The following is a 72,089-nucleotide window of genomic DNA, read 5'->3' as shown; positions in this document are numbered from 1 at the left end:
CAAGGTATTTCGTTAAATTTTTGCACTCATTTGGTTATCTAAAGCGGGTACCAGTAGCTATTATGTTGTATACAAATGTGTAATATTTTTCTAATTGTCTGCATAGAATAAATATTCAGTCCAGTTTGAACTGAACTTCACTGTCACTCCTAATGGGTATTCCACACATCCCAATCTCTGTTTCATAGTACACATCCTACAGCCTTTTTCCGTGAGATAATGTATACAGATCCATTTATTTCTTTTCTCATTCTACATCTACGTGGATACTCTGCAAATCACATTTAAGTACCTGGCAGATTCATTTTATAATTGATTGTCTGATGAATGGTGTTTAACATGAGAGTCATCCGCTTTTAGCCTGCCCTACTCCCAAAAGAAATAGTATTTCGAATATCCACTATCCTTTGATGACAGAGGCTTATACTCTGCTTGTCAAATTCAAATTATTTATTATTGAGTGAGAAAATTACATGGTGCTTAAGATACTCCCAATTGATACTAAGACTTATCCAACACTGCACCACTACCTCATTTAATCTATTACTCTTAAATAAATCAAGTGATCAGGCAGCTCTTATCCAAATAAAAACGACATACTAACAGCTCATCTTGATAGCGACCATGAATTATATCTTATATAAGAACTAAATCTTTATTGAATATATCCTCAGATGAACTAGTAATTGGTCATACAAAAAATATATAATGTATACATATTGCCAACCCTGAATTATATCTCGTATAAGAATTAATGCTTTGTTGTACATATCTTACATGAACAAGTAAACCATTTCACAAAAAATATAACATATAAATATTGTATACGAATGACGACTCTGAATTATATATTTGTTAGACTAAATCTTTACGAATATATCTTTAGATGTACAAGTAACTGGTTGTATAGCAAATACATAACATACTCTTATCGTATACAACCGCACAATACAATGTACAAACACATACACAATGAGAAAATGGTGGACACGCACACACACACACACACACACACACGAGAGAGAGAGAGAGAGAGAGAGAGAAAGAGAGAGAGAGAAAGAGAGAGAGAGAGAGAGAGTTGGGAGTTAATTAGATTGTTTGACCTAATATTTTCAACATGGTACCTGACTGGACAGATATCTAATGCTTCATTATGAGTCTTTCTTCGGGATCTACAGTGCACCTCTTCTGCATCCCCCTCCGCCCAGCCACCAATGCCTTGGAGTGGGAGGGCCAAAATTGCGCAAAAGTGAATTGGGACATTGGAAGATTTGGGTGGTGGGGGGGGGGGGGGGGGGGGGAGAGAGAATGACTACAGCAACACCACAAATACTGGATATCAGAAGTACTACCTTCGATGTTCCACCATCTTGAGGAAACTCTCAGATGAGACCTAGCATCAATGCAGCCATCAGCTTAAGCATAAGCTAGCTGTGATGTTAGAGGGGTGGAGAATCAAGTGACCAGTGACCCATTTTGAATTTCCCACAAAATCAAATGGTTTTTTTTTTAATTTCCCTTCATTTTAAACTTAGCACAACTGCCCTAGTTCCACCATGTTGGATTCTGACATCAGAGGCGTGGGGGAAGGAATGTGGGAGGAAATCTGGCAATGCTAGCCGGCCGCAGTGGCCGAGTGGTTCTAGGCGCTTCAGTCTGGAACCGCGTGACCGCTGCGGTCGCAGGTTCGAATACTGCCTCGGGCACGGATGTGTGTGATGTCCTTAGGTTAGTTAGGTTTAAGTAGTTCTATGTTCTAGGGGACTGATGACCACAGACTTTAAGTCCCATAGTGCTCAGAGCCATGTTTTTTTTGACAATGCTACATGACTTCATAGGGGAAATTAGGTCATCAGAAATCCATTAGTAACGCTGGACGCGCTCTTGTTGTCCGGTATACTCTATACCACGATAAGGCTGATGACAAGCACATTTAATACTGATACACTAGGAGGCTCTCCGTTTTATGATTTAGCACAGATATATTTGTAGGATCTTCCCTTTCTTAGACACGTTTATCACATTTTATCTGAGCACTATAATAATGATGGAGCACACAATATATTAAAAGCCCAAGCAGAGAATTTCTTTGGCTGCATTACCGTGCACGCTGAAAGAGTTTTCAAGGTTAACTTAATGAATTATGTCAGCATTACTTACACAGAGATACAAAAGGTTAATCAAAGGCGTTGAAACTGAAAAGATGTAAACATATCGCGACGCCTGTCCACTGTCACTACTTGCTTCAGTGGGATGGGACAGTGACTTCAGGCCAATTGAGACTCTGTTCTTAACTTACAGTCGAGTAGAATACGTGTAAGTCTGCTGGGCACCAGTACTCGTGGGATTTCAAATAAATGACGCAACAGATAGAGTAACTAAATGTCTGTACTTGACACAGAGTGACTACGTGCATCTTTCCTGATCATGCCATTAAGGCATGTGATATTTCGCCCACGAAAAGAGAAAAACAAGACAGAGCAGGATTTAACGTCAACTCAACGACGAGGTAATTAGGAAGAGAGAACGATCGCCAATCGGGTAATGCTTGGCACGGATACGGGCCAAGTCTTTTTCATTAAGGCATTCCCCGTAATGCATTTAGAGAATTCTACGATATTCGAGGTTAGACTGAGTCGTGATATCAAATAGCCCGCCGTGGCCGTTTCACCACGTAATGGAAAGTTTTAAAAATGGCGTCGATATCCTTAAAAAAAAAGACACAGAACAATGAAGATCAAATCACTGTTCAAGTCAGCGCCTGAAAGGTTCATTCTTACCTACAACTACCTACGCTTTAATCCCGAGCTTTTATCTATTTTATTGATAACAAGTGCAAAAAGGAAAATCTTACAAAATACATGGCACGACTTGCCATCTACCTCTATGTGCGCTCTTCCTTCAATAAGAGGATAGTTTTTACTGATGTCTAAATATGAAACATCCACATGTAATTTACTTGAAAATTAATAAACTTTACTTTTAAAAGAATTACTCATTTAGTAAGAACTACTGGTTCGGTATCCGCCATTTCAATGTCTACAAGTGGCACGCAGGTGTCCTGCACATCATAATGGTTCTGACGGCTCTAAAGCGTGACAGAGGGATGTTAAATATTTCAGATTTCCGTTTCGAGTTTCTCTGTTTAAATCAGTATCTCATTCTTGATGTCAACACTTAATTTCCGGAAGACTTGTTGTGCATGGTGTCCACAGCCTGCTAAAGTATTTCTAGTTCTACTTCAGCTGAAACGCAACTGAAAGAAACAAATCCACGGTTTCTTTCACAAACTTTTCCTCTGACGGGACGTTGAAAGCAATCTGCCGTTGTCACGCAGCGATGCATACATTTCGTGACGGAAAAAGAAGAAATGGGAGCATCAGGTCGGCCTCTGGGACAGCCACGCATAACTAGGGTCAGCCAGCGGACGCTCTTCACGCCACCAGCACGTGGCGGTTGCGTGTATACAAACAGCGGCCACGTCCGACATGTGACGTCACACAACCTGCTGACACTCCTGCAAAGTATAGGATATTCATACTTGTTTACATACGAGTCACGATGCAACTGGAGACTTCTAATTAAATGTGTTGACGAATTCGTCGTAAATATGGGTGACCGCTCAACTGTGAACTGCACTAACTTTTGCAAAACTGGTTTTCGCATGCTTAGATTGCCAAATGACCCCCAACCAAGAAAGAGATGAGCCATATTGTAAATATACGTTAATAAAAGTAACTATAAACTTGAAACCAATTGTATGCAATTGCGTTTCTTCCCCAATCGAAGACTGTGCCGAAGCAGTTCGTCTCAATTTTTTTTTTTTTTATTTCCTGAGATATTTTCGCAACTGGTGAAGTGGAGAGGAACATTTGTGATGTATTTATATGTTGTTATCATAAACACGCGAACACAAATTGAACAATGCTTAACGCCATTTCTTATACAGGTACGGTAGGACGAGTGATAATTAAGATACTTTTATACCTGAGTGGTTCCATGTAACATAACATTCAAGGAATAAAGTTTTTATCACAACTCAACAAGAAATAAAATAATCTTGAAGTTCGCAAAATGAAATGGTTCAAATGGCTCTAAGCGCTATGGGACTTAACATCTGAGGTCGTCAGTCCCCTAGGCTTAGAACTACTTAAACCTAACTAACCTAAGGACATCACACACATCCATGCCCGAGGCAGGATTCGAACCTGCGACCGTAGCAGCAGCGCGGTTCCAGACTGAAGCGCCTAGAACCACGCGGCCACAATGGCCGGCGACGCAAAATGAATACTCATTACATGATAGATGAAACTGTTAATAAAAATTTGGTTCACTGTAACAAGAAAATATACTTTTATCCCCCTCTGTGCAATAAAAATATCGTATTTTTACAGTACCTGCTTATGATTAAAAAGTAAACACCACTTTTACAGGCAAAAACAAAGAAATAGGCACAGATTGTTACTGCATAACACCCTTATTTGAAGTCATTGGTACCGAGTTCTTAACTCTTTACATTTAACTTTTACTAATTACCAAGCAAGTTCCATAGCTACGTTTCTGTTCCCGTGTAACGCGAGGGTGGTTTGAAAAGTTCTCGGAATCACCACGAGAGGTCAGCGATAGCGCAAAGAGTGTTCACGTGATATTCATTGGACTGTTGCCTGTAAACACGTGCCACGTCACGGCTCTTAGAAGAGAGCTGTGACGGTGACGTGGCTCTGTTGTTGTTCCCGCGTAGCGAATTGCTAACACAGAAAAAATCGAGATTCTAGCAGTGATTAAGTACATCGTAAAGAAAGGTATGAAAGCATAGGACATTCATGCCTATTTCCAGAATACACTGGGGGACTCTACTCCTTCATCTTCAACTATTGCGAATTAGGTAAATGAAGTTAAATTTGGTCGGGAGAGCTTAGATGATGATCCGCGCAGGGGTTGGCCAAGATGTGTCACTACGCTAGAAATCATTGCAAAAGTGCACAAAATGGTCACGAAGGATCGCAGATTGAAAGTACGTGAAACTGCTTATGCTTACCAGATGTCATCTGAAAGGGTATATCACATTTTAACTGAAGAATTAGAAATGAAAAAATTATCTGCAAGATGGGTGCCGCGACTCTTGACACTGGATCAAAAGTCATGAGAATGGACATATCGGAACACTGTTTGGCGTGTTTTAGGAGAAACGAACAAGGTTTTTTGCGCCGATTTGTGACCATAGATGAAACTTGGATGCACTACTATACCCAGAGACAAAATAACAGTCAAAGCAGTGGAAACATGCTGATTCTCCGCCACCAAAGAAAGCAAAAACAATTCCTTCAATGGGAAAGGTCGTGGTATAGTGTTCTGGGATGCGAAGGGGATTCTGGTTGTAGATTATCTCCCCACTGGGCTAACAATTACCTCCTGGACAAACTGCAACAAAAGATACGCGAAGAAAGGCCAGATTTAGCAAGGAAGAAAGTCAACTTCCATCAAGATAATTCGCCATGGCAAAATTACACGAACAAAGCTATGGATTGTTGCCACACCCACCTTATTCACCTGACAGGCTTCGTCAGACTTCCATCTCTTCCCAAAACTGAAATTTTTTCTTGGTGGACGTAGATTCATTTCATACGAAGAATTAATAGCCAGAGTTGACAGTTATTTTGCAGGCCTGGAGAAAACGCATTTTCGAGATGGGATCAAGACACTGGAACATCGTTGGACCAAGTGCATTAATGTACAAAGAGACAACATTGAAAAATAAAAAAAGTTTCAGTGAGGTAAGCCCTTTTTTTTTTTATTCCGTTCCGAGAGCTTTTCAAACCTCCCTTGTATGACATTTCAATTTTTCTGTTATATGAAAATTGCAGTCTAAATATCTCTACGAACAGCTATTACTGTTAGGTGCACTTCATACATGCAATATCAAATATTTTATAAGAAATATTGTAAAAAGTTGCGAGAATAGGTTAAACACCTACAAGATTAACGTTGCGGAATTCTCATAGTTGGAGAAAATATGGAGGAAGATTCAGCCTGTTACACTGATGAGCCAAAGAAACTGATACACTTGCCTAATTTTGTGTAGGGACCCCGCGAGCTCGCAGAAGTGCCACAGCACTATGTGGCATGAAATCGACTAATGCCTGTAGTAGTACTGGAGAGAACTGACACTATGAATCCGGCAGAGCTGTCCGTAAATCCGTAAGAATACGAGGGGGTGGAGACCTCTTCTGAACAGCACGTTGCAAGGCATCCCAGATATGTCCAATAATGTTCATTTCTGGGGAGTTTCGTGGCCGACGAAAGTGTTTAAACTTAGAAGAGGGTTCCTGGAGTCACTCTGTAGCAGTTCTGGACGTGTGGGGTGTCGCATTGTCCTGCTGGAATTGCCAAGTCCATCGGAATGCACAGTGGACATGAATGGATGCAGGTGATCAGAAAGGATGCTTCGTACGAGGCACCTGTCCGAATCGTATCTAGAAATATCTGGGGTCCCACATCACACCAACTGCACACGCCCCATACTGTTACAGAGCTCTACCAGCTTGAACAGTCCCCTGGTGACATGCTGGGTTCACGGATTCATGAGGCTGTCTCCGTACCTGCACACGTCCATCCGCTCGATACAATTTGAAACGAGATTCGTCAGACCAGGCAACATGTTTCCAGCCATCAACAGTCCAATGTCGGTGTTGACGGGCCCAGGCGAGGCGTAATGCTTTGTGTCTTGCAGTCATCAAGGCTACACGAGTAGGACTTCGGCTCCGAAAGCTCATATTGATGATGTTTCGTTGAATGGTTCGCAAGCTGACACTTGTTGATGGCCCAGCATTGAAATCAGCAGCAATATGCGGACGGGTTGCACTCTGTCGTTGCTGGACCCGTTCTTGCAGAATCTCTTTGCGGCCGCAGCGATGTCGGAGATTTGATGTTTTATCAGGTTCCTGATACTCACGGTACAGTCGTGAAATGGTCGTACGGGAAAATCCCTACTTTGGAGATGCTGTGTTTCATCGCCCGTGCGCCGACTATAGCACCACGTTCAAACTCGCTTAAATCTTGATAACCTACGATTGTAGCAGCAGTAACTGATCTAACAACTGCGCCAGATACTTGTGTTATATAGGCGTTGCCGACCGCAGCTCCGTATTCTGCCTGTTTACATATCTCTGTATTTGAATACGCATGCATTTACCGGTTTCTTTGGCGCTTCAGTGTATACTGGAGCTCTACGAAGTCCATGGCAGGGCGCGCCACTGACGTGACTGAATGCTGACGCAGCGTCATTTTAGAGAAGATGTAGGACCAGTTCATTCCGTCTATAGCCGTGTTCATTAACAGAAGTATGGTGATACGGGACTGCAAACAATATCTGTGAATGAATCGAGAATTTCTTGGCAGGCAGGACGTAGCATAATACGTTGGATCGGGAGTCACCAGCAGATGTAGAACTAACTTCAGGCGTAGTGAGGTGTAGTGTGGAAGTCAATTATTTGAGTGCAGAGTGGGTGGGGCGAGGGGCAAATATGAGTAAAACGCAGTGAACAGTGAATGCGAAGTAGAGGAAGGGAGAATGGATTGGCAAGGAGAAGTTGAAATGGAAGGCGGAGATGCGGATGTTTGTAGTCAGTAATTAGGTATTTCGGACATCCTAAAAATAGCCAACTGTTTCCAATAGCAGGTCTCTCATAGCTAATGATAGCAGACATGTTGAATACGGTCACACTACACATTCGCTTGTGTACATTATGACTAATGTTAAATAAAATATGACTGCCCACAGACTCCGACACCAATGAAAACAGAAATGCAAAACTTACACAGCAAATAGTAACAAGAATGAAAGCAAACGGGTATAAAAGACACTGATGCCTACCGACTCCAGTGCGCACTGGGCGCGTGTACTGAGACGACATTTTTACGTTCAGTGTCCTCGTAATCATGACTCCATGTGGCTCAACCACCTGGCGTAACTCTTTTAATTGGACGCCGCTTCGTCGACTCGCCTCTCATAAGCTTACTGCAGTAGGCTTACCTGGAAAACGGGACCTAAAGTTTAAAGCGGAAATCAAACCACGCTGACGAATCTTCGCATCATTGCATGGTGGAGGCTACGTTAAAGATAGAGTGAAAAATCCGACGCCGCGCCCCTTCGGTCGCTGGTCACGCTCTTCACCAGGCCGGGAATGTGCTCTTATTATCACGTACACCCAGCATTGGATTAAAACTGCGCAACTTTACAAACAGAAAATGAAAACACCAATCCGGTGGTACCCAGTAACAAAAAAAGTGCAAAAATTACGAGCAAATAATTAGTATATCCAGTGTATCGTTTAACTTCTCTTGAGGTACATCGATGTCTAGCGCCTGCTTTGATGAACAGACTTCTTTTTACTCTATATCTTTTTTCTCAATATGTTCAGAATCACCTTCCGGAGAACCTACGAGAGTCGTTCAATAAGTAATGACCCACACATTTTTTAAAAGTCATTAATATACACAGACAAACCTCCTTGTTGGTGTTTCACATCTGATGTATGTTCCGTGCACCGGTGAAGTTTCGAACCGTTCCGGCAGAGGGCAGAGCCGTAGTACTGCGTCAAAATGGCGTTTACATACGACTCACATTACAAGCAGCGTGCTTTTATTGAATTCTTGTGTACAGAAAAAGAAATGTGGTGAACATCCATAAACGTTTGTGTGCAGTGTATGGCAATGCTGCAGTTGATAGCAGTACAGTTGGGCGATGGGTAAAGAAAGTTACAGCCTCGGGAAGTGCAGAAACAGAGCTCCACGGTCAGCGACGCTCGGGACGTCCTGCCACAGCCACTGCTCCAGACATGCTGCATCGTGCGGGTCCTGTTATTCGTGCCGACCGGCACATCACAACTAGACAACTGGCTCTACAGTTGTCGGTCACCATTGGAAGAGCGTCTACAATGATCAAGACACTCGGATATTCAAAGAGGTGCTCACGATGGGATCCACGAATGCTCACAACGGACCACAAGGTTAAAAGAAACGCCATTTCATGTGAATTGTTGGAGCGTTTTGAGACCGACGGAGAGGCCTTTCTGTCACGGATCGTTACGGGGGACGAAAGCTGGGTACACCACTTTGTGCCGAAAACAAAAGGCAGCCCATGGACCGGCATCATCCTCATTTACCACAAAAGAAGAAACTCAAGACAAAAACTCTCTCTGCCGGAAAAATCATGGTGACAGTCTTTTGGGGTTGTGGTGGCGTCATTCTCGTAGTTGTGATGCCAAGTGGGTCAACTATCAATTCAGAGGCATACGTGAAGATTATGAATAAACCCGAGAACCGTTTCCGACGTGTTCGATCGGACAAGAATCCAGCAGAAATCTTATTCCAACACGATCATGCACGCCCAAACAGAAGTCTGAGAACCTGGGAACACATCGCCCAGTTGGGTTGGACATCATTGCCTCATCCACCCTACAGTCCAGACCTGGCACCCTCGGACTTCCATCTTTTTAGGACGCTTAAAGATTCTCTACGGGGAACACACTTTGAAGGTGACGAGAGAGTCAGTCACGCAGTGAACACATAGCTACGCCTACAGGAGAAGAGCTTTTACTAGATGGGAATACACGCTCTTCCACGACGTTGGCGTAGGGCCATAGAACGTGATAGAGACTATGTAGAAAAGCAGGACATTGACAAGACATGTTAATGAATATTGTCACCAAATTCTGACTCTTAACAATAAATATAACCTGAGGAAAATGAGGGGCATTACTTATTGAACGACCCTCATATTTTCACTTTTCATTTAGTTCTTGCATTTTTCAGATATTCTTTGAATGTGTACAAACTCGACAACTGGGAATACTTTTTGCTATGAATGAATACGTAAATGATAAAAAATAAATAAAAGATGAGAAACCTTGGAATGTAAACGCGTGTCTCCTGGAAAATGAATCACCGTCTGCTATAATGTCTATAGAATCAAAGTCAGGAGACCTGCAAATATGTCGAACTTTATAGTTGGCGGAAGTCGCTGAACAAAAATCTTCATAAGCGATGGAACGCTGTCTTTCTGTTCTTTCTTATTACATAATTCAGCTCTACCTCTTTTTGTATTTTCCTAGGCCTTTAAGAGGGTTTTGTTAATCGCAATTGGCTTTTCATGGGTATCACCAGTTTGCTGTTAAGTCTCTGTCTATATAACTGCTTTATTTTAATTCACTGTACCACATTTACTGTAGGTAATAAATAGAACATTGTAAGTGAAGACCTCTTTCGAAGTTGTACGTTAATGTTAATGGTTCAAATGGCTCTGAGCACTATGGGACTTAACATCTATGGTCATCAGTCCCCTAGAACTTAGAACTACTTAAACCTAACTATCTTAAGGACAGCACACAACACCCAGCCATCACGAGGCAGAGAAAATCCCTGACCCGCCGGGAATCGAACCCGGGAACCCGAGCGTGGGAAGCGAGAACGCTACCGCACGTTAATGGTAAGTAGTACATATCACTTTCTACATGAGGTTGATATTTTGACCAGATTAAATGGGTAGTACTATAGTTTACAGCGCATGATACTGTCATAGATAAAAATTTTTGCTAGTTCTGCCCAATAAGCCATTGATACACATATTTAACGTGAATACTAATGAAACTACAGCACTTGTCTGAAGTAATTCTACTCCTGTTCATGACTCTCCACTTCAGGATACAGTGTTACATCTTAGTTGTCAAAACGTTTTCAGTTCAGCTTCTCTTACGCTCTTGTCCGCCGCCGTAAATTTGCCGTGGTGAGGGCTATTGCTGCGGAAACAGCTCTTCGTAGTCGTCGTCGGGACCACACACGAGATTCATATCTCTGGTCTGCTTACGTCAAGTCCACGGAGTTCCTGGAATTGTGTTAAATGGCACCCAAAACGGCGCCAGGTCGCACAGCTATCAGGATTGGGAACGAGGAGGAGACATTGGCATTTAAATTTTAGTCAACAGGAAGTGCCATCAATGAATGAATATATTTTGTCTGCAAACAAGACACGTCTCCGAAGTAAACAGGTACAAAAGGACTTGAAACAAGAAAGATTGTAAATTTCTTTGTGTAATTATCTGTAACCATGCACATGAAAATGTAATTCCTAAGTAAAAGTGATTCGAGATGAAATATTATTTTATAAATTTTGTAGTAGTCGAAGACGTCAATAAGTTCCACGCAACATACCGAGTGATCAAAAAGTCAGTATAAATTTGAAAACTTAATAAACCACGGAATGATGTAGATAGAGAGGTAAAAATTGACACACATGCTTGGATGACATGCGGTTTTATTAGAATAAAAAAAAAGTTCACAAAATGTCCGACAGATGGCGCTACTGGAATGCCTACCGGGATACCCTCTCCACCCAGGTCGATAGCCACCCCTTCACCTACCACCACCCTGACGATGTTACCCATGCCGCCTCCTTTCTCCAGCAGACCTTGTCTGAGGCCGTCGAGGCCCACGTCCCTACTGTCGCCATCCACCCCCACCATCCTACGTTACCCCCAAAGGCCGTCCTCCTCCTCCGTGAATCCCGCCGTCTCTACCTTGCCTTCCTCCATATGCGTGACCCGGACACAGTACGACGCCACCGGCAACTCCAGCGACACATCCGAAATTTGCTCGCGCCTAAGAAACGCCGGGACTGGCGACAGAGATGCACCCGTTTAAATGCTATCCTACCTATAAACTCGTCCAAGTTCTGGTCAGCCTTCCGTCACCTTACCGGAACTAAACTCTCCCCCTACTATCTTCTTCTCCATGATGATGACCCCTTCCCTGACACCCTTAGTAAGGCCAATCACTTTGCCTTCTACTTCTCCGATGTCTTTTCCATCCCCGACTATCCCCAGTTCGATTACTCCCTCTTCCCGGATGTCCGCGATCGAACTGACACCTCTGTACCTCCCCTCGCTCCTGGTTTCCAGTACTTGGACAACATTGCACACACGGAACTCAATACCCCTATCACTACACAGGATCTCATTGCTACACTCCGCACAAAAGCCAACACCGCTCCTGAGAGGAGCGTGTCACCACGATCGTGTCACCTACAGTCACCTTCATGGAGCTCCTGTCCTTTCCTCTCCATCCTCGCCAGGCTCTACAATGTAGTCCTGTCCACCAGTTACTACCCCGACCTGTGGAAAACCTCCCGTATCCTGATGTTCCTTAAACCTGGCAAACTGCCGTCTGCCGTCTCCTCCTCCTCTTACCTCGGTCTTGAGGAAGGTCCTGAAATCCATCCTCACCCGCCGCATCCACCAGCATTTCCGCCAGCACCGCCTCCTTCCTGTTACCCAGTGTGGCTTTCGGCCGTCCTTCTCTTCCAACGACCTTCTCCTTCACCTCACTCATCTCCTTTCCGAACAGCTCAATTCCCGTCGCACCGCAATCTTCCGCTCCCTGGACCTCGAACGTGCTTAAGACCGCGTATGGCATTCCGGTCTCCTCTTCAAGCGCCACACCTTCGCCCTTCCCATTAACTACATCCGTCTGATCGGCTCCTTTCTCTCCCACCGTCCTTCCTACGTCACCATCCATAACACGGATCCTACACCTTTTCTCCCTCCGCCGGTGTGCCCCAAGGCTCCGTCCTCTCCCCCCTTCTGTACCTTTTGTATACGGCAGACATGCCGCCGCCGCCACCCCCAACCCCGTCCACCTTCTCCAGTTTGCCGATGACACCGCCTTCCTTGCCCTCGCCCCCACCCTGCAGCGCTCCCAACACCTTCTCCAATCCCATCTTGACTGGTTCACCACTTGGTGCAACCAGTGGTTGCTCAAGGTCAATCCCTCCAAAACCGAGGCGATCACTGTAGGCAAAACCACCCCTTACTTCCGCCTCCTTGATTTCTATCTCATCGTCTATGGCCGTCCTATCGCCCTCACCCCCACCCTCAAGTACCTTGGCGTCACCCTCGACTGTCGCCGCTCCTGGACCCCCCATCTCTGGACAACCCAAGCCAAGGCACGCTCCCGATTCCGTATCCTCGAGCTCCTTTCCGGCCGTACGTGGGGTCTGGACCCCTCCACCATCCTCCGCACCTATAAATCCCTCATCCACCCTGTCCTTTGTTACGCCCATCCAGCCTGGATCTCTGCCCCCCCCTATCTTTTATAAATCCCTTCAAATCCTTGAACGCCATGCTCTCGGCCTCGCCTATCGCATCTGTCTCCCCTCCCCCATGCGGATCCTGTACGATCTCATTCCGTTCCCCCACCTCCTCCTTTTCCTTGAAAGGATAAGGATCCTGTACACCTCCCGCAAACTCGATCCTCCTCACCCGCTTGTCTCGCCCATCCTATCCCGCCCCTGCCCGCTGCCGCACCTGTATTCCCACGTCCCACCCTGTCTCCATCTCTCCACCCTCCTTCCCCTCTCCCAAGGTGGCTTCCGCCAGCTCCCCCTACCTGATGATGTCCTCCTCCCCTCCATCTAACCCTCCTATCCACTTTGATCCTCCCTGCCCCCACTTCCTGTGTCCTTTCCTTGAGGCACCCTCCCTCCCTTCTCTTTCCTTTTCCCCCGTCCCCTTCCTCCACCCCTCTTCCCCCAGGCTTCCCCTCCCCTTTCTCCCTTCCGCCTATCTCCCCTGCCCATGGCATCTGCTCTCCCCTCTCCATCTCCCACCCCCCCCCTCCTCCTCTCTTGGCAGGTCCCTGGACTCGTACACGGTTAGTGAACATTCGCGCGCTGGAGATCAACACCTCGTGATTCTGTGTGTGCCGTCGTTTTGTGCTTAAGTGGTTCAGTGTTATTCGTTTTGTGCACCTACGTTCACGTGTGACAATTTTCGTCTATATATGTGTCCAAGTGTCTGAACAAATTTTATCTTGGACTCTACGCCCGTGAACGGCTCCATGTATTTTAAAAAGTGTTTGTCTCCGTTTCTGTATCCACCATATTTTTTTCTCTCTAATTATCTTCATTTGTATCTTTTGTGTTTCTCTGCGGCCAAAGAGCGGCGTAGTATGCTGCTGCTGGCCTGCCTGTAAACAGGTTTAAAAATAACAATAAAGGAAAAAAAAGAGAGAGAGAATCAGATGCGCCAGCAGTCGCAGCATGTTGACGTTACCTGAAAAGGCGCTTTTAGTGAAGCTGTATTATCAGAATGGGGAATGTGCTAGTTCAGCGTTACGATCCTATCGCCATAGGAAGGGGATTCAAACGGGTAATGGTCCGTTGACAAATGCAGCTGTGGCGAGAATGATTTTGAAGTTCGAAGTCACGGGTTGTTTAGACGATAGACCCCGTAGTGGCCGACCGAGCACAAGGCGTAATGCTGCTGAGACAATTCAGGAAGAAATGGAGACTGTAGAGGGTTCGTCTATGCACAGGAAAGTCAGCGCTCGTGCAGTCGCACGTCGCACTGGCATTACATACACTACTGTTTGGTTGGCATTTAGGCGTACCGTCCGATGATATCCGTACAAAATCCATTGACATCATGAAATGTTACCTGGCGATTTAGTGAAGCGAAGGGCATTTGCGGTGTGGGCGTTTCAAAAGATGGCGGAAGATGACGATTGGTTGAGTAACGTGTTGTGGACCGACGAAGCTCATTTCACGCTCCGAGGATCTGTCAACGCCCACAACTACAGAATTTGGGCTACCGAAAATCCTAGAATTGTCGTGGAAACTCCATTGTACGGCGAGAAAGTCACGTTATGGCTTGGATTTACCACATCTACTGTTATCGGGCCTTTTTTCTTCGAGGAAATGCGTGATTCTGGTTTTGTAACTGCTACCGTGATGGGTGAGAGGTACGCCGATATGTTACAGAATTGCATCATCCCCAGCCTGGCTGATAAACACCTGCTGGAACGTACGATGTTTATGCAGGATGGCGCGCCACCCCATATTGCTAGACGCGTGAAAGATCTCTCGCGGGCGTCGTTTGGTGATGATCGTGTGCTCAGCCGCCACTTCCGTCATGCTTGGCCTCCCAGGTCCACAGACCTCAGTCTCTAGGGTTGCTGAAAGACAACATCCGACGCCAATGCGTCACCGTAACTCCGGACATGCTTTACAGTGCTGTTCACAACATTATTCCTCGACTACAGCTATTGTTGAGGAATGATGGTGGACATATTGAGCATTTTCTGTAAAGAACATCATCTTTGCTTTGTTTTACTTTGTTATGCTAATTATTGCTATTCTGATCAGATGAAGCGCCATCTGTCGGACATTTTTTGAACTTTTGTATTTTTTACGTGCTAATAAAACCCCATGACATTCCAAGCAGCTGTGTCAATTTCTACCTTTCTATCTACATTATTCCGTGATTTATTCGGTTTTCAAATTTATACTGACTTTTTGATCACCCGGTACATAAATTTAACTCTAAATAGTCTCCTGCAGAAAGAATGGTAACGGATGCTTGAGGCGTACAGACTGAAGCAGAGTGAGTACTTCGCAAGTAGAGTGCCTCCAAACAGTAACGCACGTAAGGTTAGTATCTTTGTAAGGTGTCAGGCAAATCCAACATCTTCCATGAAAACCCTGACATGATAAGCAAATCCAGTAGTATGTCACATAGCTCCGAATAAATCGTGACATTAAATTAACCAAAGTAATACGAGTAACGAGTGAGCAAATGGAATACCACAGACTAACACAAGAATGCCTAAATGCATGTCATACCTTCCCACTGTGAGACAGACGCAGTTCCTAGGGGAGAAACGAGAACAGAAGCCAAGAGCAGAACAGTGTTAAACTAGAAGGCCCTACGATAAGGGACGGATAAGTGACGGACTCCCACGTCGCCAGCTAACCGCTAGGACCACCCCAGCCGCAAGTTTTAGCGTGACACTTTTTTGCATCTCTGTTACGTCAGGACCACCCCCCAGCCCGTGTTAAAAGATAGAGCCCTGCAGAAGAACAGTATAGATGTTATGATAACACTAAAAGGACCACACTAGCTGCAAGTTTTAGCGTGAGACTTTTTCGCGTCTCTGTTACGTTGCAAACTTTAAAAACATTGCCCCACCATGAAAAGTATAACATTTCTCATTGGATAGACAGAATTTTTGTATGCAGAGCTTAAGGTTAACATTGAGACCCTGATTGGTCAGATGAAAATACAGTCAGATAGTTTTTTTAAACCAACTTCGCTAAATTGTAGTAAGGAGAAGTTACGAGAGAGTTGCTTCCGAGACGGCGAGGTGAGCGGAGCTGTGCTGCCCGCCGCCCCCTGACGAACACCGACAAGGTAATGAACCCACGCGATGCCGCATAACAGCGCATAAAGCTTCACTCAGAACTGCAGAAGTCTCATCTGTTACACCCCCTTTTCGCCTAATTCTAGTGTCGATCGTCAATTAAAGCTCATGGTGTTCACATTTGCCACTTGAAGTAAAAATCTGAAACGCGATGATTTTTCTGTTATATAGTTATTGAGAAGCCACATCAGCCACTGTAATTTACGACAAGTTAGATAAGTAATTAAAGATAATTGAGGGTCACTGTAGACCATTTTGATAGTTTTCTCTCTTGTGAAACTTAGTTTAAACCTAGATTATAGATGTGATATGGCATAGGTCATCCTTCGATCCATTGTAGAACTTGGAAACCCATTCGGGGAATATTCGTTCACATTTTTGTTGAATGCAGTTGGTTTTTATCATCCTGTATTAAAACATTTCCTTTTATCAGTAGTGCAATTTATAAACAATGTTTCGTAAGTAGAATAAAATTTCCAATGGTAAACCTAACTGCTTTTTCGACGTTATTTTACCAGCTAACTAAAAATAGGAAAGCCTTGAACCCCTTCCACTAAATTTAGTTAGTATCAAGATTCTTTTACAGGGAATGCAGTGGAGCTGACGACGAAATCATTAAGTATTTGGTTATATCATCGCTAGTCTCACTGAACTCTTCTGAACTCTACATGTCATGTGTGGTCTGACGTCTCCTTACCAGCAACAGGTCCCAGGTTCAAACTAGTCAATTACCTAAAAAATACGCTCAGAGCGCCATTGCGCGAAAGCGGTAGGGAGACACGATATAGAACAAACAGACACCACGCAGAATGTCAGATCTTACTACGTGGATCTCTAGCTGAGTGGCACTGTCAGCAAAGTTAAGAATTGCGACATAGCTTAGTATATTAAATCAAAGTTTGCTGTTTTAGATGCTTTTTGCTCCCGTGTTATGATCTTATTGGATACAGAAATTTTACCTTTAGGGATCAATATGGAATATACAAATACCAATCTCGTGAAATTCAACTCGCTATGTTCGTCCACGAAATCCGGAGCACAGCAGACAGCGACAGCCATGTTGATGCCGTGCTTCTAGACTTACGGAAGGCGACCGACAAAACTGCGTAGTAAACAAATATGAGGTTACGGAATGTAGGACCAATTTGTGATTGACTTCAAGTCTCTCTAGCAGACAGAGTTAGTTCCTTACGAAGAGAACCCATCGGATGTGAAAGTAGTATCGGGGTTATCTCAAGAGAGCGCTATGAGGTCAGTACTGCTCGCTCATCTGACTGGATAACGCCGAAAGCTCGGTGACGCTGTTCAAACATATGGTCAAATGTGTGTGAATTAGCCGGCCGGTGTGGCCGTGCGGTTTTAAGCGATTCAGTCTGGAACCGCGTGACCGCTACGGTCGCAGGTTCGAATCCTGCCTCGTGCATGGATGTGTATGATGTCCTTAGGTTAGTTAGGTTTAAGTAGTTCTAAGTTCTAGGGGATTGATGACCTCAGATGTTAAGTCCCATAGTGCTGAGAGCCATTTGAGCCATTTTTGTGTGTGAATTCCCAAGGGACCAAACTGCTGAGGTCATCGGCCCCTAAACTTACACACTACGTAAACTGACTTATGCTAAGAACAACACACACAGCGATGCTCGAGGGGGAACTCGAACCTTCGGGCCGCGCGGGATTAGCCGAGCGGTCTCAGCCGCTCCAGTCATGGACTGTGCGGCTGGTCCCGGCGGTGGTTCGAGTCCTCCCTCGGGCATGGGTGTTTGTGTTTGTCCTTAGGATAATTTAGGTTACTTAGTGTGTAAGTTTTGGGAGTGATGATCTTAGCAGTTAAGTCCCATAAGATTTCACTCACACATTTTTTTGAACCTTCGGCGGGAGGGGCCGCGCAATCCGTAACATGGCGCCTGTAACCACGCGGCCACGTCTTTTTTCTTTTTGTTATGGAACCTTCACAGCACCCAAAGGAAGGTGTAGGGGAAAATTGGGTAGAGGTCACAACCCGAGGCCTGGCCACCATGTTCCGCTACCACCCTCCAGGAACCAAAGAAAGCATAGGGAACATGGAGCAGAGGTACAATGAACATCGTTTATTTATTTATTTTTCTTTTCGTTCTTTCGTTCTCTCGTTTTTATTACGATGTACTTATTTTTGTCATTAATACCGCCGAGAATAGCAGGAAACCGGCGTCACGCAAGGAGGACAGCACACCATGACGTCAGACTATTTGAGACTGTGAATGTAAAGTTTTTCCCAGAACAACATTCCGATTACAAGTGAATATATTGGTTCTTAGTGTGGAAGAGGCAGGAATTAACTCTTCATGACAGGAACACCCCAGCTCGGAGCTGGGTTAAGGACGACACTGCAGTGGAAATTGGAGAAAAATTGTCTGTATGGCGGACAATTGCACAATGGCGTTCATTAAGAAACTGCCAAAAGTCAAGGATACTTTTCTCGCCATCAGCAAACAAGTAGTGCGCTGCGTGTCCACAAATCCACTTCACGGATTTCGTCTTCGCTTGCGGAAGTATCCTGCGTCCGGAAAGAGAAGCATTTGAGTAGATATCTGATGAGGAGTCGTACAGGTAATTAGGGACCATATCTGTCGCACCAAGAACCAGGCACTTATCTGCACTCCAAGCGGTGCTCGTCTCTGTCCATAACATCACAGTCGACACACAACGGGGTGTCTGCGAGGTGAATCCTGTGCAGGCGAGACCGGCATACCTGCTTCCCACTGACAGTAAGGTACCATGAAGACTGGACGTCAATGTCAAGATAAGGAGCGCACGCCAGTCGACGTGGGGAAGCTTCCCCTCCCACATTTGGTGACTTGTGCAGCTGAAGGAAACCATAGATCGCCTTCGTGGATGTCAATTGGGCCGGCAGTATCAGAGTATGGACGTAGCTCAGTTCAAGGAAAAGCTGGCAAAAAGAAAGAAGGGCAACGGGACCTCTGAAAGTTGGATAGGTGCTGAGAGAGAGTGTGGTGCAAGGGCCTCCAGCAATAGGCTAGTAAGGCATGCAGAACTACGGCATGTCAGAGCCAATGAAAAGGGCTACCGCTCTGTAAGGCACATGATACCCTAAACCGCAGCCGGCCGCGGTGGCCGTGCGGTTCTAGGCGCTGCAGTCCGGAACCGCGAGACTGCTACGGTCGCAGGTTCGAATCCTGCCTCGGGCATGGATGTGTGTGATGTCCTTAGGTTAGTTAGGTTTAAGTAGTTCTAAGTTCTTGGGGACTGATGACCTAAGATGTTAAGTTCCATAGTGCTCACAACCATTTGAACCATTTTGAACCCTAAATCGCCCCTGAACCGCGGGCGTGTGACGGTTTCGTATCTTATCTTGAACAGCAAGCCGTGGCAGACAAACGAACCCAAAGGCGCTAGCATGCGGAGGGCCATTGATGGCGGAACAGGAAGTGTCTGTGCCACGTGGGGGATACGTGACGCCAAATATACATTTACGTATTGTGTGCGTTTCAGAAGATCCGAGTGCTCGTAAACGGTGTCCTGAGGGCCCAGCTCGTAAACGTGAAAGTAGACGTCGGCAGTTGAGGGCAATTGTCCGCTGCAGATCACTTGTGAAATCGAGTCCTAAGCATCGGAGAGTATCAGCTACACGCAAAGGAGCAGCACTGCTCGCAGGAAGTCCCGCACCTATAGCCGTGGCGCTCGATTTGAGACGTTAAGGCAGCTACCAGAAGCTTCGCTTTGGGTGGTAACCCATGCCAGTGACTCCCTGACCTCAGCACCACTACGAAGAACGATGACGAGATCGTCTGCATATGCAGTTCAGCTGAGTACACGGTCACCGAGAGACACACCCAAAGAGGCGTTGACGGAGGCCGCATAGCAAAGGTTCCATGGCGAATGCATACAACAGGCCAGAGAGCGGGCAGCCTTGCTGCACTGATCGGCGGATCGAGATGGGAGGAGCAAGACGGCCACTGTAGACTACACGGGACGTAGCTCCACGAAAGAGACGACGACATCGACGGTAGTATCAGGGTAACCCATATTGCGGAGCACCCCTTCCAAGAAGTCGTGATCGACTCATTCGAACGCCAGCTTAAGTCAAGAGCTGCCAAAAGTCCTGCTATACGACGAGCGTGAGCAAGAGCGACTATGTCCCGATAGCGGCAGAGGCCAGTGCGGATGTTATTGGTACCTCCAAAAGAAGTTTGATCGGGGGAAACCACGTATCGAGCTGTCCATTTAAGCCGCACAGCCAACAGCCGGATAAAGACCTTTGCATCGCTGTTGAGAAACGTCAAAGGGCGGTAATAGCGTATCTGTTAGGTACACCGAGGCTTGTGGAGGGGAATGAGGAAACCATCGAGGAAACCGTCTGGAATCGGCAGAAAAGGTGACATACGACCCTGACAAATTTCCGTCCACACTTGCGCAAGAAGGGGACGAAATGTCCGGTAAAACACCAGTGGGAGGCCGTCAGGGCCAGGCGACCTGTTTGTAGAACCCGCCTGGATAGTGTCATGGACTTTGTTCTCCGTGACGTTAGCAATCAGATCCATCGTCGCATCCACGAGAACCGAGCCAAAGGAGTGTCTGGAGACAGCCATAATGTTGGCAGGGTGGTGACGTTGTTCAGAGTACAGCGTAACGTAACGTGCATGGAGGGCAAACCCGATATCCCGTTGGGTATCAAAACGCTGCCCATCATCAGTCGTAAAAACATTAATCAAATTCCTCCGACGGTGCTGTCGTTCTGCTACGACATGATACATAGATGGACGCTCTTGCACTAACCGATAGTGTGTGTGCGCCCTGACCATAGCTCCTTCAAGGTGGCGGCGAGAAAGGGTTGTGAGCTGTGCCTTGGCGCGATTCACTCTCGCCTGACGGTCTTGCGAATACTGCATCATAGTACATTCTCGGAGAACGGTGAAATAGAATTCCTGAGTCCGTCGCCGCCACGCCACGACCTCCCTTCCGTAACTAATCAAGTCGTAGGGGAGAGCGGGTTTTGCACAGAGCACCCACAATGACAGGGCAAATTGATAGGCATCACGACGTCGACGACAAGCTGCCCATGTAGTCTCGATGAGCTGCCAGCAGTCGGGTGAAGTAAGGTGGATCGTGTTCAGCTTCCAAGGTCCACGGACGTGCCACATCCTTTGGTGGCAAAGATTAATACCACAGATATATGTGCCATGCATGGTCAGAGAACGCAGTGGGCCAGACTTCAGCAGCCTGCCCCACACTGATAACATCACAAGAGATGTAAACACGATCGAGTCAGCTGGAAGAATGTCTAGTGAAATGTGTAAACCTCGGACGATCGCCATGAACATGCTCCCAAGAATCTACTAGGCCGATGTGCCAGAGAATTGTCGCTAGCGCCACACACAGAGAGTGACGTTGTAGTTGGTCTTTGGGTACCTAGGTGCAGTTGAAATCGCCTCCCATGATCAATGCATCCAGCCAGCCCACGAAGCGAGGCGTGATTGCTCTGAGAAGAACGTGGAACGTTCACGGCTGCGACCAGAACCAGATGGCGCATAGACATTAACGATCCTGACGCCACAAACGTGGCATCAGGGAGATAGGCAACTACATCAGCGAGGATACTATCACGTAAGAGGATCGCCACCCTACTACCAGTAGGAAAAGCATGAGAGAAGGAGAGAGACATGTGCTGTAAAACCATAGGGAGCACAGAAAGTTGCCACATGCACCTCGGGAAGGAGAGCTATATCAACGTCCACAACATACAGCATGTCATGGAGTAAAGCCAGTTTGTGGTGTATGTGAATAGTGTTGATATTTACTGTGGCTATGCAATAAGTCTGGAAATCTGCCATCGCCAGGAGGACAGGCGATTCAAACATGGGGAAGCACAGGGAACTCCCTGTTAGGCCCCCACAGAAGAGCACATCACTGTGACATGAGTAGTAGAGCAAAGCCGGCACGAGTCCATTTTGATGGTGCGGGTATGCACTCAGGGGCAAGCCTATTGTTCTCCTTTGATTGATAGGTACTTAATCTATTGTTCTGCTAAAAGGATCCTCCCTTTGGATTGAAAGGCACTTAACCGTTTGTTCCCCAGGTCCCTCCCCAACCCCACCCCTCAGGAAACCTCCCCCACACCCACCCACCCCCCACCCCCCACCTGTTCTAAGGTACACTTCCAAGTCTGTGTTATTGGAATAGCCCCTCTCACTCTCTCGCTCTTATCCATTTGATTCACCACTTAATTAAATTGATCAATTAATTAACCTAACCCTCCCTCCCCTCCCCCCTACAAAATGGTGGGAAGTTCAAATTCAATCAGGACAATGCAACACACCAAGGCTACCTCTACTAACTTACTAACCTAAGAAAATGATGGGAAAAAAGGGTTCTTGTGGTACATCCACTAACCTAAGTCTTCCTAGAAATTGGCAGGAAAAAGCCTCTGGTGGATAGGATGGACATATGTCTTTATTTAAACAATTTGAGGCAGTACTGCCATCCAGCATGTCCACCATGAGGTCCAGAGTCCAACTGACCTAGTACACAGTACTGCCACCAGAGGGCACTGTCATCCCTCCGATGAAGTAATCCAAGATGGTGGTCTTGAGGGGGAAAAAGCCGGGAAAATGACTCCGCCTGTTCCAGGCTGCTGGAGAGAAGGATTGTACTTTATTTCGGAATAAATTATTTAGGGACAGATTTGACATAGTATATTTATTACACTGATACAAAACACTTATCCTGGCGTCCTTGAGGTCGCAGTAAATAGTTATGGTCGAGGACAGTTCTGAGAAAATGAAGGGTCAGTGTTTTTTGTGGCCTTTAATAGGCTTAACGAATGTATGGCATATGCCTATTTCCTATAGTGAGGTCCGCAAGGTCCAACCAGTTCATTTTACATAGCTGTAAAATTGTCCTCTCTTAATAAAAGTTGTATGTTTTCATTTTATCCTATGGCTACAGCGCATTATAGTACTGTGGCATTATCTGTGCCCTCACTAATTAAAAATTTACCTGTCTTTCATGATGTAAAGTGCGTCTTATCTAATGTAAGCCTTGATTAGTTGTCGATTGATGGTTAGCAGTTTTAAATTGACCCCACTTTTAATGTGTTCTTTTAATGCTATTGCTGCTAGCTATTAATTGTCGTATTACTTTCTGACAGTATAGACTGTAAGGTTTTGCTACTTTCCTTGTTGATCAGTAACGAGAACTTGTAAATAGGAGTGGCACATGTGCATGTTCTTTTAATTGATGACTCTAGTGCAGTGTTCCATGTTGCCACTTACATATCCTCTCTAAATTTATAACTTGATTGCCACTCATGTAAAAGGAAAGTTTCATTGTACTTTACAGTTTATACAATAATTTTGTCGCACCTCCCACTGAGATTTACCACAGTTCTGGGCCGACCTGTTCAATACGCTCCTATACTACGCATAATGCACTTTTAACTTATATCGTGTATTTTTTTGTTTTTCCTTCACTTTAAATTCAAATTGTGAACGGCTGGACTAGTGGCGCCGTGTTCTTCTCTCCGTCAATAGATGTATCAAAGGCGGTGCAGTAGTTTAAGGAAATGGTGGTGACATGGAAAACCACTTAACAGAACAATAGGTTAAGTGCCAACAAAGGGCCAAACATTAGGTTAAGACACCCAGAGTACAGTGCTGAACATTGGGTTATGCAACATGTTTGCCCCATAGTTGTTTATGTCTCTGCACAGAAGTGTACTGCATTATTTACGAGTAGTTTGCAGGTCTGCAGACTATTTACTGCGACCTAAAGCATGTCAGGGTTAGTGTTTTGTATCAGTCTAATAAATATACTATGTCAAATCCGTCCCCAAATTATTTGTTCCGAAATAAATAAAGTACATTCCTCCTTCTCTCCAGCAGCCCAGAACAGGCTGAGTCATTTTCCCGCCATTTTCCCCCTCAAGACCGCCATCTTGGAGTAGGTCACAGGAGGGATGACAGTGCCCTGTGGGGGCAGTACTGTATACTAGGTCAGTTGGACTCCAGACCTTGTGGTTGACATACTGGATGGCGGTACTGCCTCAAATTGTTTAAATAAAGACTGTTTAAATAAAGTCATACTTCCATCCTATCCAGCACAGGCTGAGTACTCTTCCCATCAATTCCGAGGAAGAGGTGGCGGTCGGATGACTTAGGTTAGCGGAGGTAGCCCAAGTACCCTTTTTTCCCGCCATTTTCTTAGGTTAGTAGAGATAGCCGTGGTGTGTTGCATTGTCCTGGTGGAATTTGAACTTCCCGACATTTTCTGGGGGAGGGGAGAGGGGTAGGTTAATTAATTGATCAATTTAATTAAGTAGTGAATCAAATGGATAAGAGTGAGAGAGTGAGAGGGGCTATTCCAATAACTCAGACCTGGAAGAGTACCTGTAGAGCTGGCGGGAGGGAGGTTTCCTGAGGGGTGGGGTGGGGACAGGGGGAGGGGGCTGCGGAACAATAGGTTAAGTGCCTGTCAATCCAAAGGGAGAATCCTTCTAGCAGGACAATAGGTTAAGCACCTGTCAATCAAAGGAGAACAATAGGTTTGCCCCTGAGTGCATACCTGCCCCTGATGTAGGCAACCCACACTAACAAAGGGACTGGCGCTAGCTTTGTCCAACTACTGGTGTGGAGGGAGCCGACACCACTAAGGGAGTCCATCGTTCCGTACACCTCTAGAACGTCAATCCTCAGGATCGAAGTCGTCCGTTGAGGAGACAGACGCGTCACCGGGTCGGTTCAGTGGAACATTAGCAGAGCACACGTAGTGTCAGACACAGAAAGGGAGGCAACCACATCCGACGCAGGCAGGGGAATGTCGGCGCCCAGAGGTGGACGCTGCCTAGAGATGGAGCCAGGGAAGGACGTCGTGTCGTCAGGCGTCAGGGCGTCAGAGGACAGCGCACCGTAAGTAGCAGAGTCGTCATCGTGTGCAGATTTCCTATTGACGCAGTCATCAAAAGGGGTACGGCGTTGTCTCTTCCGTTTTCTCGGCGACCGTTGCTTGCTAACATTCTGTTCCGTGTCGGACGGCGGGTGGCAATCGTCCGACATGTGGCCAGATGGCAGAAAGGAGGAGGTAGATACAGATCCATGATCGACAACCGTGGGATCGGGACAGAAAGCTTGTACCTGCTGGCGGTCGTCGTTCCTCTGTATTACCTCCGGCAGGGGTGTAGGAGAGACAGGCGACACGGCCATCGCGCCTTCGAGAGAAGCCGACACCGGTACCGACTGGTCAGAGAGGGCGCAGCAGCAGCGCCGCTGCAGACGCGTAAGGCAGAGGTAACACTGTGGGCCCCGCAGGGAGAACGACACCTCCCACCAGCGTCTGAACCAGTCTACATCGGAGACACTCAGAACGGACGTGGCCTTTCTGGCCACAAACTGAACAGGTGAGTGGCTGGCCAGCGTACATGACGGCAGCCCTGCAGCCGGCAGTAACTAAGTAGGAAGACACGTGTTTCCGTAGTTAATATGTGTATCTGACAGACACCATTGAGGACACGGTACGTTTCGAACTTTATCCACGTTTCAGCCACGTGACTGACGACGTTGCCGTAAGGTTTAAAGGCAGCCACCACAGCATCCGACGGTGATTCAGACGGGAGGTAGAAAACCCGCAACGTTCGGAGGCCAAAATCGGCGTGGTCAACCACTACAGTCCCCGTATGTCAGTCAGAGTGAGACCGTTAGCGTGGCGCCGCACAACGTCGGCGCACAGCTCGTCATTCGCCAGCTTCAGGCACACAATGGTACTGAGGATCGAAAAATGTATTCCGAGAACATCTTGAGACGCATTTCATCCCGTATAAAACATTCAACTTCATACGCCTTCGGTCGTTCGTGATCTAATGGAAACGTTAATTTTATCGTGGCTTGGCGGTAGGATAACGCCATAATGGTCAATGAAATCTGATTCTGAAACAAACCGCCACGCTCGCAAGCAGTACAACAGGCGAGACGCAAACAAGGCAATGCGCCTCACCACATTCAAAGGCCAACTGACTTACACACGTAAACAAACTAACAACACACACACACACACACACACACACACACACACACACACACACACTCATGTCCCAGAGAGCTCTGCAGATATTAAACAATCTCATCTCGGTAGGACACAAAAGATTTCATCTCCCTCCCCAAACCTTATTAAACTTTACCATAACAGCAACAAACCTCAGTAGTGGGCTACGGCTCGGGAGTCTGGGCGCACAGGCTCACGAGGGTTGTGCCCGCCATGACAGTGAGAAGGGTCCAGAGAAGTACGATATTGAGATCTGTGAGGGCCTACAGAACATCTACAGGGGGGGGGGGGGGGCTATTAGTCACAATGGGGCTCTGCCCACTGGACATCAAAATAAGGTTCAAAATGGTTGAAATGGCTCTGAGCACTATGGAACTTAACACCTGTGGTCATCAGTCCCCTAGAACTTAGAACTACTTAAACCTAACTAACCTAAGGACATCACACACATTCATGCCGGAGGCAGGATTCGAACCTGCGACCGTAGCGGTCACGCGGTTCCAGAGTGAAGCGCCTAAACCGCACGGCCACATCGCCCGGCATCAAAATAAGGGAACAAGTGGCTTGGTACTGAGCAAAAAAGGGGAATTATGAGAAAATTGTAGACATCATGGGTGTGAGGGTGGAGGACAAAAGGGAAATAAGGAAAAGAGGGGAGGAACTTCGGCAGGGGTCTTGGGAGGTAGAAGAAACTGGACGTACAACTTTCCAGTTCATACAAGATGTGAGGGAGCGCTTGGACATGAAATACTTTGAGCCAACACAAGGACTGATCCATTCTCTCACTGGCCATGGACCCTACCCTACATACTTATGTCGATTTGGGAAGAGAGCTACACCCGCGTGTGACTGTGGCGGGTCAGAGGGTACTCCCGACCATGTGGTTTACGAGTGCCCCTCTTCAATGATGTTGCGACTATATTTCGAGACAAGCTTCCAAACCACGACACATATCAACTGCTTGGACGTGAGGACACTTTCCAACTGCTAAATACATTGGCTAACGAGGTACCACAGAAAGTTTTAACAGAATACTTGAGGGACATGAACTAAATAACTGAGACAACCAACACCGATTGCATCCAGAGCCCTATTCCCATACCGCCTGTGCGTGGACTGGCCGACTTTCCATCATAGTTGGAATCCGCCACGAGCAGGATTAGGGGGAGTGGGGGTCAATGCTAACGATAAGGACATGCACCGGATATGACGTAGGATAATTTAGTTTGTAGGACTTAGTTTACGAAAATTAATTTAGGGGACTGCAACGAATCAACATCGTGGGCTGCCCAGTGCCAGGGGCAAGCTCTTCGGGTTTAGCTCGATGAGCAAGGCTATCAAAGTAGGTTTATATCTCACTGGCACACATGTGACGCTGCAGGCGATAGGAACTAGTTATAAGAAATAGATATAAGTCCTAGTTATTAGATATTAAATGCCCATTGTATGTAATACTAACTGTAGCTCACTTGAAAATTGTAATTAGCTGCAACATAATTATATCAGTTGTATAATTATTATGACCCACTAATCAGAGAAGGAAGTGGGTTAACATTGTATAATTATTATGGTTTGTAATAAAGAATTTAAAAAAAAAACTAACTTAAACTAACTTATACTAGTAACAACACACACACACACACACACACACCCACACACACACACACACATACATGTCCGAGGGAGGACTCGTACCTCCGGCGGGAAGATCTGTACAAGATTGGCGTATGATGTAGGGACTGTAAGTTGATGGCCAGCACATATTAACGTAACGTACTGCACATAAATACACTCCTGGAAATTGAAATAAGAACACCGTGAATTCATTGTCCCAGGAAGGGGAAACTTTATTGACACATTCCTGGGGTCAGATACATCACATGATCACACTGACAGAACCACAGGCACATACACACAGGCAACAGAGCATGCACAATGTCGGCACTAGTACAGTGTATATCCACCTTTCGCAGCAATGCAGGCTGCTATTCTCCCATAGAGACGATCGTAGAGATGCTGGATGTAGTCCTGTGGAACGGCTTGCCATGCCATTTCCACCTGGCGCCTCAGTTGGACCAGCGTTCGTGCTGGACGTGCAGACCGCGTCAGACGACGCTTCATCCAGTCCCAAACATGCTCAATGGGGGACAGATCCGGAGATCTTGCTGGCCAGGGTAGTTGACTTACACCTTCTAGAGCACGTTGGGTGGCACGGGATACATGCGGACGTGCATTGTCCTGTTGGAACAGCAAGTTCCCTTGCCGGTCTAGGAATGGTAGAACGATGGGTTCGATGACGGTTTGGATGTACCGTGCACTATTCAGTGTCCCCTCGACGATCACCAGTGGTGTACGGCCAGTGTAGGAGATCGCTCCCCACACCATGATGCCGGGTGTTGGCCCTGTGTGCCTCGGTCGTATGCAGTTCTGACTGTGGCGCTCACCTGCACGGCGCCAAACACGCATACGACCATCATTGGCACCAAGGCAGAAGCGACTCTCATCGCTGAAGACGACACGTCTCCATCCGTCCCTCCATTCACGCCTGTCGCGACACCACTGGAGGCGGGCTGCACGATGTTGGGGCGTGAGCGGAAGACGGCCTAACGGTGTGCGGGACCGTCATGGAGACGGTTGCGAATGGTCCTCGCCGATACCCCAGGAGCAACAGTGTCCCTAATTTGCTGGGAAGTGGCGGTGCGGTCCCCTACGGCACTGCGTAGGATCCTACGGTCTTGGCGTGCATCCGTGCGTCGCTGCGGTCCGGTCCCAGGTCGACGGGCACGTGCACCTTCCGCCGACCACTGGCGACAACATCGATGTACTGTGGAGACCTCACGCCCCACGTGTTGAGCAATTCGGCGGTACGTCCACCCGGCCTCCCGCATGCCCACTATACGCCCTCGCTCAAAGTCCGTCAACTGCACATACGGTTCACGTCCACGCTGTCGCGGCATGCTACCAGTGTTAAAGACTGCGATGGAGCTCCGTATGCCACGGCAAACTGGCTGACACTGACGGCGGCGGTGCACAAATGCTGCGCAGCTAGCGCTATTCGACGGCCAACACCGCGGTTCCTGGTGTGTCCGCTGTGCCGTGCGGGTGATCATTGCTTGTACAGCCCTCTCGCAGTGTCCGGAGCAAGTATGGTTGGTCTGACACACCGGTGTCAATGTGTTCTTTTTTCCATTTCCAGGAGTGTAAGTGATTCGAAAACTACTCCATAGTATTAGGTCCTAAAGAAGAAGGGACGTGCTGGCATCCAGTTCCAGACTGCACGCCAGTGTTCTGAATTAAGTGCGAAATTTATTAACAGTTTCGTGGCGTGAGGATGATGGACATTTTCTCTATTCGCACAGACCCCTCGGAAGGACCTCTGGCTGCAGAGTTTTGACACATCAGCGAAGGCGACGTCAGAGAGCTACGCAGTCAGTTGCACCCTGGCAGCGGCTATGTTCCAGACGTGCCACCGAGTCCACTTCACATGTCGTTGGCGACTCCGGCAGCTTTTTGGAACTTGTTGTAACGGGTAGACTAAGTACAATTAGAGATGCTATGATGTTGCCTTCCTCGACCTCTCAACTGCTTTATCTAACCAGCAGTAGTGGGATGATGGTTGTATGAGGATACTTTTGATGTCAAATTTATATGCAAATTAATTTAATTGTCCAATTAATTACCCCCCACCCTATCACACTCACCCCCAAGGATGACGTCATTTTTCCCCCAGACAGAATGAGAGTCCCCGCCTCATCCCCCTCCCACACCCCCTACCCTATTGCTGGGAATTTTGAATCTTGGTGGGAATTTCGAATCTTGATGGGAATTTCGAATTTTGGTGGGAATTTTGAATTTTGGCGGGTATTTCATTGTCCCAGTGTTGTGATGGCGTCCCACCCCAACGATCACTCAGAAATTGGAGGAAAATTAAATACGGTGGCGGCCTTCCCGAGACTTGAACCCCTAGACCTTCTGAATGGAGAGCCCAAGTGCACCCCCAATACACCCAATACATAGAAACTGGCCAGATGCATGAGAAGAAGATTAGGTTAGTGTCCTCTGTTTATTTTGGCTGGGGAAAGGAAGTAAAGATCGGTCCTTATTATGTAATCAATCATAAAGATCAGTACTAATTACACAACTACATGCACAGCGCTGCACAAGGAGCGCCTAAAATCACAATACAGCTTAAAACTTTACGAAGCCATACAACTGGTGTTATCGTCCTGGGAAAAAATTCCACAGTACCACTCGAAACTAGCGGCGTATGTTCTCAAATTCTACCTTTCATCTACGAGCTGGCTGGAAAAAGGCTGCAATGGAAGGTACTATCTTTACTTTTGGCGAGAAATATATTCAACTGACGAGAGGCTGGTGTAGGACAGAGAGGAGTTTAATAAGTATTACCTGTAGGCACATAGCTGAGTACTGTATTTATCACTGTTTGATGTCATAGTTCACTACAGATGCCTCCCCTCTGAATTGCTTGACAATGACCCTACACCTCGGGTAATCGAAATTTAGGAAAGACAATACAGGCTACCACAACTTACGGAAAATGCCTTACTGTCCTAATTACACATCGAAATTGTCGTAAAAAAACAGCACTCATAATCAGTGGATCATAATGAAATATCGTCGTCCCAAAAGAATGTAACAGGAGAGAGGGGCAGCAGTTGAATGCGCATTCTCCTCGGTGTGGGTCACGAACTACCGAACGTAAAGCCACTCCTACCTCACCTCGCCCCTCCCTCTCACCACTGTAGATGGGGATACAGGCTTTTTCAGACGGACAGCTGCTACCGCTTCTGGGCGCCACCAATAATGCTCGCACCCTCCTGCCGTAAGTGGTGGCAGAGTCTTCAGTCCAATGGGTCCCCGGTGACCACGTGGCTGCACGGTCTAGGCGCCGACTCTGTGCTAACAATGCCAGCATACACAGTAGGATGCATAGCTGGTGGCCCCCTGAACAAAGCGAGATAAATGACGGCCAGCCCGAGTGCAACTGGTTCGTCTGAAATGTAGACGCGCTGCACTCCCCCGGCCAGATCACAGCCGCCTCCAGCGACCACACCCACTGGGCCTGCCTGCCATCCGCAACCACACGCCGTTCTGCGATGGAGAACACTTTTGTTTAATGTCAACGCACCTCATACAAGCGAACATCTATCCAAAAAAAGAAAACACAGTCGCGACCATAATAAATGTTCTCTTTCCACGAAAATAGGCGTCGTCCCTCCCTCGTGTTCCATTATTTTGCGACAACCAACGAAATGAAAAAAAAACAACTATGGCACTGCTTCCGATTATAGAGGACCAAATTCCGGAGGGCGGAGTGATCTCTTTCAAAATAACATTACAGAATACAGCCTTACACGGCATTTGATCATATGTCAGAAAAAACACAGTCATTTTACGTTTGACACCAACAATCTACGTATAATTCAAGAGGACATCATAGTTTTATACACTATGACAGGCCCCATATTACCAATTGAATGCTATATTGCATTGACATTCACGAAACGAATCGTGAGAGCATGTCTTGTAACAGAACCTTCTAACGTCACCTAGAACAGAACTCTATAAGACTCCTCCGATACATCGAAAACAAATACTGTATGCAAAATGACATCTGACGTTATTTGCTCCATAACTCGCCTCTAGCAACCTATGTGCAAAGTTTCTGTCATCCAGCAGATAATCATTTGCAATAGCAGCAGATTCTTGCGTTCTAGGTTCGGAAGCAATTTGATCATCACAGAACAACCTGTTTCACGCAATCTACTCACATGTCGGGAAAAACGATACCATTTTCAGGTCTTCAACGACCTATAATTCAAGTTCATAGTTCGTTAAGATTTCATACCTTTACAAAGATCGCTGCACAAAGAGTGTAACATTTTATGACTATATCGATAAAAAAGAGGAGCATAATGTAATATATAAAGAGACTCAAAACAAATAGATCTTATATTACAGTATACTCAAATATGAAAAATATATGAATGTATAAGCCAAAAATGTTGTACAAGTTAAGTAATGGCACAGACTACCATGTCATATGGACAAACTAGCGAATGTGATGAACATACCGAAAAAAGGGAGGGGGGAGAAGTCTATGGAATGTGGGTGTGAAACAGTTATAATAAGCTTATTGTCTAATGACGAGAGAAATAATAACTAGTGCTACTTTAATAAGGGTGAGTAATGGAATTGTGTTTGGTTATTAAGGACCAGGGCAAGTTTCTTTGACGTGTTTATTAGTGGCCAGACTTTCAAGTAATATTACTTTTCTGCCTTTAGTTCCTTTATGGAGAACATCACATTTCATGTCATATGAATGACATTTATTCAGAGCATGTTCAGCAAAGGTGAAATCTTTCTTTTTTAGCCTCCAACTTCCGTCATGCTCAATCAGTCTAGCAGTTATAACCCTACCTGAATGACCTTCATATAACTTGGCACGTTATCTTTAGGGATGAACAGAAGGTGAGCAACAACATTCCCAGTCTGAAAAGCTGGAATGTATTTCCTGGATTTTAGTTTCCTGGCAAGGACCTGTGAAGTCCTACCCACATACAGTCTGGGGGCTCATTTGTTATCAGCGTAGTTCTGTGCTGCCCGAGATGGATAAAGGAATACTGTTATAGTGTGTCTCTTCCTTTCGCTGAGTAATTGTTGACAAGTATTTCTCTTATCACTAGATAATAACCTTGATATAAATTGTTCCACACGCACATTGCAAAGACTTCATTCTCCCCTTCCCTCTTTTTTCGGTCTGTTTGTCACATCCAGCAGTTTATCCATATGGCATAGTCGTCTCTACATTACGCACTTGAACAACATGTTTGGCTCGTACATTCATATAGTTTTAATATTTGAATATACTGCCCTATAAGATGTATTTGTTTCGAGTCTCTTTAGGAATTACATTATGGTTGCTTTTTGTATCGGTATAGTCATAAAATGTCACATATCTTTATACAGCAACCTTCGTACAACTACAAATTCCCGCTGAAGTTGTGTGGATTATCTGTTTACTAATACGTTATAAGACGATGGCCTAAGAAGCCGAAAGCCAGTTTATAACGAACTATTAAATAAATGTTATTGTGGAACATAATACTGTGTACTGAAGTTATTTGCTTTTACATTTGTTTCATTATTTATTTTCGATTCAGCTTCTTCCCAATTAATTATAATTTGTATGTATGCTAACTGTTAAGATATACTGTATGAATTAATATTTTTATTACTGTATAATTTGAGATAATAATTTTAAAAAGTACTATTATGTAGAAATTTTTCAATTTTATGAGTGTACTCTACTACCTGCTATAGACTCACAGCATGGCAGGTTTTCAGAATCCAGTAATTAAATAACGTGGTAGTACAAGTGCGAGATCAGTCTCCTCCCACCGGAGCGCTGCTGCAGGCATCCAGCCCCAGCCTGCAGACAGTTAAAGCGGAAGCTGCACGACGACAATCACCGGCAGTGTTTAAGTTATGTGCGAGATCTGACCTGGGAAAGCAACCCGTGCTTTCGTCGTGAATGACAACATATTTTTGATATTTGAGATAAACCGCTCTGGGTACACTTGCTACCCGTCAGTATCCACTACACGTTCTCTGGCTTTCTTGAGACTGGTACTGAAAAGACCTGTCTGTCTGGTGGAGCACAACGAGATTTTTTTGCTGGCTGCCCTGCACTTCCCACACTGGGTACGTAATAAGTAAAGCTCACTACTGCAGAAAGGAAAATTGCAAGTTTGTAATTCTGCTACATTTTCCTCTTCAATGATTCCCTATTTAACATAGGAGGGTTGCCCAGAAAGGAATACGCCGCATTTTTTTTTTCTTCAACAGTTCTGTATTGAACATAATGAGGATTACAGACACGAAAGATGGCGTTTATCTACTCACCCTATTTTTCCACGTAATCTCCATCCCGTTCTATGGCCTTCCTCTAGCGCGAAACAAGGGCGTGTATGCCTTGCCGGTACCAATCCTTATCGTTGTGGAGGAGGCAATGCTTCAATGTATGAATTACCTCCTCGTCATCCTCAAAATGTCCTCCACGAATGGCATCCTTTAAAGGCCCAAACAAGTGAAGTCCGAGGGGCTAGGTCTGGGCTGTAGGGTGGATAGGATAACACTGTCCAAGCCTGATTTGCAATGTGTTCAGCAGTCCTCTGACTTCGGTTGCTGTGGCGCTGAAGACGCCGGAAGCGCGTCTTGAGTTTTGTTAATGTGTCGATGTATGTTTCTGAATTAATGGTAGCGCCTCTAGGCATCACATCAATGAGAATCAAACCTTCACAGTCCCAGAACACGGTGATCATGACACCAATTGATCAATGGAACACGTAACTAACTTAGGTATGTAATAAGTACAGCTCACTGGTGTAGAAAGGAAAATTGCAAGCTTGAAATTTTTTCTTCTATGGGAAGTGCAAATGGCGCCATTCCATCGACTGTTTTGTTTAGGGCCCAAAATGTAGAATCCCAGTTTCGTCAACTGTCACAATCCGGGACAAGAAGGCCTACCCCTCAGCTCAAAACGTTGCAACAAATCAAGACGTTTTTTTCTGTGCGATTTGTGATCCACCGTTAAACACCCCAGGGCTCATCTCGTACACACTTTTGAATATCAAGAGTGCGGATAATTGTGTCCACACCTCGTTTGCTGATTGACAGATGCAGCGCCAACTGGCGAGTCGTAATGCGTCTGTCCCCGTGAATGACATCATCAGCTCGCTGCAACGTGTCATGTGTGACAGCCGTGGATGGTCTTCCCGACCGCTGCAAATTATGGAGCTCCGCCGAACCGCCTTCTGATGACCTCACCCTCCAGGTTCTGCGACTAACTGTACTTCTGTAGACAACAGATGCGCCATAGACTTTACACAATCGTTTGTGAATATTCCCCACAGTTTCTTTCTCTGCACTGAGAAATTCAACGACGGCACGTTGCTTGTAACGTACATCACCTACAGACGCCATTTTGAAACTGTTGCATGGGGGCTTAATTAAAATAAATATGAATGCAAATATTTTTAGTAGATGTATGTCCGATCACGCAAGTCTCGTAAACGGCTGGCCCTGACTAGTATTATTACGCAATCTGACTGCATAGAACAACAACAAAGAATGAAATGAAAATTTTCGTTAACACAATTAATTAATTAAGTCCCCAGCAACTATAAAACCTACGAAACAACAAGCACAAGTGTAGCTGTTCTGTATGTGGTAGTATGACTCAACGCACATCTGGCACGGTTCTTCTTCAACAAGACAAGAATTTTTAAATATCATTTATACTGACGTGATAAAAGAAAATTAGAAATACTATAATTGTGCAAGAAACCCAGAATTACACTCTAATACAAGAACACACGCCAGATGCTTTGTTGACTGAACCTGTAATGAAGCATTATTCAGGACACACAAATAATAAGAAAATAAAGAACAGTAGTTAGTTACCTTAATTTATATTGACGAAAAGCACTCAGATCATTACAATATCTCCATTGGAACAACATCTGCTATCTCTCCCATCAAATAACTGCATAAACATGGAACAACACTCTCCACTACCGCATCTCACTCTAACTTCAGCTACAAGCAGTGTCCACCACAACTTCTCGGCAAGCACTGCCTGCCGCTACGTCTCAATAATCACTGCCCGTGGAGGCGGCGGAACAATACTCTCTGGCGCGATTTCTGGCACTGTGGCTCAGTGTAGCCACCTTTCATATGCCCCTCCTCCACGGGCTAGAATTTGATGGTATTTTTGCCAGCACTGTTGGTGAAAATACCACCAAATTCGTCAAAAAAAAATACAGACAAAGATAAAAGATAATATTAATACGTAAGTATCATATAACTACATAAAATTTTGGCTTTGCACTGACCTTACAATAGCCTAATATATAAAATACAGTAAGGAATACAAATTCTTTCATACAAATGACTTTACATAATAGTTTACAGAAATATCATGTGGTTAAACAATTCAATCGATAGCGTCAGCAATGACGAATATGAGCAGGTAAGAGTCTTATAACTTTTCACAAACAGTAATACACAAAAAATCAGTTTATACAATATTCACATAAAATGTTTTCATAACAAGTGGTTGACAGTTCCAGCAGTAGCACCCAGCAATGTTGAGTAGGTGCAGACACCATCAGGTGACATCATTTCAGTAGAAGCAGTCCATCAGTGGCACCCAGTATTGTGGAACAGGTGCAGACTCCAACAGGTGACATCATTTCAGTAGAAGGAGTCCATCAGTGGCACCCAGCAATGTTGAGTAGGTGCAGACTCCAACAGGTGATATCATTTCAGTAGAAGCAGTTCATCAGTGGCACCCAGCAATGTTGAGTAGGTGCAGACAGCAAGAAGTAACATCTTTTCAGTAGAAGCAGTTCCATCTGTGGTACCCAGCAATGTTGAAGAGGTACACACAGCAACAAGTCACATTTCTCAGTAGAAGCAGTTCATCAATGGCACCCAGCAATGTTGAGTAGGTGCAAACAGCAACAGGTGACATCATCTCAGTAGAATCAGTCCATCAGTGGCACCCAGCAATGTTGAGTAGGTGCAGACAGCAAGAAGTAACATAATTTCAGTAGAAGCAGTTCCATCTGTGGTACCCAGCAATGTTGAAGAGGTACACACAGCAACAAGTCACATTTCTCAGTAGAAACAGTTCATTAATGGCACCCAGCAATGTTGAGTAGGTTCAAACAGCAACAAGTGACACCATTTCAGTAGAAGCAGTTCCATCAGTGGCACCCAGCAATGTTGAACAGGTGCAGACACCAACAAGTGACATTATTTCAATAGATGCAGTCCATCAGTGGCACCCAGTAATGTTGAACAGGTGCAGACACCAACAAGTGACATCATCTCAGTAGAAACAGTCCATCAGTGGCACCCAACAATGTTGAACAGGTGCTACAGCAACAAGTGACATTATTTCAATAGATGCAGTCATCAGTGGCACCCAGCAATGTTGAGCAGGTGCAGACATCAGTCCATAATATTCACTATCACTAATCACACTGTTGATCAGAGTTTATCAGCAGAAATGAAACATGTCCTAGTGGCACCAATCACGTAGAAAAAGTGCAAGTAACAGTCCATAATATTCACTATTACTAATTAGACAGTTCATCAGCAGTAATTAAACATTTCCAGGTGGCACCCATTATGTTGAACAAGTGCAGGTAACAGTCCATAATATTCACTATCACTAATCAGACAGTTCATCAGCAGAAATTAAACATTTCTAAGTGTCACACATCAATTTGAACAGGTGCAGGTGTGAACAACAGTTTGAATGCACACACAATTGCTTTTACAAAATTATTATCAATGCTCATACACTAAACATACAAATCATAACAAACACACAAATGATATCAGATAATTGTTATATTACTATTACAAATACACAAACATCAGTAAACCTATAATATTTATGGGTGTCAGTGCAAGCCACTACAAACAAATAAAATAATATTTACGAGATAGGTGGGTAGGATTAGGAAAGGAAAACACACAAAACACACTCACTCATCTTTCATCCACATTAAGTACTACTGTGTAATTGGATAGTGTTAACTGTGTGAATCCACTTCTGTCAAAATTTCATGTTCATCATGTGTATCAAGTAGTAGTGACAGCATGTATAACAGTCAATAATAGTTAAGTCAACGTCATAGTCATCATGTCAAGACCAATGTTTGCCAAGCCAGATCAAAATGTACGGTTGCTGAACAACTGTCAGTGTGCCAAGATATGCAACTTCCTCCCTCCAAAAAAAAAAAGTACATACTGCTTAGTGATTTAACAAAGTGTGTGTAGACAATCTTCCTTCCATTTTAGTGTTCTAGTCTGCTATCTTCATCCTCCTTGTTCCATATAGACCAACAACAAAAAAAAAATATGCACCTCACTTATTTTACCTCTTATACACCATAACTCCAATCAACTTCATATAATCTCAATACCTCCATAATACCTCTTCAATACGTCGATACATATAAACCTTATTCCCAGTATCATTTCACTTCCATAACAACTCTTTCCTCTAGTCAGTCTCCTCGATCGAGTACAGATAAAATCCTAATGCAAACCTCCTCATCCCATACAATCCGAAGACACACTGTCAACACACAACCTCTGTGTAATCCATCTGACCAAAATCTTCTACTCATTATGAATTATAAACAAAGAATGCATACATGACCTCTAACAGACTTAGTTCGAATAACTCTCAGTAATTAAGAACGATTACGGAGTGTGAATGATCCTAATATTTCACAGTGTGTACACCACTTCAAGAATTATGGCAAACAGAAGCAAACATGTGGAGTATTTCTTGTGTCAAGTGTCACTTCCTATTTCAATTGCTCACGAAAAATGCAATGTAATAACTGTGTTGGTATGTCATGTCGTTAGATTCCTTCCTATTGTCATACATTTATACAGCTTTCATAAAACCTCCAGCTCATGTGACTTCTATGAAGTTTCTTGTACTAATGTCATTCGTCGAATTATAGCAGTTCATTTTCTTATCTTAAAAATATAAAGCACTGAGCGTAAGCAAGACAAGCAATAGCGAGTAAATATACCAGTAGAGAACAGAATGTCAACAAGTGGATGCAGCACAAATCTTACAACGAGGCTCTGCCGAGCAAACAATCTGTAACTAATACCATACTGTAACCTAAACTCTATGTTCATACACAGTACAACAGCATTTCTATAAAAAAAATTAAAGAGTAGTTGTGACAACAAACAGAAATGTATAAATATGCAATCCATACGCATAGCAGCAAACATATCTTACGTAATAAACAGGTCATCAGCATCGTATAACCGTAAGCAAATAAATGTTCATATGTAATCTTAATAAATAAACATGAAGGCGCAAGCAAATAAGTAAACACGAAGGCGCAAGCAGATAAATCACAAAGTATAACTTACATACCTAACCACATCAGCACAATTAATCAGGTGACAATTATAATTTAAATAAATAGGCACAGCAGGCACATAATTAAAAAATATGACATCAGTGAAAAAGCAGAGCAGCCAAGCGATGCATAATATACACAAGTAACAATCCAGTTCATTAATAATCATTGTCAAAATCAGTTAACGTACGCAAGCACATCGCTTCACAAGTAATTTCATTGAACATGTAATTAGCACAAAGTATGAATCACGTAATCGCGAGCAGCAAATTACGTCTAAAGTACGTACCTAAGTGGAAATATGTTACCTGAAAAATAAACTCAATTAATAGTTACCTTTTTTTAGTTTATTAGTTTCTTCTTGGAAATTACATTCTTCCTGAAAATTTCTCGATAGCAAGTCGTCTTAACGTCGGAGACACACAGAATTTACCTGAAGTTCTTAAATATCTTATAGAACCATATCCTGAAAAATACTGAACGTTAGTAACATAATTTATCAAGTCATTATAGCTTTATACTGATTTTATTCGGAGAAAGACTGTGTATTTGTTTACGGCTGTCAGTGCATTCGCACTGAGCGCTCGATCAGCTGTAGGCGTGAGACGTAGGAAGTGATTGTTTGCGGTCAACGACTGCCTTGTGCGGCGCGCAGACTTGACTGTTGCTTTGAGTATGTGCCGCCGCCAAAACACAGCGCGGTGTCCTTGTACTCTCCGCATGTTTACATGTAGCTGTTAGTTTCTCACTCCGCATGTTTACATGTAGCTGTTAGTTTCTCACCAGTATGTCATTCTACAAAAATTTTTCAAAAGTATATCATTCCACAAAAATTTTAACGTTAGATATATGATGTATTCCCTTAGAGCGTCGTGATTTAAGAGTTTCTACTTCTACAGTGTTATCATGAATAATTTTGCGAATTCTATATGGGCCGTTATAAAGCAGAAAAAATTTGCGACACAAGCCTTTTCCTTTGTGAGACAAACGATGAGCCTTAATTAACACCTTCTGACCAACTGACAAGATTTTTAAACGACCAGGACGCTTAGCTGATTTCTCTTTTCTAGCAGCCGCAGATGCAATATTTTGTAGAGACAGGTTGACAACTTCAGAATGCCGCAGTTTCCGTGTAGGCGGAAAAGGAACGATTTCAGAAATGCGATTTGTCGGTGCTTTGTTTTTTAATATCAGTATAGGTGGTAAAGAAGTTGAGTCGTTAGGAAGTTCATTCAGAATGTTTTGAAAAATATGAAGATACTGATCCCAAGTTCTGTGATTCTGATGACAATAAAGACGACACAATTTATTGATTTCCTTCATCCATCTCTCTGAAGCGTTAGATTGAGGGTGAAAAAGTGAAATGAAGATTGGTTTAATTTTACGACGCCGTAGAGTACGAAGCCAAATTTTAGAACGAAACTGTGATCCATTATCTGATATAACCTTATCAACATGACCCACTTCTTTAAGAAAATGTTTGATGAAAGCGTTAGATACTGAACGAGCTGTTGCTTTGCGTAACGGTGTAAAACACACATATTTTGATGTCAACTCCACTGCTACGAAAATGTACGCAAAACCATTAGTAGATCGAACCACTGGACCGAACAAATCAACTGCAGCCATGTCCTTTAATTTCGCTGGAATGATAGGAAACAACGGTGCTCTGTGAGAAACTGTCGGCGGTTTAGCCTTTTGACATAATTTGCATTTGGCAAGAACAAATCGAATACGTTTTTCCATATTATTGAAGTAGCAATTTTCTCGTAATTTATGAAAGCATTTTCTGGGACCAAAGTGTGCATAACTGAAACGCGTATACCAAATCAGCTTATTAACCCACTCATCAAGAATACAAACTAACCAAACAGAGTTGTCGACCGATTTTCGTTTAAAAAGAACTTTCCAGATAGATCGCAAAAACGAGGTGTGGCCAATCGTCCAATTTAACAAAGCTTCGAAGAAAATTACAGACACCAAGAAAACTACGAACATCACGTTTTGTGGTAGGAACAGCATAATTACGAAGAGCGTCTATTTTTTCTGGATCAGGAAGAATACCTTCTGTAGAAATAATGTGACCGAGAAATTTCACCTGAGAACGACCAAATTCAGATTTTTCTAAGTTCACTGTAATGCCAACTCTTGCAAAAATACGTAATAATGAATCCAAAATTTTGTTGTGCTCACTCCAAGAATGTTTAGCAATAAGAATGTCGTCAACATATGAAGTAATATTGTCACGAAGATAAACAGGTAAAATTTCATTTAAGCTGCGAATGAATGCTGCTGAAGATACAGTAAGTCCAAACGGTAATTTCCGAAACTGGTAACAGTTACCAAAGGCTAAAAAAGCAGTATATTTTCTACAATCAGGGCGGAGTTCTATTTGCCAAAAACTTGCGCGCATATCAATCGTGGATAAAACTTTAATTCCATGAAAATGTTGAAGAAGTTCATCTAAATTTTGTGGACGGTCAGTTTCAGGAATGATGATATTATTTATCTGTCTGGAATCCAGAACCAAACGAATTGACCCATCCTTTTTAAGAACAACGTGTAATGGGCTAGTATAAGGACTGACTGCAGGCTCAATAATGCCCTGATCTAACATGTACTGAAGTTCATTCTTAACCTTGTCTCTGTAAGCCAAAGGAATAGCGTACGTTTTCCCGCGAAATGGTGTGTGTTCTTTTACTTTAAATAAATATTGTAAGCCTTGTATAGTTCCCGTGTGATGACTAAACACTGTAGCATGTGAAGTCAAAATTTGGTGCAGCTCTTCTCTTGCAACGTCATCTGGCACTTCAGCTTTCTTAACCTTTTCATTAATTAGTTCTTCGCTATTAATTATATCACCCATCGCGTCTCTGTATCTATTGTCATTGTCATGAATAAACACATTGTCGTCATAATGCTCAACGAAAACATCAGAAGTAAGATACCTTAAACATTTTGTATCTGGTTCAGATCTTGTTAAACACTCAAAAAATTTCAAACATATCGGCATTCCGGCAACAGTCAAATTCACACTCCCTTCTTTAAAGTTCAAAATTGCCTTATGTGCGTTAAGAAACTCCATACCTAATATAATTTGTGTACTGAGTAATGGAACAATAATAAAATTAGCAGAAAATTCGTATCCTTGACAATTGAAATTTAGGTTGGTCTGTTGTTTAACTTCTACACCTTTTCCAGAAATCGCTCCTCGAATTGTAGTTTTAGAAATAGGTAACACAGGACAGGCAATAGTCCTTTCACATATACGAAAAACTGATTCACTAATGACGTTCAATGGGCTCCCAGAATCTAAAACTGCAGTGAACTTATTCTTACCCACACATACTTCAATAACAGGATGTAAAAATGCGTCTATATTATTTTCCTTTTCGTCTAACAAAATGTCTCTCATGTCTTCCAGGCGTACGTAGTGTAAAGTCGTAGTGTCATTACTTTCTGAACCGTCTATATTGCTGCCAGAAGCCGAAGCTGCAAGTCATTGTCGATTGTTTGCGTCACGTCTTTGAGTATTCGCGTCATTCCGCGGATCCATTTCTACGATTTGCACTTGTCTCTCTGAAGTTCTGTCACGCGGAGGATGCCAATTAGGTCCCTCCTGTCTGTTAGATACAAATTCTTGGTTGTGTCTGTTATTAAAATTTCTGTTTTCCTGTCTGTCTGCATAACTACTTCTTGTATAATTTCGACTGTCACTTCTGAAATTATTGTTGTATCTACTACCCTGATTATTTCTGTAGTAAGAATTTCTATTACTGTATGAATAATTTCTGTCTTGGTGATACCGATTACTGTTTCCATATGATTGATCATTCCGGTACGAATTACCGTTGTTATACTTGTCTGTGTAATTTCTGTTAGAACACCTGTTATTGTCATAAGGCTGGTATGTATTGTCCTGTCTGTTACGTCTGTCATTGTCAAAATTACCCATATAACGCCCGTTCCGATCACTATCCCTTTTCTCTGAAAATCTATTGTAATTACTGTTACTGAAAAAGTTACAAGAAGTCCCGTCGTCGTTGTCATACTCAAGTTCTTGCAACAAAGTCTTAAAAGTCTCAATGTCGTCTTTACATCGTCCGGCTAAAGCAATTTGTCTTATGGATTGTGGCAGCTTAGTTAAACAAATGCGAATTAATTCAGTCGGGCTATAAGGGTTGGAAAGGAACTGATTCTTTCGAATCATGTCTTCAAAATATTCCGCTGGCGTGCGGAATTCAGACTGTTTGAAATTACGCTGCATGATAAGACTGTGTTTGACTCTGTCTTGCGTGTTTTCGGACCAATATGCCGATAGAAATGCATGATAAAAATCATTAAGATTATTACAATCTCTAATGAGTGCGCGCATCCGCGTCGCCGGTTCGTTTTCTAAATATCCACACATAAATTCCAGTTTGTGACTTAGTGGCCAATTTGGTGGAAGTGCGTACAGAAATTGATCTAACCACGCACATGGATGTATGTCATTCTTAGAATTGCGGAAGATCTTAAATTTCCGAACAGTCAAAAAGTGTTTATAGTCAAAGTTTTCGCCTCGTGACGACAAAGACCTACCGCGTCTGTCCACCACCACACCACCACCTAAAGAGAAGGCCGCGGCGCGCTTTTGTGACGTCACGCAAAGCGGGCCGGGGTTGGATTGGCGCTGCGCTTAAAGAATCGAGACGCACGGCCTGCAAATCTTTGTCAAACGGTTTTACAGAACCTATTCCGTAAAAATAATTAATTTCTGAAATACTTTTAGCCTTATATGGCAGCTTCATGATGAAGTGCCAATCATTTCGATAATGGTCATAACTATTGTGGTATTTCACAGATGAGTATCAAATTTGAGAACGTTGCCATCAAAAATAGAGGTCGCTATGAATTTGTGTTTGATGCATATTACACATTCTATTGCTGAGTATGAAATACAGATGAGGTTTTGAAATTTTCGTAAAACTTTGGATCAATATCTGCTTCCAATCTCGAAAAAATTGAGCATCTGCAGCAACTTCACTTCCGATCGCAACGCGCGGGAATGAAATATTCATAACGCCTGTCATATCTCGTAAACCGCTGGAGATAACGAAACGAGATCTTGGCAAATGATACCACGCAAAGAGGAGAGTACTTTGCCGAATGGTTAAAATAAGTAACTTTATCAATCGCGATATATCAGAAACTATAGTTTATAATTCTTTTTTACCGGTAATGTAATTGCATAAGACTTATCAATAGCCAGTGAAAACGTACGAGTGCGGGATGTAAATAATATTGCGATATACATGATAAAACAAGGTACATTTGTGAAAAATGCACTGTGATAAAGTACATTCTTTCTGGACCAGACAACTATTATTTACACTCACTTGAAAAATTCTGCACTACTACAGTGTATAATATTAAATTCCTCTGCCTTCAGTATCCTAAATAAATATTGTGTAGCTGTTTATAGAGCTCCCTCAGGAAAGCTGAGTACATTCCCCAAGCAAACAATCACTTTTAACTCACCTCACAAAAACAATTATGCGTTGTTATTGTAGTGTAAATTTTCTTTCCTGTAAAAATATGGCAGATTTTGAGCATAAGTCAACAGTGAAAATCTACAAACCTTCAGCAGACATTTGCAGCAGTTGGAATGAGACAATGTGTCAAGCTAAAAACGTCAATAATAAATTTAACCTATTTCTAGATTAATTTGTTCCATTGTTTGACACATCGAAAAATAACACAGATATGCTTCATACAGAGAGATCGCTTTTTAAACATGAAAACAGCAGTTTCAACATTCGTTAGCACTCATGCTAGCTAATGCGAGAGTGAAAAACAACACCCACTCACAAATAGAGAATAAAACGTATCGGTAATGCGTAACAAAATACGAACTACAGAGAAATTTAAACACGAATAAAAAGTAACACAAGCCACAAATGTATATTTCGTTTTCAAAATCAAAATAAAGCCACTTGATAACGAATACTAGACCTACTTACTGCGAACTTTTGCTCACAATTTTAGTCAAATGTATCCAAAATGCAAGATATACCACTAGAAAAAAATAACAATTGTACTAGGTATATAGTTTTTACATACCTTCGTGTGCTCAGTGTGTTGGAAATTGTCCCGATGAATCGCTGAAAGACATTTCCAACGCAGATTCGCATCTTTCGAAAAGGAAAACAACATTACTTTCGGTCGAGTTCCGTAATTCACACGACACCTTGGCACACAGCACTTTTAAACCATGTTCACAGTAGCTTCACTACACGCAAACACTGTAATCGCTAGTTTTAAGCACGAATATAGCACTCGATCCAACAAACGTGTAAATAAACAAACGCTTCGAAACACAACATGGTGGCCCGCTTGGAGTGACGTCACGACCTGCTATGAATTTCGCGCCGCGGCCTTGTCTCTAGGTGGTGGTGGTCTGTCCCAGTTCGAATGTCGATTATTGTCAAGTTCGCGCGCCTGACGCTCTCTTGTTGCATCCCGTAAATGAAATAAATTACTTTCTTCAAACCCCTCTGGTATCTGTGATTCCAAATTTCTTTTGCCGTCTTTTCCTACGATTTCGCCTTCAATTTGTTTGACTTGCTTTTTTAATGCCTCAAATTCCCTTTTCACGCGTTCATTAAATTTTCCCTGATTTTCAACATGTTTATTTATGTTCTGGTACTCTTCGGTTTCTGAAAATGGCAATGGAGCTGTATCATCTGAATCTCTGTCCCCATTTAAGCTAAGACTTGTCAGTCTATCTGAAATCTCCTCAACTCTTTCCGATAAATCACCTAATTGTTCTTTCTGTTTATTTACGTCTTCCGTAAGTGTCGTGACTCGGGTTTCGGTATTGTCACATTTAGTCGTTAACTGTTCACACTGTTGCGTTAAGTTATTTATTCTGTCATTTGGTACGGATTCCTCGATTCTCTCAAATATTTCTTTCTTATCGTGTGCACGTTGTAAATTTAACTCTGAAAATTTTTGTACTATCACGCAATCTCTTTCTTCCTGTTCTCTATCCTGTTCCCTTTGTCTAATCTCTACTGCAATTAATCTATTATTGTGAGAGTTCAAAATCGGTTGTACTTCTTCTCTGATTTCTTTCTTTAACTCATCTTTCATATTTTTGAAACATGTCCCTATTCGTGAGTCTAACCGTGTTTCCATTGTTCCCATTTGTGATCCCAGTGAGTCTAACCGTTTTTCCATTGTTTCCCTATCTGTTTTTAATTCAGACCGTAACTGTGATCCCAAATTTAATATTGCACTCATCAACTGCTCCATATCAGCCGGTTCGAAATTCTTTTCGCCCCTAACATTTCCCACAAAACTAACTTCCTTCTGCATAGCTGTAAAGCTATCTGTGTTCGATACTATTCCAGAATCTTCTATCGTCAATCTCCTATTCTGTGAATTTCCTGAATGAGAAAAATTTTGAAATGGTTCCGGACTATTTTCCCGATTTATTAAATTGTTTTCAACTTCATTATTCATCACACTGTTCTCCTGTGTTGGCGAGTCCGCCATATCAACAATTTCGTCATTCTCACTATTCATCATTTTTGCCTTTTTCATTGATCGCGTAATCATTTACAAAATATACAAAACTCGTCACTATATGAAAATTACACACAATGACACTTTATCATCAACAATACCATTCACACGAAATATTTCCCTCAAACACGATTAGTCGAACAATTGAAATAATTGCACCAAATCATCAAACGCGTATACAAGGCAATAAAAATTAAATTTTGAAAAATACCATTAGAAGAATGCCAATTACCAAATCTGCACATGCAAAATAGACTACAATTACTAAACTACAAATTACTACAACAATACTACTGTCTACTATTTTTACAATCAGAAGAATTCCAAGGGACGATCCTGGCAGGGTCGCCACGTGCATGGGGGCTTAATTAAAATAAATATGAATGCAAATATTTTTAGTAGCTGTATGTCCGATTACGCAAGTCTCGAAAACGGCTGGCCCTGACTAGTATTATTACGCAATCTGACTGCATAGAACAACAACAAAGAATGAAATGAAAATTTTCGTTAACACAATTAATTAATTAAGTCCCCAGCAACTATAAAACCTACGAAACAACAAGCACAAGTGTAGCTGTTCTGTATGTGGTAGTATGACTCAACGCACATCTGGCACGGTTCTTCTTCAACAAGACAAGAATTTTTAAATATCATTTATACTGACGTGATAAAAGAAAATTAGAAATACTATAATTGTGCAAGAAACCCAGAATTACACTCTAATACAAGAACACACGCCAGATGCTTTGTTGACTGAACCTGTAATGAAGCATTATTCAGGACACACAAATAATAAGAAAATAAAGAACAGTAGTTAGTTACCTTAATTTATATTGACGAAAAGCACTCAGATCATTACAATATCTCCATTGGAACAACATCTGCTATCTCTCCCATCAAATAACTGCATAAACATGGAACAACACTCTCCACTACCGCATCTCACTCTAACTTCAGCTACAAGCAGTGTCCACCACAACTTCTCGGCAAGCACTGCCTGCCGCTACGTCTCAATAATCACTGCCCGTGGAGGCGGCGGAACAATACTCTCTGGCGCGATTTCTGGCGCTGTGGCTCAGTGTAGCCACCTTTCACTGTCCACCTACGCTATCGGTCACAAGAGAGAGAAACTTGGCGCGCTCACCCAGGAGACTTCAAACAATACGTACGTAACGTTTCGCATTAGTAGCATGTTTTCGGCTGAGAAAAAAAAATGCGGTGTATTACTTTCTGGGCAACCCTCGTACTTTGCATATCAAATACCTCTATCACACGAAGCACTTGCGGTTGTTTTCAAATACTGTACATTGAGTAACGATGTGGTATACAAACGGAATTGTGACATATTTAGCAGAAACGGCATCCTTTGTGGAATTATGAAGTCTTCTAAAAATGTGGTCATGCAAATAAAAAAAATGTTACATCATGAATACATCGACTGTACGCTATCACACTGAGACACGAGTATTTTTATGTTTTAACGGGTTTTCGATTAAAATTTCATGCTTATGCGAGCTATTTTCAGTACAGAAAAGCCATTGCTAAAGAAGAAGAGTGTGAGTATACGATGGCTGCTAGGTGTCTGTGACGTCACTGGAACGATTCAGGTGGAGATGGCACACAGTGCGCCCGGAGCACTAGAACGTGCAGTTTGTCGTCATGTTTAGGACTTTGAAAAACATTCCTGGGGTCAGATACATCACATGATCACACTGACAGAACCACAGGCACATACACACAGGCAACAGAGCATGCACAATGTCGGCACTAGTACAGTGTATATCCACCTTTCGCAGCAATGCAGGCTGCTATTCTCCCATGGAGACGATCGTAGAGATGCTGGATGTAGTCCTGTGGAACGGCTTGCCATGCCATTTCCACCTGGCGCCTCAGTTGGACCAGCGTTCGTGCTGGACGTGCAGACCGCGTGAGACGACGCTTCATCCAGTCCCAAACATGCTCAATGGGGGACAGATCCGGAGATCTTGCTGGCCAGGGTAGTTGACTTACACCTTCTAGAGCACGTTGGCTGGCACGGGATACATGCGGACGTGCATTGTCCTGTTGGAACAGCAAGTTCCCTTGCCGGTCTAGGAATGGTAGAACGATGGGTTCGATGACGGTTTGGATGTACCGTGCACTATTCAGTGTCCCCTCGACGATCACCAGTGGTGTACGGCCAGTGAAGGAGATCGCTCCCCACACCATGATGCCGGGTGTTGGCCCTGTGTGCCTCGGTCGTATGCAGTCCTGATTGTGGCGCTCACCTGCACGGCGCCAAACACGCATACGACCATCATTGGCACCAAGGCAGAAGCGACTCTCATCGCTGAAGACGACACGTCTCCATTCGTCCCTCCATTCACGCCTGTCGCGACACCACTGGAGGCGGGCTGCACGATGTTGGGGCGTGAGCGGAAGACGGCCTAACGGTGTGCGGGACCGTAGCCCAGCTTCATGGAGACGGTTGCGAATGGTCCTCGCCGATACCCCAGGAGCAACAGTGTCCCTAATTTGCTGGGAAGTGGCGGTGCGGTCCCCTACGGCACCGCGTAGGATCCTACGGTCTTGGCGTGCATCCGTGCGTCGCTGCGGTCCGGTCCCAGGTCGACGGGCACGTGCACCTTCCGCCGACCACTGGCGAAAACATCGATGTACTGTGGAGACCTCACGCCCCACGTGTTGAGCAATTCGGCGGTACGTCCACCCGGCCTCCCGCATGCCCACTATACGCCCTCGCTCAAAGTCCGTCAACTGCACATACGGTTCACGTCCACGCTGTCGCGGCATGCTACCAGTGTTAAAGACTGCGATGGAGCTCCGTATGCCACGGCAAACTGGCTGACACTGACGGCGGCGGTGCACAAATGCTGCGCAGCTAGCGCCATTCGACGGCCAACACCGCGGTTCCTGGTGTGTCCGCTGTGCCGTGCGTGTGATCATTGCTTATACAGCCCTCTCGCAGTGTCCGGAGCAAGTATGGTGGGTCTGACACCGGTGTCAATGTGTTCTTTTTTCCATTTCCAGGAGTGTATTCCAAGAATCGGGAAGAGGTCTTAGTTTTGAATGAAAGGTGGAAATACTGGCAAAACTTCGGTGTATTCTGAACCTTGATAATGCACACGTTCACTGCCTACCTCCATCCGAACAGGAAGGCCCAATGCGACCGACAGGCCGCCGCGTCATCGTCAGCCCACAGGCGTCACTGGATGCGGATGTGGAGGGCATGTAGGCAGCACACCACCCTCCCGGTCGTATGTCAGTTTACGGGACCGGAGCCGCCACATCTCAATCAAGTAGCTTCTCATTTTGCCTAATAAGGGCTGAGTGCACCCCGCTCGCTAACAGCGCTCGGCAGACCTGATGGTCACCCATCCAAGTGCTAGCCCAGCCCGACAGCGCTTAAATTTTCAGATCAGATGGGAACCGGTGTTACTACTGCCGCAACGTGTTCACTGCCATGCCCGCGCTTATCTTAACACAGTCATGCACAAACCTTTCCGTTCACATTATCAAGTATAAGGTAACGTATTTCCCGAAATCTGAACAGCTAAAGCACGGATTGTTCTTAAATGAAAATGCTCGCCGCACTATTAAGTTCATCGGTGTCTAACGCACTGAAGTTTTTAGTCACCGATCTGCTTAATATACCGCGCAGAATTACTGTCTTTTCTCATATACAAAATTACTTAAAAAATCCGCAGTTTCTAAAATACACGCCGGAGTAAATATGTCGTCACTTTGAAACACTTGTCGAACATGTAGTACAACTGAAGCCGGCAAATTATAACTTCCTTCGGAGCTCATACTACACACGAGCGTACCATAGAAAGGCGGGGCTCCGACTACTTACTGCTGTAAGCATTCTATATCTCGAAGAGAAAAAACACGCGAACAATACTCCACTGTTGTCAGTCAGTCTTCTTTAAGGTCAGTAGAAAAATATTATTCTCCCGCATTAGTCGGCGCTTTTCATAACTAACCGATCAGAAAATAACACACTTTCGAATTGTACTTTTTCGCCCGCATCTCGTGGTCGTGCGGTAGCGTTCTCGCTTCCCACGCCCGGGTTCCCGGGTTCGATTCCCGGTGGGGTCAGGGATTTTCTCTGCCTCGTGATGGCTGGGTGTTGTGTGCTGTCCTTAGGTTAGTTAGGTTTAAGTAGTTCTAAGTTCTAGGGGACTGATGACCATAGATGTTAAGTCCCATAGTGCTCAGAGCCATTTTTTTGTACTTTTTCCCGAAATAAATATTTAACATTCTGATATTTTGTTTATACTTTACGTTATTAACTATTTTCATTTGCACTCGAATTAACTTTCCTTTTACTGTAAACTTGCTTAACATATTATGATAGAAAGTTCAACGTCGTACAACGTTCATCAATAAATCAATGATCTACATATTCACTTTAGACCACATTCACGCATCATTCACACTACTAAAACCATATACAAAACTATATAAACATGAATAAACAAAAAGGCCTTCGAGAAATAAACAGAACAATTCACAAAAACATTCTCTTGACCTGTTTCTTGAATGTGTCTGTGCAGTACTGAACTCCGGAGGATGAAGATTAGAACTACGTACTCGACTGAACCGGCTTCAGACCGTCTGTCACTGTGCACGCATTAGTCATTCTTCCGATACACAGGCACTAGAAGGGAGCGATATACGGCGCCACGCCTCAACCTGATATACAGGGTTATTACAAATGATTGAAGCGATTTCACAGCTCTACAATAACTTTCTTATTTGAGATATTTTCACAATGCTTTGCACACACATACAAAAACTCAAAAAGTTTTTTTAGGCATTCACAAATGTTCGATATGTGCCCCTTTAGTGATTCGGCAGACATCAAGTCGACAACCAAGTTCCTCCCACACTCGGCGCAGCATGTCCCCATCAATGAGTTCGAAAGCATGGTTGATGCGAGCTCGCAGTTCTGGCACGTTTCTTGGTAGAGGAGGTTTAAACACTGAATCTTTCACATAACCCCACAGAAAGAAATCGCATGGGGTTAAGTCGGGAGAGTGTGGAGGCCATGACATGAATTGCTTATCATGATCTCCACCATGACCGATCCATCGGTTTTCCAATCTCCTGTTATGCCGAACATCATGATGGAAGTGCGGTGGAGCACCATCCTGTTGAAAGATGAAGTCGGCGCTGTCGGTCTCCAGTTGTGGCATGAGCCAATTTTCCAGCATGTCCGCGGGCTACGCGTGAAACTTGCCCGCACGCGTTCAACCGTTTCTTCGCTCACTGCAGGCCGACCCGTTGATTTCCCCTTACAGAGGCATCCAGAAGCTTTAAACTGCGCATACCATCGCCGAATGGAGTTATCAGTTGGTGGATCTTTGTTGAACTTCGTCCTGAAGTGTCATTGCACTGTTATGACTGACTGATGTGAGTGCATTTCAAGCACGACATACGCTTTCTCGGCTCCTGTCGCCATTTTGTCTCACTGCGCTCTCGAGTGCTCTGGCGGCAGAAACCTGAAGTGCGGCTTCAGCCGAACAAAACTTTATGAGTTTTTCTACGTATCTGTAGTCTGTCGTGACCATATATCAATGAATGGAGCTACAGTGAATTTATGAAATCGCTTCAATCATTTGTAATAGCCCTGTACTTGTCCATACTTCGTTAACTAGATGACGTTACGCTACTATGAGGTTACTAAAGTTGCTCTGCTTACCTTTTCAGCAGTCCTTGTATTGTTACCACACATTTTGATGGGTAGTTGCGCATCTGCGGGTCAAGATGGCGCTCCAATGGGACAGTAGCTCCCCTCGTTCCACTCGCCATAGTTACGCCGGCGCGGCCTGCGTCACGGCGCGCCTAGTCCGTCGGCACAACTCTCTACACGCGCAGTAAAATAAAAGGAGGCGGCACGTACCATCTGAGAGTTCGTATCCGACCCGAGTATTATTCGGCTGTACGATGACGTGAAGATATGCTTTCACTCTCTTGAAGTGGTGTGTATCATCATATCCTGCACTGAAGTTCAGCAGACTATCACACGCTACTTCACACAGTTTTCTAAAATTATTTTCGTGTACAATAGCATTCGATTTGTTTGTCAATTTATTAATAAAATAATGATAATAACCACTATTATTATACTCGTGTCAGAAACAGCCAGAAAACACAGTTTATACAATTATTGACAGATCAACACAGCCGGCCGCTGTGACCGAGCGGTTCTAGGCGCTACAGTCTGGAACCGCGCTACTGCTGCGGTCGCAGGTTCGAATCCTGCCTGGGGCATGGATGTGTGTGATGTCCTTTGGTTAGTTAGGTTTGAGTAGTTCTAAGTCTTGGGGACAGATGACCTCAGATGTTAAGTGCTTAGAGCCATTTGAACCATTTTTTTTAGATCAACGCAGTTCATACAGCCAATAAAATTTTTCTGGGTTTGTGACTGCATTGTTAGTATATAAAACTACCGAAGTTTCGGTCACTGTTGCAGATTACCTCCTTCGGGGTGTTTTGTTTACTTCTGAATGAGAAAACTTTGTTTCTTATATACCTGTAGACGTGGCTGTTTTCTAATTATTGACTGTGACAATGGCCGCGGAAACCTAAGTTTATGTAATCTTTGACCAAAATTTGGCCACTTCCAGTGCATTTTCCGTTGCCTGGTGAAAGTCATCTTCTGTGCAGGCGACTGGACACAGTCGATACTGAAGCATATGTTGAACAGCCTGTTCTTACCCTCAGTCACACTGGGCTTTGTTTTTTACAGTGCGTCCCCAGTTTGCCAGGTTAGCCCGTGATGAGCGCGCTCCTGACCTCGGCCTATTCACGGACTTTTGGACTGGCCAGTTCTCATAATGACCTGGGGGTACAGATCCCGAAAATCTATTCCAACCAGGAGGATGAGATGTGTCAGCCCTCTATAGTAATAGCCTAGCTTCTTCAATAGTGGTGGTTGTTAAGTTTCACCAGTGATCTGAGGAAATTTTTCTTTGACCTTAGTGGTTGTGGGTAGGTTTTGCGGCCCATGCTTGGAATGCGTCTTTTTCCTGCTCCAGTTTCGTTCTTTCCCTCTTTGCTGCTGTTTGTCTTCGACAGGAGATGGTGCAATTCCTGCGAGGTGGTAGAGCCATTCGATTGAAGTTGACTTTAAGCAGCCTGATATAATTCTGCGTGTGACGTTTAGGGCAATATCCACCTGTTTGGCATGTGTTGACTTATACCAAACGGGACATACGTACTCTGCAGCACAGAAGCATGATGCCATTGCAGATTTCCGAATGATTTCAACTTGGTTTCGCCACTGTGACCCGGACAGCTTTCTCAGTAGATTGTAATAATGATGATAATAATAATAAGAGGCTGACAACACGAAATGTAGTGCGCACGAAAACAAAAGTTTGGCGAAAGTAGGCTACATAAAAGTCTGTTAGTGCAATGATTCACCTTTAGTTAAACCAAATGAAATAACGTAGTAGATTTACCGTATAATGTAGACTTTCGAAATTAAAAAATATTCTAAAATTAATATATTTCTTGAGTGGCTTGGCGTCAGCCTCATAAGAGCACGCCATTGGTACAGTTAGACAACTACATATTACTATAATTATTGAATTTAGTGCATTAACGGTCGAATAGTTATCAGTGTCCTTGCAATCTACAGGGTGGTCCATTTTAGTGACCGGGCCAAATATATCACGATATAAGCATCAAACGAAAAAACTACAATGAACGAAACTCGTCTAGCTTGAAGGGGGAAACCAGATGGCGCTATGATTGGCCCGCTACATGGCGCTGCCCTTGGTCAAACGGATATCAACTGCGTTTTTTAAAATAGGACCCCCCATTTTTATTACATATTCGTGTAGTACGTAAACAAATATGAACGTGTTAGTTGGACCACTTTTTTCTCTTTGTGATAGATGGCGCTGTAATAGTCACAAACGTATAAATATCACGTAACATTCCTCCAGTTCGGACGGTATTTGCCACGTGATACATTACCCGTGTTAAAATGGACCGTTTACCAATCGCGGGAAAGGTCGATATCGTGTTGATGTATGGCTGTTGTGATCAAAATGCCCAACGGGCGTGTGCTGTGTATGCTGCTCGGTATCCTGGACGACATCATCCAAATGTCCGGACCGTTCGCCGGATAGTTACGTTATTTTACTTACAGCTATCATTACAGCACTAGTATAATTAATAAACCCTTCACGTATGCTAATATCATCTTTAATCTATCTTATAACACTCCATAATAAGCAGGTTCCTAACAAATAGCTGACCGTTCTTCGAATATGTCTTTAAGCAAGTGTTAACACTCCACATTTTGGCCGTCAAGAAGTCGCAGAAATATGTCCACTTACATTCTCAACGGAATCGATATTAACACAAAAACGACGGCCTGTTTTTCTAAGAATGAATTACATTTGTTCGCTGCTTCATACGAATACCAGTGTACTGGAGGGCAAATACTGCGTTCCCAGAAAGTACAGGCGTCGGCCGTGATCTTACTTCGCAGAACCAATGGCCTCATATTACCTACCATTAAGTTCCCTGTCGGTCACTGATTAACGACCCAAACAGCCGAGGGGCGTTGTCGCCCAAACCGCACAGCGCTGGCTATTAGATAAACCTCGGTCCGGCATACTTTATCGAGCCCGCCCCACGTGAATTAAACATGGACACAGTCCGCCAGCTGCTCCAGGTTTTCCTTCTTTCGTGTCCCCGCTGTCCGGAGGGAATCGTTCACGATGTTGCGTTTTCAACGAGGTACGCGCTCACGACATATCGGAATTTATAAAGAAACTTCAGTCAACATTCGAACATCACTTTTGCTTGACAGCTCCTGTTCCACAGAGCAATTACTCAGTAGATGACATAATGTCTTTGTGGTCGGATTACAATTATGGCATTTTATTGTCGACTGGCTGAGTACCCGGCATTGCCCAGGTACGTATTTATTCCAGTCTTATAATCTATCTCCCCCTTTCCCCTCTCTCTTTCACCTCTTCCCTCATCCCTCTCTGTCCATCTTCTCCACCCCGTCTCTCTGTCCGCTCCTCCAACCCCACTCTTTCCATCCCCTCCTGCTCCTCTCTCTGCCCCTCTCGTCCTCACCGTTCACCTCCTCCTCTTTCCTTCTATGTCCATCCCCTTTTCGTACCCACCTCACCGTCGTCTTCCCTTTCTCTGCCCATTTCCACCTCCCCTCTGTATGTCCATCGTCTCCTCTCCCCCCTCCCCTTTCTCTCGCGACGTTATCACGCTGACCCCAATAGGAGCCGGTTGTTCCTGCCTCAACAGTTATTTCTTTCTGTGTTATAGCTCATGTGCACTAAGTTTGGTTGAAATTGTTCCAAGGGTTTAGGATAAGCTTTCTTCCCTTGACTTCGCTCACCAGCGCACAAGTCAAACATATTTCACATGTTGCTGTCGTTGTGGTCTTCAGACCAGGGACTGGTTTGATGCGGCTCACCATGCTACTTTATCCTGTGCAAGCTTCTTCATCTCCTAGTAACTACTGCAACCTACATCCTTCTAAATCTGCTTAGTATATCCACCTCTTGGTCTCCCTCTACAATTTTACGTCCACGCTTCACTCCTATACTGAATTGGTGATCCCTTGATGCCTCAGAACGTGTCCTACCAACCGATCCCTTCTTCTAGTCAAGTTGTGTCACAAATTCCTCTTCTCCCCAGTTCTATTCAGTACCTCCTCATCAGTTACGTGATTTACGCAACTTATCTTCAGCATTCTTCTGCAGCACCACGTTTCGAAAGCTTCTACTCTCTTCTTGTCTAAACTGTTTATCGTCCATGTTTCACTTCCATAAGAGGCTACACTCCATACAAATACTTTCAGAAAAGATTTCCTGACACTCAAATCTATACTCGATGTTAACAAATTTCTCTTCTTCAGAAACACTTTCCTTCTCATAACCAGTCTACATTTTGTATCTTGTCTACCTCGACCATCATCAGTTATTTTGCTTCCCAAATAGCGAAACTCATCTACTTCTTTAAGTGTCTCATTTCCTAATCAAATTCCGTCAGCATCATCTAATTTAATTCAACTACATTCCATTATCCTCGTTTTGCTTTTGTTGATGCGCATCTTAATTTCACATACATTCAACACATTTCACACTTATTTGTACCCATATTTTAACTGTATCTCTAGAGAATTTCGCCCTGAAGTTTCATTTTCACGTAGCTCAATGTTTTTCACCCCCCTCCTCACCACTTTGATAGGTATGTGGTTCTTGTCCCCAAAGCGACGATTTCGACATCATATGTGTACCAAATTTAGTTGAAATCGGTCCATTGGCTTAGGAGGAGATGTGAAACATACATATATACGTACATCCATTTTTATAATATTTATGGACTGAGACTGAACTTTTTTTTTCTTTTGGATTTCGTTCCCCCTCCCCCCCTCCCCTCCCCCAGAGCAACACAATACGCCGCTCTGCCGCCTGTAGAAAAGTTAAAAAACAGAACCAGGAGATATGAGAACAATAAAAGCAGGCGATTTTTTTTTCGTTATTGGATTGGGACTGAAGTCCCGTTATTATGCAAATGTAGCATATGTCCATGTATATGTTGAGAAAATATATGACGTTAGTAAAGCTGCTGAAACGTTCCCCACTGTCGCAAATATGATCAACGTAACATGCAAATACGTAATAGCAAACGAGTTGCTCGTATTGCGAGTAATGTCGGGACGCTGCTCAGTGCCCATGTGAGAAGGCGGGCGTGCTGCCACAGCTCCCCGCGACATCTGTGAGTAGAAACGTAAACTAACTCAGCGCCAGCCATGCCCTCAACGAGACGGAACAACTACTGTCACATCAGCGTTTTCAAGTTACGTCCGACGTTCATTAACTGTCACCACGATTTTACCACTAATCTGTACGAGCGCTAAAATCGCGGCGGCGACAAGGCTGAAAACTGCGAACTAATCAGGGTGCTAAAAACACCGCTTTTTAATGGGTGTATAACATATACCGCGTATTTGGGCTTTGGCGTTAAATTGATTACTTCACAGTTTCAAAATGGACACTATTCAATGAGACTGCGCAAAGTCGATGTGTATTACAAATTTATGAAAAATATAATAACAAGCAGAGACCGAGATGTTAGGATAGACGCCCGGTGCTTTCAAGTAGACTATCAACAGGACAGTTTCATTTAATGTGTAACAGCACCAAATTTACGAATATTCTTTCATTATTACAGAATGTCGGTTGCTCCTTTTGACGAGTTGCTGGATGCCGTTGTGAACGTATAACGAATAATGACACAGTGATGAAAAAATGTATAGATCCTGCAGAGAGATTGGTCATTACATTGAGGTAGTGAATTTGCCCATTACTAAGTACTTTATCTCCGTTCCATTTGTTAAACTAGTTTCTTTTTTCCTTATTGGAAATATTATTTCCACAACCTTTTACGTGTAGAATCAAAAACAGTTTTCGAAGTACATGTCTTTTTTTTTTGTTTTGTAGTTATTCCTGCCACCATCGTTTTTAATACGCGAAAATCCTTTACGAAATTATTTCTTAGTAAGTACTTCATCAATTCTTTACCTGAAATAAAATTATGTATAAGTAAATTATTGCAGAAGTAAATCTGTTACTTGGCATGTTCATTGCTCTTGTCTGTGTGTTTGAATTATCTGGCCTCGGGGAACGATCTTCAGCGACTTGTAGTTTGCCTTTCATGTGTCAACAAAAACTATTCCGCTAATTACACGAGAAACTGCGTAGTTATCTGAGATGTTCTGCAACCACGTGAGATGTCAACTCAAAGTGAGGAAATGTGGCTCGAGGAGGCACCTGAGTATGAAGACTTAACTTCAAATGGCTCTGAGCACTATGGGACTTAACATCTGTGGTCATCAGTCCCCTAGAACTTAGAACTACTTAAACCTAACTAACCTAAGGACATCACACACATCCATGCCCGAGGCAGGATTCGAACCTGCGACCGTAGCAGTCGCGCGGTTCCGGACTGAGCGCCTAGAACCGCTAGACCACCGCGGTCGACAAGACTTAACTAACTACCCCAATTGCATTGGGATGGTGGATGGTAAACATATTCGTTTTTAATGCCCGCCAAATTCTGGTTCTGTGTTTCGCCGGTGCACATGATCGTGAGGATGATTCAAGAATGTTCAAGAATTGTTATTTCAAGAAGTGGCTCCAAGTAGAGCAACTGTCTCTTCCAGAAAAAAAGCCTGCCATTGTTAGACCCAACAGTTATGAAACGCCCCCTTAGAACAATTGTACACGACTGTGCTTAAACTGACACACAATATTTTAAGCGCAACGCAATCTGACTATCAAAGATCCCTGCAAAAGAATGGCCCTGAGTAACATTAAACTATACCTTTCACAAATAACTTACCTCACAAAAATCTTCATTACTCGAACTATTGCAATACAGCGAGCGCCATTATTGCCAGATAAATAAAAGATTCAAACTACTGAAGCCACTAACTACTGATAGGGATAGTTAGCAAATGAAAGATTTTAATAGAGAACAAACACTGTATTTACCTTAATAATCATAATATATATATAGCAGTTCAATTTCAAAACTTCCGCCATCTCTCTCCCCACATCCACCACTGCTGGTGGCTCACCTCCAACTGTGCAACGCTACGCGCTGTTCACATCCAGCTGCCGCTGCCCAACACTACAATGGCAGACAACAATGCAAACTAGCCACATACTGCACACAGCACAGCCAGTGATTTTCATACAGAGCGCTACGTGGCATTACCAATATAAAAATCTAAACAGCCTACTTACACAGTACATCTTGTACCTCTAGGAGATGAGGCTCTCAGGCTGTCAATGCTTAATGAAAGAAAAATGGGCCTACAATTACAGGCATAGTCATGCAAGCCGCACTGTGAAATGCACCCCTAAAATTATGAGCAGCAAGTGGCGTGTTCTACATTCTCCCAATCTAGTAGACAAGGAGGTAGCAATGAGAATTGTTCTAGGCCGTTGCATTCTCCATAACTATGTCAAAAAACGCGATGGATTCATTTTCGAAGATAGCTTGACATGCGATATAGAAGATGTACAAGGAATATTGCCAGGCGAGGGCAAACAAATGGGCTGCAATTAAGAGAGATTTTCTGTAATTATTTCACCTGCCCATGAGTAATATGTTGGCACGTGAAGTATGCTTATAGTTTTGACAAAAGGTAGGAAAATTTTTTCTATAGTTATTACTTTGGTTCATAGTTTTGGTTTTATTATACTAATAAATTATAAAGTACTACTATTACTGCCTGATATTACTGGTATGTAATTCTCGTTCTTTTATGTCGCATCGTATATCAGTTTAAACGGTGGTCTTGCGTAACAAAACATGGGGAAACATTGTTTGAGATAAAAATCCCTATGCGGCAGGTAACAGATGTTTCATGTAATGTTTCAACAGTACAATGAACGAACAAAATATTTTTCATTATTATCTTTGGGTGAATTACTTAGTGCAGTATGTGTAAACGAAGTAACAGTTACATGCTAATGAAAAAAGTATAGAACATGGAGAGAAACTTCGAACTTACAATTACTTCATTGCAACTTATTGACAAACTAATTAATGGTAAAAATAACTACTCTAAGTATTCATCATAATTAATGTCTTAAACTGTCATAATTGATTTAATGAACTTTGGAATTCCAAAAACTTATACGTGATGTTGAATTATTTTGTCTGCAGAGTTAAGACATGAAAAGATTAATTGGAAAATTATTTCAGTGGAAAGTAGTCAGAGATACTGAGCTGCTGACTGGAGGATTCAGTATCCACAACGACTTCATCTTCAGAATTCGAATTGCCTTGGCCGTATGGTGGTGGTGACGCATGATACGGTCACCTGAAGATTCTGCATACAATGACACATATGTGGTCACTCGTGAGTACGGGCAGCGTGAGAGTAGGCATGTCCAGGATTTCCCACAGTATTTCGGAATGTTTTCGTCACCTTCAGTCTTACTTCACAAGCTTAGAGTTGTGGTACTTGATCCATTGTAGCAAGCAGAGACAGATTAGTTGCAAATTCGTCACTATCCAATTGTCCTTTTTGAAGTGCCAAACTTTGCATCGTAATGTCTCTTGTATTCTCGGATGCCGTGGCTAACGCCCTACAACTCCTGGACTTTTCATCGCCCTCTCTTGCAGCAGTTCTCACGTTTCGGTGGGAGACAATGTTGTGGGATGTTGTAGGCTCGTCATGTTTTGAAAGTGCTGACACGTAGTACTCTAGGTAGGTCTCCTGTTTCATTTCATGAAATGGTTTCTTTCTCCCGCGGTGAAATACTGGACATAGTTTTTTCACAAATTTTTACGTTTGGAGTTAAGAAATACAGTTGGTCAAAGCACACCGTACTTTTTCTTCATTGTAGGCAGTCAGGTCTTTCCTTTTCTTTCTTTTTCTTCTTGAGACCTTCACCCCTTCATCAGTTCTTTACCTGAATGAAACTGTGTGTAAGTACATTTGTATGATTGATTTTTCTTATCATTGCCTTTTTTAATTTCCAACGACAGACTGCGTAGGGAAGGTGTTTTAATCGTGATAAAAAAACAGGTCATGGGATTTTGTACTTATTGACATTTTAAAACATACGCGCCTGCCGAAAGAACTAGTAAGAATTTCAGCAAAATCGACAAGCGAAGTTGTAAATAGAATTAGATTGTCATCTATTAAATATTATATATTTATATAATTTTTCTGTTTTTTTTAAGTGAATCTTTTATTCTTGTGTAAATGGAACGCTAATTTTAAAATTAGTTTACTTGATAAAATTGAATATATTTTCGCCGAAACAGTCAATTCAGAAATATATTTACTAGGATAGACACGTAAATTTGTTTTATATGTTTTAAAACACATCTTAAAAATGTCAGTTGTCAGTTCATGAGAGGATACAGCTCAAGGGTTAAAATGCAATCCACGTTATTAAAAAAACACAAATTAAAAAACATGTGTTTTGCACTAAAAAGTAATATTCTGTTTAAATATGTATTTGTATTTACAAATTTTTTATGATATGTCCGTTCATCAAAAATTTCTTAACGTACACAAAAGGAAGAGTTACTCGTACTTACACATGTGCACAAAAGCGAGAGTCAGCTTTTGTATAGTTGTTACACAGCTGCTTTTTCTTTGTCAGGAACACTCATTACATGCCAGTTTGTGTGCACGGTTTCTCAGACTTCGTTCCAGCGCTTCCGTCGTTTGTCGCTGTAGCGCTTCGATTCGACTTCATAAGTGGCTGACTGCTACTCAGTTGCATGTATAAATTCATCCGCACATACAGGGTTATTACAAATGATTGAAGCGATTTCACAGCTCTACAATAACTTTATTATTTGAGATATTTTCACAATGCTTTTCACACACATACAAAAACTCAAAAAGTTTTTTTAGGCATTCACAAATGTTCGATATGTGCCCCTTTAGTGATTCGGCAGACATCAAGCCGATAATCAAGTTCCTCCCACACTCGGCGCAGCATGTCCTCATCAATGAGTTCGAATGCATCGTTGATGCGAGCTCGCAGTTCTGGGACGTTTCTTGGTAGAGGAGGTTTAAACACTGAATCTTTCACATAACCCCACAGAAAGAAATCGCATGGCGTTAAGTCGGGAGAGCGTGGAGGCCATGACATGAATTGCTGATCGTGATCTCCACCACGACCGATCCATCGGTTTTCCAATCTCCTGTTTAAGAAATGCCGAACACCATCATGGAAGTGCGGTGGAGCACCATCCTGTTGAAAGATGAAGTCGGCGCTGTCGGTCTCCAGTTGTGGCATGAGCCAATTTTCCAGCATGTCCGCGGGCTACGCGTGAAACTTGCCCGCACGCGTTCAACCGTTTCTTCGCTCACTGCAGGCCGACCCGTTGATTTCCCCTTACAGAGGCATCCAGAAGCTTTAAACTGCGCATACCATCGCCGAATGGAGTTAGCAGTGGGTGGATCTTTGTTGAACTTCGTCCTGAAGTGTCGTTGCACTGTTATGACTGACTGATGTGAGTGCATTTCAAGCACAACATACGCTTTCTCGGCTCCTGTCGCCATTTTGTCTCACTGCGCTCTCGAACGCTCTGGCGGCAGAAACCTGAAGTGCGGCTTCAGCCGAACAGAACTTTATGAGTTTTTCTATGTATCTGTAGCGTGTCGTGGCCATATGTCAATTAATGGAGCTACAGTGAATTTATGAAATCGCTTCAATCATTTGTGATAGCCCTGTATTTCGGTGGACACGAGCTCAGCCTTTAGACTTCACCGTCGTCTTGGACGGCAGGCAACAGACGTGTGTGGCCGCTCGGCGACGTCGGAAACGCTCCTGCAGTTTGCCTCACTGTGGCGCCACTGATCCAGTTAGCCGATACTAATGCGGCGTTTTCAATGCCGCGATTTTAGCGGTCGAACATATTAGCTGTTAAATATTCGGAATCCGACGCAGGGCGCATGCGAACAAATCTGAAGCCAAGTTCCCTAATCAAACTGTTATCACTGACAGAGAGACTATTCACCAAACAGTCAACTGGAGTAATTATAGTTTTGTTAGTCGTGGACGTGACAAGACGTCCTTCGAAGCGTTACTAAATGCCTTCTCTGAAAACAACCTAGAACAGATAGTTGAGAACCCCACTCGTGATGGATCTTGCAGCAACAAACGTACCTGACCTCTCCGAGGAAGTCCACATCGAAACTGGTTATAACGACAGTGACTACTAAAATGCAAAAGGCAGCTCAAAACAAGCGGAAAGGCTCATATGTTCAGCAAACTATACAGAAGCAGTAGAGTCACATCTCAATGAGGATCCTGAAACTTTTAGCTTAGGAGAGGAGCATGTTGACGAACTATGCCTCAGGTTTAAAGAATAATTGACCATGCACTGAATAGATACAAACACGGTAGGACAGTTCATGGGGGGAGGGGGGGGGAGAGATCCTTCATTATGTACAGATACAGTCGCTGTAAAGAAACTTCCAAAGGAACAGAGACTACTGCATAATAGGTATAAAACAAAGTATACGGCTATAGACAGAGAAAACACGAACGCCAGTCAAGAGAGCAATGTGTGAAGTCTTCAATAAGTTCCATAGCAGACTACTGTCGAAAGATCTTTCACAAAACCAAAGATATTCTAGTCGTATCTAAAGGCTGTTACTGGCATCAAAGTTAGCGTCTAGTCATTCACGGGCAACTCAGGAACTGAAATTGAGAGTAGTAAAGCAAAAGCGGAAATTTTTAGCTCTAGCAGTATTTCCCCAGTTTAATTCTGATATCACTCAAAAGATGAGTGAAATAAGTATTTGTGTCAGTGGCATTGAGAAACAGCTGAGATCGTTAATGCTCAACAAAGGCCCAGGGCCCGAAGGAATTCCTGTCAGATTCTACACCCAATTTGCAGCTGAGTTAGTTCAAATGGCTCTGAGCACTATGCGACTTAACTTCTAAGGTCATCAGTCCCCTAGAACTTAGAACTACTTAAACCTAACTAACCTAAGGACATCACACACATCCATGCCTGAGGCAGTATTCGAACCTGCGACCGTAGCAGTCTCGCGGTTCCAGACTGCAGCGCCTAGAACCGCACGGCCACTTCGGCCGGCGAAAATGAACACAAATTAAATCGTTGTAGTTTAAACCATTATGATGGGAAGTCCCATCAACAATAATTTCTGACATACGATTATTTGAAACTGTCAGATCATATGGCACGCAGGTTAACAGTTTAGCCTGTTACATTTTATCGACTTGCCTGTACGCAAAGCAACAGTGCACCGCCACGTGACACAGTGGTAGCGGTCAGGCAGTGCACTCACTCTGTGGAGAAGCAGGAGTCGCAAGACAACTCGTGGCTACAAGAAACGAAGACCGGCCTATCATAGGCGATAGTGGGAAAAGTTATCATCAGTCGTGGATTAATTTTCTTGTACGACATTCTGAACAAGACAAAGATCGCCGTCCGCTGGATTCCCTGACTGCTCACATCCATTCAAAAAGCCCGCGAAACAGAGGCAGCGGCGCAAATGTGTCAGGCCGGTCCAGATGACGTCTCCAACCGCCTAAAAGCCTGTGGGTGACATGTGCTGAGAGCGTCACAGCAGCGAAGCGAGCAGTCTAAAAAACACGTTGACCCACCACTGTCGAACAGCCCCGGATCTACGATCTTTCTGAATCGGGGCAAAAACTTGATAGTGACTCCCCTCCACCCTCGAGCGTTTGAGATAGGACGTCAAAAACTTAAAAAAAATCGATTTCTCAAAAAATGTTCATTTTGTAGCGCACGTTTTTCGGAAGAGTTCGATATAAAAAACGTATATGTTCGAGGAAATGTAACACATGTCATCTGGTCTCAAGTATGCCAAAGTGCAGTGCCACGCCTCTCCACACAGCATTCTTCTATCGCACTTCACTGCATTTCGCACTGTGGAATTCAAAAGTGTATATTTTGTAATGGAAGCCATCAAACATACACTCCTGGAAATGGAAAAAAGAACACATTGACACCGGTGTGTCAGACCCACCATACTTGCTCCGGACACTGCGAGAGGGCTGTACAAGCAATGATCACACGCACGGCACAGCGGACACACCAGGAACCGCGGTGTTGGCCGTCGAATGGCGCTAGCTGCGCAGCATTTGTGCACCGCCGCCGTCAGTGTCAGCCAGTTTGCCGTGGCATACGGAGCTCCATCGCAGTCTTTAACACTGGTAGCATGCCGCGACAGCGTGGACGTGAACCGTATGTGCAGTTGACGGACTTTGAGCGAGGGCGTATAGTGGGCATGCGGGAGACCGGCTGGACGTACCGCCGAATTGCTCAACACGTGGGGCGTGAGGTCTCCACAGTACATCGATGTTGTCGCCAGTGGTCGGCGGAAGGTGCACGTGCCCGTCGACCTGGGACCGGACCGCAGCGACGCACGGATGCACGCCAAGACCGTAGGATCCTACGCAGTGCCGTAGGGGACCGCACCGCCACTTCCCAGCAAATTAGGGACACTGTTGCTCCTGGGGTATCGGCGAGGACCATTCGCAACCGTCTCCATGAAGCTGGGCTACGGTCCCGCACACCGTTAGGCCGTCTTCCGCTCACGCCCCAACATCGTGCAGCCCGCCTCCAGTGGTGTCGCGACAGGCGTGAATGGAGGGACGAATGGAGACGTGTCGTCTTCAGCGATGAGAGTCGCTTCTGCCTCGGTGCCAATGATGGTCGTATGCGTGTTTGGCGCCGTGCAGGTGAGCGCCACAATCAGGACTGCATACGACCGGGGCACACAGGGCCAACACCCGGCATCATGGTGTGGGGAGCGATCTCCTACACTGGCCGTACACCACTGGTGATCGTCGAGGGGACACTGAATAGTGCACGGTACATCCAAACCGTCATCGAACCCATCGTTCTACCATTCCTAGACCGGCAAGGGAACTTGCTGTTCCAACACGACAATGCACGTCCGCATGTATCCCGTGCCACCCAACGTGCTCTAGAAGGTGTAAGTCAACTACCCTGGCCAGCAAGATCTCCGGATCTGTCCCCCATTGAGCATGTTTGGGACTGGATGAAGCGTCGTCTCACGCGGTCTGCACGTCCAGCACGAACGCTGGTCCAACTGAGGCGCCAGGTGGAAATGGCATGGCAAGCCGTTCCACAGGACTACATCCAGCATCTCTACGATCGTCTCCATGGGAGAATAGCAGCCTGCATTGCTGCGAAAGGTGGATATACACTGTACTAGTGCCGACATTGTGCATGCTCTGTTGCCTGTGTCTATGTGCCTGTGGTTCTGTCAGTGTGATCATGTGATGTATCTGACCCCAGGAATGTGTCAATAAAGTTTCCCCTTCCTGGGACAATGAATTCACGGTGTTCTTATTTCAATTTCCAGGAGTGTATTTTGTAATGGAAGCCATCAAACATATGTTGAGGACAATCGAAATTAAAATGTCCTGTGGTGCCTCTCCTACTCCCAGCCGGATGGTTTGACATCCTACCTCCCTTAAAAGAAAAACCTCATCATTAATACTGAGTGGGATTATTTGTGACGGGGAGAAGAAGAACTCTGAAAATTTGCACCCTTTATGGCCTATTAGCTAAAACTTTCTCTTTTGTATGGCATAAAATTAAATATACGAAATGTAAAACCTGTGAAGACAAGAGACAAGCAAGATAGTACAAATTTCTTCAATCCTTAGGTCCCACAATTTTTCCCTCTCTAATCTTGCTACAGCTTTATGCAACGCGCTTTCCTTTCTGCGAAAGAATCTATTGTCTCATCAAAGTTCGCCAAACGTTTTGCTACATGAAAAATCAAAATGTCGTTGTCTAATACTAAGAAAGCTGTTAATACGAATACTATTCAAGACTGGCGTGGTTTCTCGATTTGATTGTGTATATTTTGTCACTGTCTGCTAGATAAAACGAAACAGGCGTTTCCAATGTTGCAGCAATTGCGGCACACCAAATAAACGAAATTGTTTTGGCACAAATGGTCATTTTATGTACCTCAATTACATAAATAACACGTCAGAATATAATTCACTAAGTGCCAATATCAAATGCCTATTAGGGGTAGTACAAGCAAAAGTTTTATGTTAGGAAATTGTTTCACATTACATTCATACGCTAAAGTTTCTCAAGCATGAGATCGAAACGCAGTAGTACGAAATTTTTACATAAATTTCGAATCGTCATATTCTTCCATATAATTTGTGTGATGTCCCCGTTTCTTCTCTTTCCTCATTCTAACAAACAATCTTGTCATCACTAATTCTGTAACTATTCCTGCCATTGTCAAAAATTATCCCCCGGTTTAACTTAATTAACTCTGCCAGAATCACCGGTTCAGTTATCCCTCATTTAGTCTCTCGTTAGGTGTTATTATGAGCTCGAACAACGCGTTTTCCGCGTTATTTCGAGATTAGAACTTAAAATGGTTGGTAACCGGGGACTTTACAACTGGTCCTTAGTAGTGTAACGATCTGACAAAAATTTCCCGGTTTAACTGGAAGCAAGGTCTGTGTTGTTATATAATTAGTGGAATACTGAACTTCGGCTCAACCGGATGCTGTAAACGGTGATAAATCAGATGGCAATCGACGCGTTTCAAGAAGCAACTTCTCATCCTCAGTTACCCCCGCCCCCCCCCCCCCCCCCAATTTCATAGTCTTGGATATACCTAAAAAGATAATATGTAATGTTTCTTACTTGTTATTCCTATTAGTCGTTTATTTCCACTCTTGCAGTCTGAATCTGTGGATTTCGCTAGTAATTAAAACAACGCCAATCATTCGCACACCCAATCAACCACATAAACAAACAGCCATTGGCATTCGCCCGTGCGGGTTTATTCAGGTCAGCTCGTATAGCCCCATCCTCTTTTGTCTGCAGGAAAGTTTTTTATTTCTAGATGCGATGGGGTTCCCAAGGCAGAGACATCACGTACACTATGCACACATTCAAAAATCATTATTCGTTCAGAAATCAACTTAGAATGTATTCAAAAATGTTCAAAAACCAACAGGGATGCGTTTCAAAATCATATGAACAATCGATCCTGATGTTAAATTTCTCGGTGTTCTCATTTTTACTACTTCTCATTACCTTCGTCTTTCTTCGATCTACTCTCGATCCATATTCTTTACTTATTAGGCTGTTCATCCCATTTAGCAGATCTTGTAATTATTCTTCACCTTCACTTAGGGTAGTAATGTTATCAGCGAATCGTACCATCGATACCCTTTCACCTTGAATTTTAATTCCACTCTTGAATCTTTCTTTTATTTCCTTGATTGCTTCTTCAATGTACAGATCGGAGAGTAGGGGCGAAAGACTATATCCCTGTCTTACACCCTTTTCAATCCGAACACTAAGTTTCTGGTGCTCTACCCTGATTATTCCCTCTTGGCGCTTGTACATATTGTGTATTACGGGTTTTTCCCTACAGCTTACCCCTGTTTTTCTCATAATTTAGAACATCTTGCAGCATTTCACAATTTCAAAGGCTTTTTCCAGGTCAACAAATCCAGTGAGTGTGTCTTGATTTTTCTTTAATCTTTCTTCCATTATCAAACGCAACATAAGCACTACCTCTCTGGTGCCTTTCCCTTTCCTAAAGCCAAACTAATCGTCACCTAACACATCCTCAATGTTCTTTCCATTCTTTTGTACATTATTCTTGTCACCAACTTGGATGCGTAAGATGTTCCGCTGATTGTGCGATAATTCTCGCTCTTGTCACCGCTTGCAGTGGGTGACGTTTTTCCGAAAGTCAGATGGTTTATAGGCAGACATACGTGCATACATTGTACACACCAGCGCGAATAGTCTTTTGTTGTCACTTGCTCCAATGATTTCAGAAATTCTGATGGAATGTTATCTATCCCTTCTGTCTTATTTTAAGTCTTCCAGAGCTCTTTTAAATTCTGATTCTAATACTGGATCGCCTGCCTCTTCTGTTTCTTCTTCTAGGAGGTCATCAGACAAGTGCTCCCTTTCACAGAGGCCTTCAGTGTACTCTCGCCACCCATCCGCTCTCTCCTCTGCATTTAAAAGTGAAATTCCCATTGCACTCTTATTGTTACCAACGTTGCTTCTAATTTCACCGAACCCTGTTTTGACTATTCTATATGCGACTGAGTCCTCCCGAAAATTACTTCTTTTTCGATTTCTTCACATTTTTCATGCAACCATTTTGCTTTAGCTTCCCCACACTTCCTATTTATTTCATTCCTAAGTGACTTATATTTGTATAGTCCTGGATTTCCCGAAAAATTTTTGTCCTTCCTTCTTTCGCCGATGAACTGAATCATTTCTTTCCTTACCCATGGTTTCTTCGCAGTTACGTTCTTTATGCCTATTTTTTCTTTCCAACTTGTATGATTACTCTTTTTAGAGATGCCCATTCCTCTTCAACTGAACTGCCTACCGAGCTACGCCTCGTCGCAATATCTATAGCCTCAGAGAAGTTCAAGCGTATCTGTTCATTCCTTAGTATTTGCGTATCCCACTTCCTTGGAGGGACATTGACATACTAAAAACTTGAATACACTGTATTAATGTTCGGGAATAACATTTATGTAATAGTTCGTTATGAACCGGCTTTCGACTTCCTGAGTCATTGCCAGATAACCAAGCAGCTTCAGCGAGAGTTCAAAGCTGTAGTCGTAAAATGTCACATATCTTGGAAAAACATTCTTTTTACAGGTATGAACTCTCGCCGAAGGGTGTGGACTACCTGTTAAGTATTAAGTTATCTGACCGTGGGCTAGGGAGCCGAAGCCGGTTCATAACGAACAACTAAATAAGCAATACTGTTGTGAAATATTCGTACTACGTATTGAAGTTATTAACATTACGAAATATTACACTGAAGTCTACAGGCAGGAATATCACTTGACGTTATTATCATCAGTGTGCCATCCCGCCTCACTTGTTGAAGTACACAGGGATGCGTCGATAGGAAGAAGAGTGGCTGGAAGTGGCAGATAATAAGCTGCTTCTGATGAAGTGAACGACGCGGCCGTGGCATACTTGCTTGCAGCCACGCAGGCGGAACGAGGGCCCCCTGACTCGCCTTTGCGCAGGCCACAGCCCCGTGACTCATGGCTCCTTGCTCGAGCGAGGGGCTCCTCCAATGAATGGTGCTTCTGACGTACAGATCACAGTTCGCCACATTTTACTAGACTTTTATTTTCAGACCAAAGACCGGCAGCTTCTCTGCGGACAGATTTGCTCTCTATTTTAATTGATAATGAAACAAACATGGTACTGCTCTTACGGTTTTGTGAATAGTCCGACTTGTTTCCAAAAATTTTACGGTGACGTTCTTAAAGTGTGGCTCATTCTTCTCTACCTCAATGGCGCAGTTCCGTTCCTGGTCGTGCAAGTATACAGGACAACAGACGGCACAGAATGTATCGATAGCGTACACGTACGGACAGGCATTTATACGCCCCATCCAACCATCACCCAGCGCAGAAGGGCCCATTTACGCGTTCTTCGGCCATCCGTGCCCAGTCCGTAAAAGATGCACAAAACATAACACACGAGCTCAAAGACTGTGTACAAAGTTCGTGGCCAAAGGCTACAACCATAAATGGATCCAAACAGCCATAGCAACAAACAAATGGAAGCGAGATACGCAAGAAATAGACAAACTACTGCCAGCAACACGCTTACGATACGTGAAAAATGTCACTAACCCGATTGGTAAATCAAGTCTACAATGGCCGAGCACCGGCAAGACTGCGGCAACGAAATCAAATTTAACGAAACCTGCATACTGACCAAGCAGACGGCTTTGACGAAACGTAAGACCAGAGAAGTCCACGAAATATTAAAACATCCGAACACGAACAGAGAGTATGGAGTCAGGCTTGCCACATCCCTTGGAGTCCATCAGGACGCGCCAGCAACACGTGACGCGAGCGCTGCCGACGGTTAACTGCCTGGGTCCAGCAGCAGGAGAGCAGGAGTCCACGTCTGATTCGCCGATGAATACCCGTCATAACAAACAATGCTAGAAGCAATGTAAATCGGCAGATCCCCAGGCCTTCCGCCGTAGCATCCTATTATAATAAAGTTTCCGCTCTTTCCGCCTCAGGTGACCAATCGTAACAACGACCTTTTAAAAATTGGTCGTAACTTCACGCTTAGTGAGCAGTAATAACAAAAAAGAAGTGTGTCTGCACAGCTAAAGCACATCAGTAGACCCAGAAGAAGGCCACTGTAACCGTCGTCGTAACGTTCGTTTCTCCAGTATAGCTGTTTTACATTACGACGCGATACGACACTTAGAAAACTTTTATGTCAACTGCCTCCCGCCCGGAATTAAATCTGCCCTTTGTCGAAGCAGCTGGAGTCAGTGGACTTTCCCATTTAAGACCGCTGTCTTTGCTAGAGTGATTCCCCATTCCTCTCAGCTCGGCTCATATACACTCCTCTGAGTGTCCGCATTCAGTTTCGCGATGACCGGTGATGATAACGTTTTGTCTCATCAGAGTATGTTCATATGGAATACATAGCCCTCCCAGACTAGTTTCAGCGACAAATATCGCTATCATCAGTGTGTTCTTTAAATCTTATTTATTATACGTTACAGCATGGTTTTAAAACTGTTCTCACCTTTTGCGGCATATCTTCTGTGTTTTTGTGTTGCCGTTTTTCTCGGCATACATCATGTCATCTGCAATTTCGTTGGGCGGCTTGCAG

Source organism: Schistocerca cancellata, chromosome 5 (assembly GCF_023864275.1).
Source record: "Schistocerca cancellata isolate TAMUIC-IGC-003103 chromosome 5, iqSchCanc2.1, whole genome shotgun sequence".
Taxonomy (NCBI): domain Eukaryota; kingdom Metazoa; phylum Arthropoda; class Insecta; order Orthoptera; family Acrididae; genus Schistocerca; species Schistocerca cancellata.
This window is presented reverse-complemented; position numbering follows the sequence as displayed.